Source organism: Gorilla gorilla, chromosome 9 (genome assembly GCF_029281585.2).
Source record: "Gorilla gorilla gorilla isolate KB3781 chromosome 9, NHGRI_mGorGor1-v2.1_pri, whole genome shotgun sequence".
NCBI lineage: Eukaryota > Metazoa > Chordata > Mammalia > Primates > Hominidae > Gorilla > Gorilla gorilla.
In genome coordinates this window covers 11,561,008-11,631,630 of record NC_073233.2, presented here as the reverse complement: position 1 = coordinate 11,631,630, position 70,623 = coordinate 11,561,008, and the positions used below count along the sequence as shown (strand labels likewise).

Sequence of the window (70,623 nt, the reverse complement as noted above, 5' to 3'; positions counted from 1 at the left end):
AAACCCATAATTTGTGTAGGTTGAAATGAGCTATAGAAAAATGCAGTATATTTATCAGAAGTCTTTAGGGTCATGAAAAGGAATGGTCAACTGACACTGCCAGGGACTCATATGTAAGAGATAACTAATGTGAAGTGACTTTAAAGGAGAAATTAGCAGAAGTTTTCTTTCCATGTCTCCTCATCATGTTACAATGACAGAAGAGATTAAAACAACAAATACATTTAGACAGCAATGTTTATCCTGGTTAGATGTTTTAATCTAAATCTATCTTGGAGTGTTAAAATGCATTTGCTCACCTACTTTAAAATATAAATGAAGGTAGGAACCTGTAGATACAAAAAGTTGGAGAAAAAAAGACAATAAAGATGACAAAAATCTATTAATCCTTGATAGAAAATGAGAAGAGATAAAACACTGGTTTACATAAAGAAAATAAGATGGATAGATAGCAGCTCCTTATAAAAGTGATAATTTGAGAAAAAATAATACTCCATATTCTGAGTTTCTTCACATAAAATAATACAAATCTGCTGTGGTAAGTTACAAAGAGATAGATTTTTTATCATTATATAAAAGATATTTTAAACAGAGTTATACAACAAAGGAACAGACTATGTCATATATTCTCACTTATCACTATAAACATCTCAGAAAAATCTGCAAAATCATTTCATAGCATTTTAAATAGTTAAGAATAATGCAGAAAACTGAAACAGTTCTAAGTTTCCCACAAACTTAGAGTCTCAAATGTTGCATTACCTAACTTACCTGCAAATATTTTATACAAATTTGCACATGCTACTCTAGTCAAAAATATATGTACATTATGGGTATTTTCTGTGTGTAACTTGGTTCTAGTTGCTTCTTTCAGAAATAGCCTCTATTTTTGATTTACCTGATAAAAATCACATTCCTCTCCAAAGCCTTCTAAATACTTCCAGACTAACTACTTTTTAGTACATCTAAGAAGAAAAGAGTTTTGTCTCTTATCCACCTCTGAGTCAAAAAGCAGCATGTCCATCAATTGGTACATAGTTCCCACAGCCCCACTTAGCTCTGGATTGGAGTTCTACTTGGCATTGTTTGCAACTACATGGACGTAAAATGCATGGATTCTCTTGAAAAAATGTTTTTGCCATGATGTTCTCTGAAAGAGACTAACCTTCCCTCGCTTTGCAGAGAAAGACTCGTGTAATCCTTGACAATGTCATCTCATCTATTTATTCCCATGTCTACCCATATGTGACCTTCATGTCTTTGCTCTAAGCCCCTACATCCTCAATCTACACACTAGGATAGTATAAAAGTAATAGTAATAATAGTAGTAATAGTAATAACAATACAATGATTATGGCTTATACTATACACAAGACACTGTTGATATATTATTTCATTTAGTATTCACAGTAACTCTGTGCCTCAAGTACTATTGTAATACCCTTTAAGAGGAGGAAACTGAGGCACAGGGCCCTAAAGTAATATTCCAAGATGAAGTGGCTACTAATTGACAGAAGGCATAATTCAACTCATGATATTTGGCTCTAGAATACATGCGCTGAATCATTATACAATAATAATTCATGAGGAAACATTTTTTAAAGCCTAAGTTATTTGCTCTGAAATAAGATATAATTTGGGGTGAGAAAGCTTAGATTCCATGAAGTATTACAGCATTTGGTAGTCTTTTTGCACTCCAGGTCTTATTTTTACTGCTTAAACATAATAAAAAATATGGTTCAGCATGCCTTTGATTTTACAATAATATACCTGTTATTTTTGGAAGCACAGGGTGTGGGATAATGCTAATTACTAGTGATTACTATTGAGAGGTGACAGCGTGCTGGCAGTCCTCACAGCCCTCGCTCGCTCTTGGCGCCTCCTCTGCCTGGGCTCCCACATTGGCGGCACTTGAGGAGCCCTTCAGGCGGCCGCTGCACTGTGGGAGCCCTTTTCTGGGCTGGCCAAGGCCGGAGCCGGCTCCCTCAGCTTGCCAGGAGGTGTGGAGGGAGAGACGCGGGCGGGAACCGGGGCTGTGCGCCGTGCTTGCGGGAGTTCCGGGTGGGCGTGGGCTCCGAGGACCCAGCACTCGGAACACCTAGGCCAGCAGCTGCTGTGCTCAATTTCTCGCAGGGCCTTAGCTGCCTTCCCGCAGGGGCAGGGCTCTGGACCTGCAGCCCGCCATGCCTGAGCCTCCCCACCTCCATGGGCTCCTGTGCCGCGGGAGCCTCGCCGACGAGCGCTGCCCCCTGCTCCAGGGCGCCCAGTCCCATCGACCACCCAAGGGCTGAAGAGTGCGGGCGCACGGCACGGGACTGGCAGGCAGCTCCACCTGCAGCCCAGGTGCGGGATCCACTGGGTGAAGCCGGCTAGGCTCCTGAGTCTGCTGGGGATGCGAAGAACCCTTATGTCTAGATAAGGGATTGTAAATACACCATTGGGCACTCTGTATCTAGCTCAAGGTTTGTAAACACACCAATCAGCACCCTGTGTCTAGCTCAGGGTTTGTGAATGCACCAATCGACACTCTGTATCTAGCTACTCTGGTGGGGACTTGGAGAACCTTTGTGTGGACGCTCTGTATCTAGCTAATCTGGTGGGGAAGTGGAGAACCTTTGTGTCTAGCTCAGGGATTGTAAACGCACCAATCAGCGCCCTGTCAAAACAGACCACTGGGCTCTGCCAATCAGCAGGATGTGGGTGGGGCCAGATAAGAGAGTAAAAGCAGGCTGCCCAAGCCAGCAGTGGCAACGTGCTCAGGTCCCCTTCCACACTGCGGAAGCTTTGTTCTTTCGCTCTTTGCAATAAATCTTGCTGCTGCTCACTGTTTGGGTCTACACTGCCTTTACGAGCTATAACGCTCACCGCGAAGGTCTGCAGCTTCACTCTTGAAGCCAGCGAGACCACGAACCCACCGGGAGGAACGAACAACTCCAGACGCGCCGCCTTAAGAGCTGGAACGTTCACTGTGAAGGTCTGCAACTTCACTCCTGAGCCAGCGAGACCACGAACCCATCAGAAGGAAGAAACTCCGAACACATCCAAACATCAGAACGAACAAACTCCACACACGCAGCCTTTAAGAACTGTAACACTCACCACGAGGGTCCGCGGCTTCATTCTTGAAGTCAGTGAAACCAAGAACCCACCAATTCCGGACACAGTATGTCAGAAACAATATGAGTCACTAAATCAATATACTTCTCAACAATTTCCAACAGCCCTTGCAATTAACTTGGCCATGTGACTGGTTGTGACTAAAATAATGTGGAGATAATAATGTGTTAACTCTCTAAGGCAGAGTGCCCTTCTATCATTCTCTTTCCCTTCCTCTATGTGGCAGAAAGTAAAAGATTCTGAAATGATAAAGTCAATCACAGGAAGGCACCTGGACTCCTGGCCCACTGCTTGGAGGAGAGCACTCAGGACCATGAACATCTGACTGTGACGTAGCAATAAACAAACCCACGTTTCATATGAAACTGCTTAAAATTAATGGCACAAGTCATGTTTTTGATGTTGCACATTTGTCTTCATTTGTGGCTTGTTTTGCTTCCACATCAATCCACTCAAGGTCTACATTCTGCTATAATGCAATTTCAAGTTCTTTACAGGCCAAGAAAAATGAATCTGAATTCCTGACCTCCAAAAGTGATAAAGATATTTTTAGTTCAGGCTCCAAAATTTTCTCATTTTCATAGGTTTTCCTCAATTGATCATTATTCATGATTTGCAAGGAATCATTCAATGTTTTCTAAATCTATTACTGCATCCTGACACATATGACATTTTAACTATGTTCCAGATTTTTGAATGAAGAGTGTAAATTTTAAATGTTTTCACCACAAAAAATAAGTATGTGAAGTGGTGGATTTGTTAATTAGCCTTATTTAACCATTTAATATTGTACACATACACCAAAGCAACATGTTGTACCCCATGAATACACACAATTATTATTTGTCAATTTAAAATAAAATAATAAAAAATAACAAAGGCATTAGCCTCTGCATTGCCTTTACCAGTCATCCTCACGGTGACTAACACAAAAAACTTTCTATTTCATCCTTACAAACATCCCTATCTTTGATGCCTCTTTGTCTAGATCTCTATCCCCTTCTGTTTTCTCTACGTTATTTATATGGGTATCATCACCATCCTGGACAACATCAGGACAGATATCCCTCACCAAGCCAGTGTTCCTCTCTATGTTGGCTCAAATGTACTTGAACTTTCCCTTCACCACCCTTTCCACAGTCAAAAGGATATTGTAGTTGAATGCCTCAGAGTTCAGCTTTTAAGCTTCTGACAAATTATTCTTCCTCTTTAGGTTCTCCTTTATGGAATCTTCTGTACTGATGGCCATGTCCTTTAACTACTATGTAGATATCTGCTACTACCTGTATTATGCCTCTACCTTTATTAGCAGAGTTATCTGTACTGTTGGCATGACAATCATTTGTTAATATGACTTGCCTTTCCTTTTTCTGCTATTCTTGATCAAATGGCTCCTCTTTCTTGCTCCTATCATCTCTCTCATTTCTCCTGCCTTCACTTGGACATGCTTCACGTAGTCTGTGCTTATGACTGGATTAAAAATTGATACGGACTTATCCTAATGTTGTCCATCATAATATGGGTTTTATGGTCCATTATTATTTCCTATGCATTGATCTGGAGAAGGCTTCAATCCTTTTACTCTTTGTGGAAAATATCCGTAAACCTTCTGGTTCACTCTGCTATAGCAATTTCAGTTTAGGCTAGTAAGCACGAGGATGCCTTCTTCTCTGATTTTTCCCACAGTCTGTTGGTCACAGAATAACCTGAGTGATTACTGATGAAAGAGTGAGAATGTTATTGGTAGTCACAATGACAAAAAACAAATAACTACAGTCAAAATGTTTCTATTTTTATTAGTGGATTATATTTCCTGACATATATCTGGCAGGACTCTTTAGAGAGGTAGCTGAAGCTGCTGTTATGACCACTAGAGGGAAGAAGATACCTGTGGAGCTAATGGTCCGAGATGGTGGAGCCCCAAGCAACGAAGGTGTTAAGGAGCCCTTTTGATTGAAGGTGGGTGCCCCCACCTTACAGGGACAGGACATCTGGATACTCCTCCCAGTTTCTCCAGTTTCCCTTTTTCCTAATATATCTCCTGATAAAATGTCTATACTCACTTCCCCATTTCTAATAATAAAGCAAAGGCTAGTTAGTAAGACATCACCTTGCATTTTGAAAATGCCATAGACTTTCAAAATTATTTCATATATCGGTCTTTCTTTATTACAAGAGTCCAGAAATGGCAACATTACCTTTGATTCAATGTAATGGAAAGAGCTCTTTCAAGAGACAGAGAAAAGAATAATTTAATTTCTTTCCCCACACCTCCTTCCCTGTCTCTTACCCTATCTTCCTTCCTTCTACCCTCCCCATTTCTTTCTCTCATTTCTCAGAAGTATATTTTGAAAGGATTCATAGCAGACAGCTAAGGCTGGTTTTTTCTAAGTAAAGAAGTGATATTGAGAAGGTAGGGTTGCATGAGCCCTTTCAGTTTTTTAGTTTATATACATCTGTATTGTTAGAATGTTTTATAATATAAATAAAATTATTTCTCAGTTATATACTAGCTATGTAACCTGTGGATATTTCCTTAAGTATTACAAGCTATACTTAACTCACTTGGAAAACTCAAATAAATACCTGCTTCATAGTTATTAATAAGGATTAAGTGTGATAATGCCCATCAGATTCCTATTAATAACAGATAAATACATACACACACACACACATTGAAAGGATTCTTACTTTGTGCTAGGAACTATAATAAGTTCATTGATGCATTATATCATTAAGTTCTAATTTCAACACTAGAAGGCAGGTATTATCTAAATTTCATACTGGATACCTCCAAACTCATAAAGATAATTAAATTGCCTTTTGTCATATATTTATTCAAAAGGGTAAACTCAAACTATGGCTTGTCTAATTTTATATATCACCCTACTAAACATGACCCTACTGTGATATTTTATAAAATTATTCTCTAGTTATTATGAGGATGTTGAAAGACAGAGAGGATGGGGTGCTATGCCCCAAATCAGCCTCACAATTAAGCTAAGCAGCTAAGAGTCTTGCAGGGTAGTGTAGGAACCACAGGGTTAGGGGGGCAGTAGAATTATACTCCCACTTTAGTTTCATTTCAAACAATCCATACACACACAGCCCTGAGCACTTACAAATTATACTACGCTCTATACTTTTTGTTTAAATGTATAAATAAGTGGATGAAAGAATAGATAGACAGACAGATAGATGATAGATAGAATAAATGCTTGCCTTCATAGCCGTCTCCCTACCTTGTTCAAAATGCTCCTGTCCAGACCAAAGTACCTTGCCTTCACTTAAGTAATCAATTCCTAGGTTATATTCTGATGTCAAAGGAAGTCAAAAGATGTGAAAAACAATTTCTGACCCACAACTCATGCTTTGTAGATGACTAGATCAAAAAATTTCAGCCATATCTTAACAGTGAGTGAACAGGAAATCTCCTCTTTTCCCTACATCTGAGATCCCAGCTTCTAAGACCTTCAATTCTCACTCTTGATGCAACAGACCTTGGAAGTATACAGGAGAGCTGAACTTGGTCAACAAAGGAGAAAAGTTTGTTGGCCTCCAAAGGCACAGCTCAAACTTTTCAAGCCTTCTCTAATCTTGAAGGTAAACAAGGGTCTCATTTCTTTGAGAACTTCAGGGAAAATAGACAAGGACTTGCCTGGTGCTTTTGGTAGGGGAACTTGCACTTTCCCCCTTTCTGGAGGAAATATTTATCCCCAGGTAGTTCCCTTTTTGCACCAGTGGTTCTTTGAAGAGACTTCCACCTGGGAACAGTTAAACAGCAACTACAGGGCCTTGAACTGTACACTTTCAGTCCGGTCCTCACAGTTGAAAAGACCTAAGCTTGTGCCTGATTTAAGCCTTTTTGGTCATAAAACATTGAATTCTAATCTCCCTGTCAACCCTACAGTCACCCATTTGGTATATTAAAGATGTGTTGTCTACTGTCTAGTATCCCTCAAGTAGTGTCAGGAATTAGTCATTTAAATAGTCTGCAAGCCAGGAGTGGTGGCTCATGTCTGTAATTCCAGCACTTGAGAGGTAGAAGTGGGAGGACTGTTTGAGCTCAAGAGTTTGATATTATCCTGGACAACATAGAAAGACCTCGTCTCTACTTAAAAAAAAAAAAAAAATTAGCCAGGCATGTGATGTACACCTGTAGTCCCAGCTACTCAGGAGGCCGAAATGGGAGTATCCCTTGAGCTCAGGAGGTCAAGGCTGCAGTGAGACATGATCTTGCCACTGCACTCCAGCCTGGACAGCAGAGTGAAACCCTGCCTCACGAAACAGAATACAAAAACAAACAAACAAAAAACTGCTCTGCAATGCGCTTCCTTGATGCTCTACCACATAGGTCTGGGTACTTTGTACACATTATCTCATTGCTGTTCACAATTGTTAGATTAATTTTGTAATATTGATATTATTCCTAGAAAGCTGAGGCCTCAAGATGATAACTTTTATTTTCTGGACTTGTAATAGCTTTCTCTTGTATTCACCATGTTGTAACTTTCTTAGAGTAGTAACAATATAAAGTTATTGTGAGTTTTTGCAAACACAACAAACACAATGACCCATATAGACATTGATGTGAAATTGTCTATTGTCAATTTATGGGAAAACAAGTATGTACTTTTTCTACTAAGCCATTGAAACAGGAATAACAGAACAAGATTGAAAGAATACATTTTCCGAAATTACTTGAGTATTATACAAAGACAAGCACGTGGACCTGGGAGGAGGGTTATTGTCCATGACTGGTGTGTGGAGACAAATGCAGGTTTATAATAGATGGGATGGCATCTAGCGCAATGACTTTGCCATCACTTTTAGAGAGCTCTTGGGGGCCCCAGTACACAAGAGGGGACGCAGGGTATATGTAGACATCTCATTCTTTTTCTTAGTGTGAGAATAAGAATAGCCATGACCTGAGTTTATAGACAATGAGCCCTTTTCTCTCTCCCACTCAGCAGCTATGAGATGGCTTGCCCTGCCCCTCTACTAGGCTGACTCACTCCAAGGCCCAGCAATGGGCAGGGCTCTGTCAGGGCTTCGATAGCACTATCTGCAGAGCCAGGGCCGAGAAGGGGTGGACTCCAGAGACTCTCCCTCCCATTCCCGAGCAGGGTTTGCTTATTTATGCATTTAAATGATATATTTATTTTAAAAGAAATAACAGGAGACTGCTCAGCCCTGGCTGTGACATGGAAACTATGTAGAATATTTTGGGTTCCATTTTTTTTCCTTCTTTCAGTTAGAGGAAAAGGGGCTCACTGCACATACACTAGACAGAAAGTCAGGAGCTTTGAATCCAAGCCTGATCATTTCCATGTCATACTGAGAAAGTCCCCACCCTTCTCTGAGCCTCAGTTTCTCTTTTTATAAGTAGGAGTCTGGAGTAAATGATTTCCAATGGCTCTCGTTTCAATACAAAATTTCTGTTTATTAAATGCATGAGCTTCCGTAACTCCAAGACTGAGAAGGAAATTGAACCTGAGACTCATTGACTGGCAAGATGTCCCCAGAGGCTCTCATTCAGCAATAAAATTCTCACCTTCACCCAGGCCCACTGAGTGTCAGATGTGCATGCGCTAGTTCACGTGTGTAAAAAGGAGGATGCTTCTTTCCTTTGTATTCTCACATACCTTTAGGAAAGAACTTAGCACCCTTCCCACACAGCCATCCCAATAACTCATTTCAGTGACTCAACCCTTGACTTTATAAAAGTCTTGGGCAGTATAGAGCAGAGATTAAGAGTACAGATGCTGGATCCAGACCACCTGAGTGATTAGTGACTCAGTTTCTCTTAGTAGTTGTATGACTCAGTTTCTTCATCTGTAAAATGGAGGGTTTTTTTTTATTAGTTTGTTTTTGAGAAAGGGTCTCACTCTGTCACCCAAATGGGAGTGTAGTGGCAAAATCTCGGCTCACTGCAACTTCCACCTCCCAGGCTCAAGCGGTCCTCCCACCTCAACATCCTGAGTAGCTGGAACCACAGGTACACGCCACCATACCTCGCTAATTGTTTGTATTTTTGGTAGAGATGGGGTTTCACATGTTACACAGGCTGGTCTCAGCCTCTGGAGCTCAAGCAATCTGCCCACCTCAGCCTTCCAAAGTGCTGGGATTATAAGCATGATTACAGGAGTTTTAACAGGCTCATAAGATTGTTCTGCAGCCCGAGTGAGTTAATACATGCAAAGAGTTTAAAGCAGTGACTTATAAATGCTAACTACTCTAGAAATGTTTGCTAGTATTTTTTGTTTAACTGCAATCATTCTTGCTGCAGGTGAAAACTAGTGTTCTGTACTTTATGCCCATTCATCTTTAACTGTAATAATAAAAATAACTGACATTAAAGGCTATCAGAGACTGTAATTAGTGCTTTGCATAATTTATCATATTTAATACTCTTGGATTCTTTCAGGTAGATACTATTATTATCCCCATTTTACTACAGTTAAAAAAACTACCTCTCAACTTGCTCAAGCATACACTCTCTTTCACACACACAAACATAAACTACTAGCAAATAGTAGAATTGAGATTTGGTCCTAATTATGTCTTTGCTCACTATCCAATAAATATTTATTGACATGTACTTCTTGGCAGTCTGTATGCTGGATGCTGGGGATACAAAGATGTTTAAATTTAAGCTCCAGTCTCTGCTTCCAAAGGCCTCCCAGGCCAAGTTATCCATTCAGAGAGCATTTTTTATTCTTTGCATTCCACTGTTTTTCCTAAATGACTAAAAAATTACACTTTATTTGTCTGTGGCCTGCTCTGGGATGATAGTCTGACTTTCCTAACCTGAGCATAACATCCCTGACATCAGGAAAGACTGCACCATGTGGAGAAGGGGTGATGGTTTTGATTGCTGTCTTCAGTTAGATGGTTAACTTTGTGAAGCTGAAAACTGTGGCTCTCTGGTTGACTGTTAGAGTTCTGGCACTTGTCACTATGCCTATTATTTAACAAATGCATGAATGCTTCAGAATATGGGAATATTATATTCTGGAATAGGGAATCAAGTTATATTATGTAACCCAGGATTAGAAGATTCTTCTGTGTGTAAGCATTTCATAAACATTAGCTGTCTAGCAAAAGCAAGGGCTTGGAAAATCTGTGAGCTCCTCACCATATAGAAAGCTTTTAACCCATCATTGAATAAATCCCTATAGGGGATTTCTACCCTAAGCAAAAGGCTGGTCTTGATTGATTCCCAAACTCATATAGCTCTGAGAAAGTCTATGCTGTTACGTTTTCTTGTCTGCTACCCCATCATATGCACAACAATAAATGCAGGCCTAGGCATGACTGAAGGCTCTCTCATAATTCTTGGTTGCATGAATCAGATTATCAACAGAAATGTTGAGACAAACTATGGGGAAGCAGGGTATGAAAGAGCTCTGAATGAAATGGAAACCGCAATGCTTCCTCCCCATTCAGGGCTCCAGCATGTAGAAATCTGGGGCTTTGTGAAGACTGGCTTAAAATCAGAAGCCCCATTGGATAAGAGTAGGGAAGAACCTAGAGCCTACGCTGAGCAGGTTTCCTTCATGTGACAGGGGAGCCTCCTGCCCCGAACTTCCAGGGATCCTCTCTTAAGTGTTTCCTGCTGGAATCTCCTCACTTCTATCTGGAAATGGTTTCTCCACAGTCCAGCCCCTGGCTAGTTGAAAGAGTTACCCACGCAGAGGCCCTCCTAGCATCCAGAGACTAGTGCTTAGATTCCTACTTTCAGCGTTGGACAACCTGGATCCACTTGCCCAGTGTTCTTCCTTAGTTCCTACCTTCGACCTTGATCCTCCTTTATCTTCCTGAACCCTGCTGAGATGATCTATGTGGGGAGAATGGCTTCTTTGAGAAACATCTGCTTCGTTAGTGGCCTGCCCCTCATTCCCACTTTAATATCCAGAATCACTATAAGAAGAATATAATAAGAGGAATAACTCTTATTATAGGTAAGGGAAAATTAAGAGGCATACGTGATGGGATGAGTAAGAGAGGAGAGGGAAGGATTAATGGATGATAAAATCTACTACTATTTGTTGAGACCTTTTATGGCCTAAAGTCTAATCAATTTTGCTATTGTTTTCCATCCTCATGCTAACTCCATAAATAAACACTATTATTATCTTTATTTTGCCATGACAAGACTGAGCTCAGAAGAGTCAAGCATTTGCCTAAGGTCGGACATGTCAGAGGCAGTGCCAGACCTATGTGAGACTCTGCAGCTACTGCTCATGGGCCCTGTGCTGCACTGATGAGGAGGATCAGATGGATGGAGCAATGAAGCAAAGGAATCATTCTGTGGATAAAGGAGACAGCCATGGAGAAGTCTATGACTGTAAATTTGGGAGCAGGAGTCTCTAAGGACTTGGATTTCAAGGAATTTTGACTCAGCAAACACAATACCCTCATGGTGACTTTGCGAGCTGGTGTGCCAGATGTGTCTATCAGAGGTTCCAGGGAGGGTGGGGTCAGGGCTGGCCACCAGCTATCAGGGCCCAGATGGGTTATAGGCTGGCAGGCTCAGATAGGTGGTTAGGTCAGGTTGGTGGTGCTGGGTGGAGTCCATGACTCCCAGGAGCCAGTAGAGATAGACCATGAGTAGGGGGCAGACATGGGAAAGGTGGCGGAGGCACAGCATAGCAGCATTTTTCATTCTACTACTACATGGGACTGCTCCCCTATACCCCCAGCTAGGGGCAAGTGCCTTGACTCCTATGTTTTCAGGATCATCATCTATAAAGTAAGAGTAATAATTGTGTCTATCTCATAGGGTTATTATGAGGATCAAAGGAGATGCACACTCTCTGGACCGGTGGCCTAACAGTTCAGGACAGAGCTATGGGCTTCCTATGTATGGGTCAGTGGTCTCAATGTAGCAGGCAAGTTCCAGAAGATAGCATCAACCACTGTTAGAGATACACTGCCAGTCTCAGAGCCTGATGTTAATTTAGCAATGGGCTGGGACCCTCCTCCAGTAGAACCTTCTAACCAGCTGCTGCAGTCAAAGTCGAAGCTTAGCTTTCATTAAAGATTAAGCTCCTAAGCAGGGCACAGATGAAATTGTCTAACAGCAACTTTGCCATCTAAAAAAATCTGACTTCACTGGAAACATGGAAGCCCAAGGTTCTGAACATGAGAAATTTTTAGGAATCTGCACAGGAGTTGAGAGGGAAACAAGATGGTGAAGGGACTAGAAACCACATGAGAGACATGACGAAATAGTGTAGATTTAGGCTGGAGGTAAATGAAAGAGAAGTGGGAATTAATACTTACTGAAATCTTTCTATATGTCAGGTGCCATTTTATGATATTTAATAATCTCATTACATATGGTAATTCTGTGAGGTATGTATTATTGAACATACTATAATTAATACTAATGATGAGTAACACCTCTTGAGTACTTAGTATATGCTAGAATCAAATTTAAGTTTATTATATGAGGCCAGGCATGGTGGCTCATATATGGGATCACATGCCTGTAATCCCAGCACTTTGGGAGGCCAAGGCAATTGGATCACCTGAGGTCAGGAGTTCCAGACCAGCCTGGCCAACATGGTGAGACCCCTTCTCTACTAAAAAATACAAAAAATTAGCCAGGTGTGGTGGCACATGTCTATAATCCCAGCTACTCAGGAGGCTGAGGCAGGAGAATCACTTGAACCCAGGAGGTGGAGGTTGCAGTGAGCTAAGATTGCACCACTGCACTCCAGCCTAGGTGACAGAGTGAGACTCCATCTCAAAAAAAAAAAAAGTTTATTGTGTGAATTAACTTAGTTTTACTCACACCAATACTCAGAAGTAGATTATTACCTCATTTATTGATGAGGAGCCCAATGTACTTGTAGTGTAGATCAACTTATTGAAAGCACAAGCTAATAAGTAGACAATTAGTAATTAGAAGTCAGATGGTCTGAGCTCTCCTACTGTCTACATTACATGAGCTCTTATTAACTGGGGACTCGAAAATCAAAGACATGAAATAATTTGTCCAAGCTTACAGAGCCACCAAGTAGTAAGGCTAGGATGTAGACCCAGTTCTGCTACCTCTGAAGACAGTGTTTTTTCCACAGCAAAACACAAACTCAGATATTGTGGATGCGAGAAATTAGAAGTAGATATTCCTGCCCTGTGGCCCTTGCTTCTTACTTTTACTTCTTGGCGATTGGAAGTTGCGGTCCAAGCCACAGTTGCAGACCATACTTCCTCAACCATAATTGCATCTCTTCAGGAAAGTTTGAGGGAGAAAAAGGTAAAGAAAAATTTAGAAACAAGTTCAGAATAAAGAGATTTTCTCTTGGGTTACAGAGATTGTCATATGACAAATTATAAGCAGACACTTGAGAAAACTGAAGGCCCATGCCTGCCCAAATTACCCTTTGACCCCTTGGTCAAGCTGCAACTTTGGTTAAAGGGAGTGTTTATGTGTTATAGTGTTCATTTACTCTTCTGGTCTAACCCATTGGCTCCGTCTTCATCCTGCAGTGACCTCAGTGCCTCAGAAACATACATATGTTTGTCTAGTTTAAGTTTGTGTGAAATTCTAACTAGCGTCAAGAACTGAGGGCCCTAAACTATGCTAGGAATAGTGCTGTGGTGCTGTGATAGGTATACAAGAAATGAGAAGAAACTGCAAATTCTCTGCATCTCCCTTTGCAGGGTCTGACAACAGTTTCCCCAAATTTTACCAATGCAAGCCATTTCTCCATATGCTAACTACTTTAAAATCATTTGGGGCTTCACATTGTCTTTCTCATCTGTAAAAAGAATGGAAGAACTCATTCCTACAGAACTCCCTATGTCATCCCTGATGGGCTAGAGTTCCTCTTTCTCAAAAATTAGCCATTATTGTATTTCCTTCTAAGCCAAAGCTCAGAGGTCTTGTATTGCCCAGTGACATGCACACTGGTCAAAAGTAGGCTAAGTAGAAGGGTACTTTCACAGGAACAGAGAGCAAAAGAGGTGGGTGAATGAGAGGGTAAGAGAGAAAAGACAAATGAGAAGTTACAACATGATGGCTTGTTGTCTAAATATCTCCTAGGGAATTACTGTGAGAGGTCTGAATAGTGTTGTAAAATAAGCCGAATCTGCTGCCAACCTTAACAGTCAAGAAATACCTCCGAATAACTGTACCTCCAATTATTCTTTCAGGTAGCATGCAACTGTAATAGTTGCATGTATATATTTATCATAATACTGTAACAGAAAACACTTACTGAATATATACTGTGTCCCTAGTTCTTTACACAATAAACTAATCTCATCCTCATAATTCTGTTAGCTAATACATATTATCATCCTATATTTCAGAGACTTCAAGAAGTTAAGCAACTTGCTCAAGATCATCTAAGAAGTAGGTGGTATTTCTGGGCTCATTTGGCCCCTCCTAATCTCTCATGGCAACATGGCTGGCTAAAGTGTTGATTGCCTTAATTCATCAGGGATGGGCTCATACTCATTGCAGACTTTAACTGGCATCCTCTTTTCTTATGTGATCTGCCTGACCCTAGTAGACTTATGAAATTTCTGATGAGAAAGGAGAGAGGAGAAAGGCAGAACTGACTGTGATGAGTGATGAAGGTGCCTCCTCATCTGGGTACCAGTGGGGCCTCTAAGACTAAGTCACTCTGTCTCACTGTGTCTTAGCCAGTTCCTTACAGCTTGCCCTGATGGGAGATAGAGAATGGGTATCCTCCAACAAAAAAATAAATTTTCATTTCTCAAGGTCCAACTTATGTTTTCTTAATTTTAAAAAAAATCTTGACCATTCTCCACTCTCTGAAATAATCCACAGTGAGAGAAACATTCTTTTCCTCCATCCCATAAATACCTCTATTAAATATGGAAAATCTGGGCATGGTGTCTCACACCTGTAATCCCAGCACTTTGGGAGGCTGAGGTGGGTGGATTGCTTGGAGCTCAGGAGTTCAAGACCATCTTGGACAACATGGTGATACCCTGCCTCTACAAAAAGTACAAAAATTAGCCTGGCATGGTGGTGTGCACCTGTAATCCCAGCTATTAGGGTGGCTGAGGCAGGAGAATTGCTTGAACCCGGGAGGCGGAGGTTGCAGTGAGCTGAGATCGTGCCACTGCACTCCAGCCTGGGGGACAGAGCACATTATAATTAACTGTTATTTTTTACTTGGACTCTTGTGGGGAGTAAGATACATGTTTTATTCTTATTTATGATTCAAGCACTGAAAATAGTGTTTAGCATCCAGCAGGTGCTTCAAAACCATTTGCTGAATGATTACTATACTTTTTACAAGCTCAGCTCCCTCTATCCCTTCCAGCCTCCTCATCTCTGATTAAATAAGCTTCAGTTTTTCCTTAGTTCCTGTTACATTTCTGTGTGTCTCCATTAGTGACCTCCCATAGTCCAAGCATGAGCAGTTCTGGCCAGGCCCGGTCGGGGTCAGTGCCCTGCCCCCTGCCTTCTGGTTCTGTGTAACCTTCTAAGCAAACCTTCTGGCTCAAGCACAGCAATGCTGAGTCACGATGAGTCATGCTGAGTCTTAGGGTGTGTGCCCAGATGTTCTCAGCCTAGAGTGATGACTCCTATCTGGGTCCCCAGCAGGATGCTTACAGGGCAGATGGCAAAAAAAAGGAGAAGCTGACCGCCTGACTAAAACTCCATCTCAAACGGCATCATAAAGAAAATGGATGCCTGAGACAGAATGTGACATATTCTAGAATATATTATTTCCTGAATATATATATATATATACACATATACGTATATATATATATATTTATCAATTGCCATAGAATGATTAGTTATTGTGAATCAAATATTTATCTTGCAGGTGGCCTCTATACCTAGAAGCGGCAGAATCAGGCTTTATTAATACATGTGTATAGATTTTTAGGATCTATACACATGTATTAATATGAAACAAGGATATGGAAGAGGAAGGCATGAAAACAGGAAAAGAAAACAAACCTTGTTTGCCATTTTAAGGCACCCCTGGACAGCTAGGTGGCAAAAGGCCTGTGCTGTTAGAGGACACATGCTTACATACAGGGTCAGATCTGACTTGGGGTGCTACTGGGAAGCTCTCATCTTAAGGATACATCTCAGGCCAGTCTTGGTGCCTTAGGAAGATGTAGGCAACTCTGATCCTGAGAGGAAAGAAACATTCCTCTAGGAGAGCTAAAAGGGTTCACCTGTGTGGGTAACTGTGAAGGACTACAAGAGTATGAAAAACAATGACAGACAGACATAATGCTTGTGGGAGAAAAAACAGGAGGTCAAGGGGATAGAGAAAGCTTCCAGAAGAATGGCTTTGAAGCTGGCTTCTGTAGGAGTTCACAGTGGCAAAGATGTTTCAGAAATGTGACATGACTTAAGGAACTATACAAAAAGGAACAAATTTAAGGAGACGCAGATAAATTAGTTCAACAGACATGCAAGGAATTTTCAGATGAATGTTATGTCTCCACTGAGCTTCTTGAGGTTAGCAGCTGTGAGAGTTTTGCAGGCCCAGGACCCATTACAGGACCTCACGTATACTTGACATTGTTTTTTGTATTCATTTGTGAATGAATGACCTCTTGTCAGTCTACTCGGGTTCGCTGTGAATGAATGACATCTTGTCAGTCTACTTGGTTTCACTAAGAGCACAGAGAGAAGATTTAGTGATGCTATGTAAAAACTTCCTTTTTGGTTCAAGTATATGTTTGTGATAGAAATGAAGACAGGCTACATGATGCATATCTAACATAAACACAAACAGTAAGAAAGGAAATCAACCTGAAGAGTATTTATACAGATAACAAAATACAGAGAGTGAGTTAAATGTGTAATAACTGTGGCACAGGCTGGAATATGAGCCATTTAAATCACAAATTAATTAGAAAAAAAACAGTGGGGAAAAAATTCCATGGATGGGTCTAGAAAGACTAGCATTGTTTAGGTTGAGTGGCAGTGTTAATTTAAAGGGTGATATCAGACTAAACTTGAAATATGTGGCTAAATAACTAGAGTACTCTTTATTTTTTTGTATCATGAATAGCAGATATAGCTTGATGGCCCCGTGCTTGGTTTAACATCCTTGCTGTTCCTGACGTGAAATTCTTAATTTTTGACAAAGGGGCTATTCATTTTCATTTTATATTGGGCCTAGAAATTATGTAGATGGTCCTGAGGAAAAGTTTATAGCTTGTCTATTTCTCTCTCTAACATAGTTGTCAGCACAATGCCTAGGCTATAGGAAGTACTCAAAGCTTGTTAAATTGAATTCTATCCTTCTTATTCAATTCTACACATGGAGGAATAACTCATCAGGGATGGAGGCACACCTCTAAGGAAAGCAGGTGTGGCTCTGCAGTGTGATTGGGTACTTGCAGGAAGAAGGGTGCGGTGGGAGTGGCTAACCTTCCATTCCTAGTGCGGAGGTCACAGCCTAAACATCAAATTCCTTGAGGTGCGGTGGCTCACACCTGTAATCACAGCAGTTTGGGAGGCCAAGGTGGGCAGATCACTTGAGGTCAGGAGTTGGACACCAGCCCAGCCAACATAGTGAAACCTGGTCTCTGCTAAAAAATATACAAATTAGCTGGACGTGGTGGTGGGAGCCTGTAATCCAACTACTTGGGAGGCTGAGGCAGGAGAATCCCTTGAACCGGGGAGGTGGAGTTTGCACTGAGCAGAGATCATGCCATTGCACTCCAGCCTCCAGAGCAAGACTCTGTCTAAAGAAAAATGAAAACAAACAAACAAACAAACAAACAAAACCCATCAAATTCCCTGACCGAACGGAATTCTGTCTGATTGTTCTCTGACTTATCTACCATTTTCCCTCCTTAAAGAAACTGTGAACTTCCTTCAGCTGGAGGGGCCTGGCTCATAAGCCTCTGGTCAGCATCCAAGAAATACTTGATGTCACTTTGGCTAAAGGTATGATGTGTAGACAAGCTCCAGAGATGGTTTCTCATTTCCATATCCACCCACCCAGCTTTCCAATTTTAAAGCCAATTCTGAGGTAGAGACTGTGATGAACAAACACCTTGACAAAATTCAACCCAAAGACTCACTTTGCCTAGCTTCAAAATCCTTACTCTGACACATACTCACAGCCAGAAATTAGCATGCACTAGAGTGTGCATGAGTGTAACACACACACACACACACCAATTCCATATTCTCTGTCAGAAAATCCTGTTGGTTTTTCGTGAAAGGATGTTTTCAGAGGCTGACCCCTTGCCTTCACCTCCAATGCTACCACTCTGGTCTAAGTCACTGTCACCACCACCTAAATTATAGCTGTTGACTCATAACAATCTTCCTGCTTCTACCACTGCCCCACTACAATTTCTTCCCAATATACTATCCAAATTAATCTTTTCAAAATGTAAGTCATATATGGTCACCTCTTTGTTCAAAGTCTTCTGATAGTTTCCTATATCATTTATAATAAAACCAAATCCTCACAATTCTCTGCAATAGTTGTTCATGCATATATTATGTTTATTACAGATACATATATACAGCTCTCATATAAATAAATATATATATTTATGTGTATGTGTGTAGAGTGTTTTTTCTTACAACTCTATGATGTAGGTATTATTAGTGTCCCAAATTTTATAATTTAGGACTTCTATGATCTCATCTTTTATTCTCCCCTTCACCGAATCTCATCCTACATTGGCCTTATTGATATTCCTTGAAAATTCTAAGCATCTTACATCTTTAGGGTATTTACATTTGCCATTCCCTATGCCTTAAATATTTAATCATTGTTTCATATAAATGGGTTCCTCATCATCTATGGGTACTCTCTCAGGTGTTAACTTTATAGTGGGGACTTTCCTGCCATACTACTTAAAGTAGCGATACCCTTTCACCCTGTCCTAATCACACTCTGGCCTTCATTTCAGTTTTTTTTTTTCTCCATAGCACCTAATCTCATTGGTATATAACATGTTTCATTTGCCTATTTAATGTCAAGCTCTTTCCACTATCAAATCCATGAAAACAGGAACTTTATTCCTCCATTCTGTTTTTGTGCTGTATTCTTAGCAATTTTACAATTTTGAATGAATAAATGAGCAGTCAGACACATATATAACTATAATTAAAAGGATGTATGCTGACACATCCACTGCTATGCACACACAAAGAAATCAGTGGAGTAGAGCTGGAAGTGCTAAGCCTGCATCGAGCTAGTTAGCCCTCCGCAGGCAGAGCCTTGATGGGATTACTGAGATCTAGAATTGGACTCATTTGTTTTGTAGGCTGAGATTTGCTCTTGAAAACTTGTTCTGACCAAAATACAAGGCTCAAAAGATGAATATCGAAACCAGGGTGTTTTTTACACTGGAATTGATAACTAGAGCACTCATGTTTATGTAAGCAATTAATTGTTTCATCAGTCAGGTAAAAGTAAAGAAAAACTGTGCCAAGGCAGGTAGCCTAATGCAATCATGCCACTAAAGTAAACATTATTTCATAGGTGTCAGATATGGCTTATTCATCCATCTTCATGGGAAGGATGGCCTTGGCCTGGACATCAGTGTTACGTGAGGTTCAAAACACCTCTAGGCTATAAGGCAACAGAGCTCCTTTTTTTTTTTTTTCTGTGCTTTCCTGGCTGGCCAAATCTCTAATGATAAACATACTTCTATTCTATGAGAATATTCTATAAGATTATAGTTAAGAATTGTGGGAGCCATTCCGTCTCTTATAGTTAAATTTGAGCTTCTTTTATGATCACTGTTTTTTTAATATACTTTAAGTTCTGGGGTACCTGTGCCATGGTGGTTTGCTGCACCCATCAACCCGTCATCTACATTAGGTATTTCTCCTAATGCTATCCTTCCCCTAGCCCGCCACCCCCAACAGGCCCCAGTGTGTGATGTTCCCCTCCCTGTGTCCATGGATCACTGTTTTTTTTTTTTGTTTTTTTTTTTAAAGTCTCAGTTAAATTTTTGGGATGTAATTTATTTTCCTGGTATCCTAGGACTTGCAAGTTATCTGGTCACTTTAGCCCTCACGTTTTGATGATAATCACATATTTGTAAACACAACACACACACACACACACATATATATAACATATATATACATAAACACACATAACATATTTATCGGGCATTTCTAAGCAACTAATCATGCAGGACTCTCAAACACTAACCTATAGCTTTTTCTATTTATCTACTTGTGTAGAAACCAAGCATGGGGACTGAGAAGGCAATAGCAGGAGCATTCTGACTCTCACTGCCTTTAGCTAGGCCCCTCCCTCATCACAGCTCAGCATAGTCCTGAGCTCTTATCTATATCCACACACAGTTTCTGACGCTGCCCAGCTATCACCATCCCAAGTCTAAAGAAAAAAATAATGGGTTTGCCCATCTCTGTTGATTAAAAAACAAAACAAAATAAAATAAGCCCCTAAGCTCCCAGAAAACATGACTAAACCAGCAAGAAGAAGAAGAAAAAATAATAGGTATATGAGGAGGCTGGCGACACTGGAGTCTGAATGAGGCTTGAGTACAGAAAAGAGCTCTAGCAGCATAGTGGGTTAGAGGAGATGTTTCTTTCCTTCACAGATGCCTTAGTCTCAATAAGCTTGGGGTTGTGGAAGTTTACTTTCAGAACAAACTCCTGTGGGGCTAGAATTGTTGATGGCTAAAAGAAGCCCGGGGGAGGGAAAAATCATTCGGCATCCTCACCCTTAGTGACACAAAACAAAGGGGGCCTGCTTTTCCATATTTCCTCATGATGGATGATCTTGTTAATGAAGGTGGTCTCACGAAATCATTGCTTCTTCCATTTAAGCCTTGCTCACTTGCCAATCCTCAGTTTTAACCTTCTCCAGAGAAATACACATTTTTTATTCAGGAAACATACTATGTTATAGTTTCAACACTACATAATCAAAGTACTGAAGATAGCATGCAGAGGCAAGAAAAAGTCCTTAGCTTTATGTCGCTGTTGTTTCAGAATTTAAAAAAGATCACCAAGTCAAGGACTTCTCAGTTCTAGCAATAGAGGTAGAATCTTAGCATATAATCAGAGGTTTTTCAAAATTTCTAGACATAGGATTCAAAGCCCTGCACTTAAAATAGTCTCATTTGAATTAACTCTTTATATAAATTGAAAGCACATTCTGAACTACTTCAGAGTATTGTTTTATTTCTATGTTCTTAGTTCATAAATACATTAGGCAATGCAATTTAATTAAAAAAACCCAAGAATTTCTTAGAATTTTAATCATGAAAATAAATGAAGACATCTTTACTTACTCAAGGTCCCAAAAGGTCAAAGAAACCAGGAAAGTAAAGCTATATTTCAGAGGAAAATGGGATATTTATGAGTTTTCTAAGTTGACAGACTCAAGTTTTAACCTTCAGTGCCCATCATGTAGGAAAGTGTGGCATAACTGGCTGATTCTGGCTTTCTACTCCTTTTTCCCATTAAAGATCCCTCCTGCTTAATTAACATTCACAAGTAACTCTGGTTGTACTTTAGGCACAGTGGCTCCTGAGGTCAGTCACACAATAGGATGTCTGTGCTCCAAGTTGCCAGGGAGAGAGATTACTCTTGAGAATGAGCCTCAGCCCTGGCTCAAACTCACCTGCAAACTTTGTGAGAGATGAGGCAGAGGTACACTATGAAACCAACAGTTAGAAGCTAAATGACGAGAACACATGGACACATAGAGGGAAACAACGCATACTGGGGCCTGTCAGAGGGTGGAGGGTGAGAGAAGGAGAGGATCAGGAAAAATCACTAATGGATGCTAAGCGTAATACCTGAGTGATGAGATCATCTATACAACAAACCCCCTTGACATTCATTTATCTATGTAACAAACCTGCACATCCTGTACATGTACCCCTGAACTTAAAATAAAAGTTGAAAACAAGAAAGCAACAGTTTGAACACTTGTTATGGTCTATTCTCTCTTTCTTTACAATCACACTAGAAAACAGCCACAGAAAATAGCTTCCTGCAAGGCAGCCACGGAATTTATGACTTGTGATACCTAAGTCATTCCTGGATAATGCAAAATCTAACACAAAATCTAGTAGAATCATTTGCTTACATCTATTTTTGTTCAGAGAATATAAATTTAGATACATGATGGAAGCAGAATAATTTAAAATCTGGCTAATTTAGAATCCTAAGCAGCTCTTTTCCTATCAGTGGTTTACAAGCCTTGTTTATATTTTTCCTATTTTAAAAATAAAAATAAAGTAAGTTATTTGTGGTAAAGAATATTCATTAAAGTATTTATTTCTTAGATAATACCATGAAAAACATTCAGTGAAGAGCCTACTTTACCTAACAAGAATCTAATTTATATAATTTTTCATACTAATAGCATCTAAGAACAGTACAATATTTGACTCTTCAGGTTAAACATATGTCATAAATTAGCCAGAAAGATTTAAGAAAATATTGGATGTTTCCTTGTTTAAATTAGGCGTCTTACAGTTTTTAGAATCCTGCATAGAACTTATGAAATTACAAATGCTAAAGCAAACCCAAAGAGGCAGGAATTAATCTTCATCGAATTTGGGTGTTTCTCTCTAAAAGTCCTTTATACTTAAATGTCTTAAGACATACATAGATTTTATTTTACTAATTTTAATTATATAGACAATAAATGAATATTCTTACTGATTACTTTTTCTGACTGTCTAATCTTTCTGATCTATCCTGGATGGCCATAACACTTATCTCTCTAAACTTTGGGCTTTTAATATAGGAAAGAAAGGCAATAATCCATTTTTCATGGTATCTCATATGATAAACAAATAAAATGCTTAAAAATGAGCAGGTGAAGCAATTTATCTTGAACCAACAAGCATCGAAGCAATAATGAGACTGCCCGCAGCCTACCTGACTTCTGAGTCAGGATTTATAAGCCTTGTTACTGAGACAAAAACCTGGGCCTTTCAATGCTATAACCTTTCTTGAAGCTCCTCCCTACCACCTTTAGCCATAAGGAAGCATGGAATGGGCCAGATCCCTGGATGCAAGCCAGGTCTGGAACCATAGGCAGTAAGGAGAGAAGAAAATGTGGGCTCTGCAACTGGCTCCGAGGGAGCAGGAGAGGATCAACCCCATACTCTGAATCTAAGAGAAGACTGGTGTCCACACTCTGAATGGGAAGAATGATGGGATTACCCATAGGGCTTGTTTTAGGGAGAAACCTGTTCTCCAAACTCTTGGCCTTGAGATACCTGGTCCTTATTCCTTGGACTTTGGCAATGTCTGACCCTCACATTCAAGTTCTGAGGAAAGGCCACTGCCTTCATACTGTGGATCTGTAGCAAATTCCCCCTGAAAACCCAGAGCTGTATCTTAATTGGTTAAAAAAAAATTGTATTATCTCAAGGACTGTTCTTCTCTGGGTAGCCAAGCTCAGCTTGGTTCAAGCTACAAGCAGCTGAACTGCTTTTTGTCTAGTCATTGTTCTTTTATTTGAGTGGATCAAATACGTTCTTTCCAAACCTAGGATCCTGTCTTCCTAGGCTATATATTTTGTCCCAGGAAGTCTTAATCTGGGGCCCACAGAACACTAGGGGGCTGGTGAAGTTTATAGAAAAAAAATCTGTATTTTTACTTACATGTAATTGAAATTTAGCATTTTCTTCTACTTTGAATGCAAAGGACAAACTAGAATGATATCATCAGTACCTATTGCATAGTTATAAAGAGAAACCACAGATATTTTCATACTACACCATAGGTATTGCAGATCTTTTTGTTTTTGTTTTTGTTTGAGATGAAGTTTCGCTCTTATTGCCCAGGCTGGAGTGCAGTGGCATGATTTCGGCTCACTGCAACCTCCCCTTCCTGCATTCAAGCAATTCTCCTGCCTTGGCCTCCTGAGTAGCTGGGATCTCAGGCACCTGCCACCATGCCAGTCTAATTTTTGTATTTTTAGTACAGACGGGGTTTCACCATGTTGGCCAGGCTGGTCTTGAACTCCTGACCTCAGATGATCTGCCCGCCTTGGCCTCCTGAAGTGCTGGGATTATAGGTGTGAGCCACCACGCCCGGCCCATTGCAGATATTTTTAATTCACATTTATCTGCATCACTACTTGGATCTTAAGGTAGCTGTAGACCCAATCCTAGATCTAATGCTTTCATAAAGAAGCAAATATAATAAATACTATACCACAAATGTAATGTTTGATGTCTGATAATGATATTTCAGTGTAATTAAACTTAGCACTCCTATGTATATTATTTGATGCAATAAAAACATATATTTTTAGCACTTACAGTCTGCCAAACTGGCCTGTGACACAAAAAAAGTTTAGGAATTCCTGGTTTTGTCTGTGTTAGCCAATGGTTAGAATATATGCTCAGAAAGATACCCTTGGTTAATAGCTAAAAGAAAATGGAGTAGAAATTCAGTGGCCTGGAATAATAACAATTTGGGCAGTCATTAAGTCAGGTGAAGACTTCTGGAATCATGGTAGAAAAGCAAGGGAGACATTCTTACTTGCCACAAGTGTTTTTTTTTTATCACAAACATAAGAAAATATAATAAATAACAAGGTCAGGTTATAGAAGAGAGAAACGCTCTTAGTAAACTTGGAATATGGAATCCCCAAAGGCACTTGACTTGGGAGACAGAAGCCATACTGCTAAGTGAAAAAGACGAAGAACCTCTAGGGCCTGAAAATACAGGAAATTGTAGGAACAGAAATTCCTAGATCTGGTGGGGCAAGGGGAGCCATAGGAGAAAGAAATGGTAGAAATGGATGGAGACGGAGGCAGAGGTGGGCAGATCATGAGGTCAAGAGATCGAGACCATCCTGGCAAACATGGTGAAATCCCGTCTCTACTAAAAATAAAAAAATTAGCTGGGCGTGGTGGCATGCGCCTGTAGTCCCAGCTACTCGGGAGGCTGAGGCAGGAGAATCATTTGAACCCAGGAGGCGAAGGTTGCAGTGAGCTGAGATAGTGCCATTGCACTCCAGTCTGGCAACAGAGTGAGACTCCGTCTCAAAAAAAAAAAAAAAAAAGAAAGAAAGAAAGAAAGAAAGAAAGAAAGAAAAGAAAAAGAAAAAAGAAATGGATGTAGAACAGGCCAGAAGGAGGAACTGGGCTGGGGCAATGAGATTATGGTGATGTAAGGGACTTTTATAGAATTAACAATGCTGGAATTTGTGGAACTCTGCTTCTATTATTCCCCCAATCATTACTTCTGTCACATTGATAATTAAATAATTTCTGTGACTTTATTCCTGGATTCTAAAATATGAGGATAATGACAATGGTATTATAAGGGCAGATTAAGTGATATGGCATAAGCAATATTCTTCAGGCACATGGATCGAATTGAATACACTGTAAATCCCAACTTCCAGTTTCAGCTCTACCAAGTAAAGAGCAAGCAAGTCATCAAAATGGGGACATAGAGAAAAAAAAAAGGACACTAGAGGAATAATATACCCTGACTCCTAGCCTAATTAATATATCGATTCACTTTTTTCTCTGTTTGATGACAAATTCTGGCTTTAAATAATTTTAGGATTTTAGGCTTCTCAGCTCCCTTCCCAGTGAGAAGTATAAGCAGGACAGACAGGCAAGCAAGAAGAGAGCCCCAGGCAATACTCACAAAGTAGCCAATGTCCCCTGTGGTCATAGAGAAATGAAAAGAGAGAGGATTCCCTGGAAGCACTGGATGTAATCTTTTCTGTCTGTCCTCTCTAGGGAATCACCCCAAGGTATTGTACTTTGGGATTAAGACTTTAGTCCCACTGTGGACTACTTGCTATTCTGTTCAGTTTCTAGAAGGAACTATGTATGGTTTTTGTCTCCCTAGAGAAACTAAGGTGCAGAAGTTTTGTTTACAATGCACTCCTTATGAGAGCTAGAACTGGGTGAGCTTCTGTTTTAACAGCTTTATTTTCTTTTCCTTGGCCCTGTTTTTGTCACTGTCACCACCTTTAAGGCAAATGTTAAATGCGCTTTGGCTGAAACTTTTTTTCCTATTTTGAGATTTGCTCCTTTATATGAGGCTTTCTTGGAAAAGGAGAATGGGAGAGATGGATATCATTTTGGAAGATGATGAAGAGAGTAAAAAAGGGGACAAATGGAAATTTGTGTTGCAGATAGATGAGGAGCCGACAAAAAAGAGCCTCAGGATCCAGCACACATTATCACAAACTTAGTGTCCATCCATCACTGCTGACCCTCTCCGGACCTGACTCCACCCCTGAGGGACACAGGTCAGCCTTGACCAATGACTTTGAAGTACCATGGAGAACAGGGGGCCAGAACTTCGGCAGTAAAGAATAAAAGGCCAGACAGAGAGGCAGCAGCAGATATCTACTTCCGACACAGCTGCAATCACTAGCAAGCTCTCAGGCCTGGCATCATGGTGCATTTTACTGCTGAGGAGAAGGCTGCCGTCACTAGCCTGTGGAGCAAGATGAATGTGGAAGAGGCTGGAGGTGAAGCCTTGGGCAGGTAAGCATTGGTTCTCAATGCATGGGAATGAAGGGTGAATATTACCCTAGCAAGTTGATTGGGAAAGTCCTCAAGATTTTTTGCATCTCTAATTTTGTATCTGATATGGTGTCGTTTCATAGACTCCTCGTTGTTTACCCCTGGACCCAGAGATTTTTTGACAGCTTTGGAAACCTGTCGTCTCCCTCTGCCATCCTGGGCAACCCCAAGGTCAAGGCCCATGGCAAGAAGGTGCTGACTTCCTTTGGAGATGCTATTAAAAACATGGACAACCTCAAGCCCGCCTTTGCTAAGCTGAGTGAGCTGCACTGTGACAAGCTGCATGTGGATCCTGAGAACTTCAAGGTGAGTTCAGGTGCGGGTGATGTGATTTTTTGGCTTTATATTTTGACATTAATTGAAGCTCAGAATCTTATTGGAAAGACCAACAAAGATCTCAGAAATCATGGGTCGAGCTTGATGTTAGAACAGCAGACTTCTAGTGAGCATAACCAAAACTTACTTGATTCAGAACTAGTGACAGTAAAGGACTACTAACAGCCTGAATTGGCTTAACTTTTCAGGAAATCTTGCCAGAACTTGATGTGTTTATCCCAGAGAATTGTATTATAGAATTGTAGACTTGTGAAAGAAGAATGAAATTTGGCTTTTGGTAGATGAAAGTCCATTTCAAGGAAATAGAAATGCCTTATTTTATGTGGGTCATGACAATTGAGGTTTAGAAAGAGATTTTTGCAAAAAAAAAAAAGATTTGCTCAAAGAAAAATAAGACACATTTTCTAAAATATGTTAAATTTCCCATCAGTATTGTGACCAAGTGAAGGCTTGTTTCCGAATTTGTTAGGGATTTTAAACTCCCGCTGAGAACTCTTGCAGCACTCACATTCTACATTTACAAAAATTAGACAATTGCTTAAAGAAAAACAGGGAGAGAGGGAGCCCAATAATACTGGTAAAATGGGGAGGGGGGTGAGGGTGTAGGTAGGTAGAATGTTGCATGTAGGGCTCATAAAATAAAATTGAACCTAAGCTCATCTGAATTTTTTGGGTAGGCACAAACCTTGGAACAGTTTGAGGTCAGGGTTGTCTAGGAATGTAGGTATAAAGCCGTTTTTGTTTGTTTGTTTGTTTGTTTTTTCATCAAGTTGTTTTCGGAAACTTCTACTCAACATGCCTGTGTGTTATTTTGTCTTTTGCCTAACAGCTCCTGGGTAACGTGATGGTGATTATTCTGGCTACTCACTTTGGCAAGGAGTTCACCCCTGAAGTGCAGGCTGCCTGGCAGAAGCTGGTGTCTGCTGTCGCCATTGCCCTGGCCCATAAGTACCACTGAGTTCTCTTCCAGTTTGCCAGTGTTCCTGTGACCCTGACACCCTCCTTCTGCACATGGGGACTGGGCTTGGCCTTGAGAGAAAGCCTTCTGTTTAATAAAGTACATTTTCTTCAGTAATCAAAAATTGCAATTTTATCTTCTCCATCTTTTACTCTTGTGTTAAAGGAAAAAGTGTTCATGGGCTGAGGGATGGAGAGAAACATAGGAAGAACCAAGAGCTTCCTTAAGAAATGTATGGGGGCTTGTAAAATTAATGTGGATGTTATGGGATAATTCCAGGATTCCAAGGAGGATGATATGATGGAGAAAAATCTTTATTGGGGTGGGAAAATGGTTAATTAAGTGGACAGAGACTCCTAGGCAGTTTTTACTGAACAGGGGAAAGAAGGAGGTGTTAGCGGTACCCGAGAAAGCAGATTTGTGGTACATGTCACTTTTCATTAAAAACAAAAACAAAACAAAACAAAACTTCATAGATATCCAAGATATAGGCTAGAATTACTATTTTAGTTTACTCTTATTTACATTTTGAAGTAGCTAGCTTGTCACATGTTTTATGAAATTGATTTGGAGATAAGATGAGTTGAGTGTGTATCAACAATAGCCTGCTCTTTCCATGAAGGATTCCATTATTTCATGGGTTAGCTGAAGCTAAGACACATGATATCATTGTGCATTATCTTCTGATAGAATGTAACATGCACTAAAATAAAGTTAGAGTTAGGACCTGAGTGGGAAAGTTTTTGGAGAATGTGATGAAGACTTTCTGTGGGAGACAGAATACTAATAAAGGCTTAAATTCTAAAACCAGCAAGCTAGGGCTTCGTGACTTGCATGAAACTGGCTCTCTGGAAGTAGAAGGGAGAGTAAGACATACGTAGAGGACTAGGAAAGACCAGATAGTACAGGGCCTGGCTACAAAAATACAAGCTTTTACTATGCTATTGCAATACTAAACGATAAGCATTAGGATGTTAAGTGACTCAGGAAATAAGATTTTGGGAAAAAGTAATCTGCTTATGTGCACAAAATGGATTCAAGTTTGCAGATAAAATAAAATATGGATGATGATTCAAGGGGACAGATACAATGGTTCAAACCCAAGAGGAGCAGTGAGTCTGTGGAATTTGAAGGATGGACAAAGGTGGGGTGAGAAAGACATAGTATTCAACTGACTGTGGGAGATGAGAAGGAAGAAGGAGGTGATAAATGACTGAAAGCTCCAAGACTGGTGAAGATAACAGGAGGAAACCATGCACTGACCTGGTGACTCTCATGTGTGAAGGGTAGAGGGATATTAACAGATTCACTTTTTAGGAAGTGCTAGATTGGTCAGGGAGTTTTGACCTTCAGGTCTTGTGTCTTTCATATCAAGGAACCTTTGCATTTTCCAAGTTAGAGTGCCATATTTTGGCAAATATAACTTCGTTAGTAATTTTATAGTGCTCTCACATTGATCAGACTTTTTCCTGTGAATTACTTTTGAATTTGGCTGTATATATCCAGAATATGGGAGAGAGACAAATAATTATTGTAGTTGCAGGCTATCAACAACACTGGTCTCTCTGAGCCTTATAACTTTTCAATATGCCCATAAACAGAGTAAACAGGGATTATTCATGACACTAAATATTTTCACCTAGTCAGTCAACAAATGGGAGCAATGTGCATTTTTTGATACATATTTTTATATATTTATGGGGTACATGTGATACTTACATGCATAGAACGTGTGATGATTAAGTCTAGATATTTAGGATATCCATTGCTTTGAGCATTTATCATTTCTATGTATTGAGAAAATTTCAAATCCTCATTTCTAGCCATTTTGAAATATATAATAAATAGTAATTAACTATAGTCACCCTACTCAAATATCAAACATTATGGCTTAATCCTTCTATCTAACTGTGTTTGTACCTATTAACCAACATCTCTAAAATCCCCTCCCATACACACTCACCCTTTTTCCAGCCTCTGATAACTATCATTCTACTCTCTACCACCATGAGACCCACTTTTTTAGCTCCTACAGATGAATAAAAACATGTGATATTTGACTTTCTGTATCTGGCTTATTTTATTATCTATCTCTTTGGCATACCAAGAGTTTGTTTTTGTTCTGCTTCAGGGCTTTCAATTAACATAATGACCTCTGGTTCCATCCACGTTGCTACAAATGACAAGATTTCATTCTTTTTCATGGCAAAATAGTACTATGCAAAGACACAATTTTTTAATCCGTTCATCTGTTGATAGACACTTAGGTTGATCCCAAACCTTAACTATTGTGAATAGTGCTTCAATAAACATGAGTGTAATGTGTCCATTGGATATACTGATTTCCTTTCTTTTGGATAAATAACCACGAGTGAGATTGCTGGATTGTATGATAGTTCTCTTTTTAGTTTATTGAGAAATCTTCATACTGTTTTCCATAATGGTTGTACTATTTTACATTCCCACCAACAGTGTGTAAGAAAGAGTTCCCTTTTCTCCATATCCTCACAAGGATCTGTTATTTTTTGTCTTTTTTGTTAATAGCCATTTTAACTAGAGTAAGTAGATATCTCATTGTAGTTTTGATTTGCATTTCCCTGATCATTAGTGATGTTGAGAATTTTTTCATATGTTTGTTGGTCATTTGTATATCCTTTTCTGAGAATTGTCTGTTCATGTCCTTAGCCTACTTCTTATTGGGATTGTTTGTTATTTTCTTGATAATCTATTTGTGTTCATTTTAGGGCCTGGATATTATTCTTTTGTCAGATGTATAGATTGTGAAGATTTTCTCCCACTCTGTGGGTTGTCTGTTTATTCTGCAGACTCTTCCTTTTGCCATGCGAAAGCTCTTTAGTTTAATTTAGTTCCAGATATTTTCTTTGTTTTTATGTATTTGCATTTGTGTTCTTGGTCATGAAATCCTTTCCTAAGCCAATGTGTAGAAGGGTTTTTCCGATGTTATTTTCTAGAATTTTTATAGTTTCAGGGCTTAAATTTAAGTCCTTGATCCATCTTTAGTTGATTTTTGTATAAGGTGAGAGATGAAGATCCAGTTTCATTCTCCTACATGTAGCTTGCCAGCTATCCCCGCACCATTTGTTGAATAGGGTGCCCTTTCCCCACTTTATGTTTTTGTTTGCTTTGTCAAAGATCAGTTGGATGTAAGTATTTGAGTTTATTTCTGGGTTCTCTATTCTGTTCCATTGGTCGATGTGCCTATTTGTACACCAGCATCATGCTGTTTTGGTGACTATGGCCTTATTGTATAGTTTGAAATGAGGTAATGTAATGCCTTCAGATTTGTTCTTTTTTTTAGTCTTGCTTTGTTTATAGGGCTCTTTTTTGGTTCCATAAGAATTTTAGGATTGTTTTTTCTAGTTCTGTGAAGACTAATGGTGGTATTTTGATGGGAATTGCAATGAATTTGTAGGTTGCTTCTGGCATTATGGCCATTTTCACAATATTGATTCTACCCATCTATGAGAATGGCATGTGTTTCCATTTGTTTGTGTCTTATATGATTACTTTCAGCCGTGTTTTGTAGTTTTCCTTGTAGATGTCTTTCACCTCCTTGGTTAGGTATATATTCCTAAGTTTTTGTTTTGTTTTGTTTTGTTTTGTTTTTTGCAGCTATTGTAAAAGGGGTTGAGTTCTTGATTTTATTCTCAGCTTGGTCATTGCTGGTATGTAAGAGAGCAACTCGTTGGTGTACGTTAATTTTGTATCCAAAAACTTTGCTGAATTATTTTATCAGTTCTAGGAGGTTTTGGAGGAGTCTTTAGAGTTTTCTACATGCACAATCATATCATCAGCAAACAGTGACAGTTTGACTTTCTCTTTAACAATTTGGATGCGCTTTATTTGTTTCTCTTGTCTGATTGCTCTTGCCAGGACTTCCAGTAATACGTTAAAGAGAAGTGGTGAGAGTGGGTATCCTTGTCTGGTTCCAGTTTTCAGACAGAATGCTTTTAACTTTTTCCCATTCAATATAATGTTGGCTGTGTGTTTACCGTAGCTGGCTTTTATTACATTGAGGTATGTCCTTTGTAAACCGATTTTGCTGAGTTTTAGTCATAAAGTGATGTTGAATTTTGTTGAATTCAGTTTCTGTGGCTGTTGAGATAATCACATGATTTTTGTTTCCAATTCTCTTTATGTTGTGTATCACACTTATTGACTTGCGTATGTTAAACCATCCCTGCATCCCTCGTATGAAACCCACTTGATCATGGGTTTTGATATGCTGTCGGATGCTATTAGCTAGTATTTTGTCAAGGATGTTGGCATCTATGTTCATCAGGGATATTGATCTGTAGTGTTTTTTGTTTTTTGGTTATGTTCTTTCCCAGTTTTGGTATTAAGGTGATACTGGCTTCATAGAATGATTTAGGGAGGATTCTCTCTTTCTCTATCTTGTAGAATACTGTCAATAGAATTGGTATCAATTCTTCTTTGAATGTCTGGTAGAATTCAGCTGTGAATCTATCTGGTCCTGGACTTTTTTGTTGTTGGTAACTTTTTATTATCATTTCAATCTTGCTGCTTATTACTGGTCTGTTCAGGGTATCTAATTCTTCCTGATTTAAGCTAGAGCCCTGCATCTTTCCAGGAATTCAAACATCTCCTTCAGGTTTTCTAGTTTATGCATGTAAAGGTGTTCATAGTAGCCTTGAATAATCTTTTGTATTTCTGTGGTATCAGTAATAGTATCTCCTGTTTTGTTTCTAATTGAGTTTATTTGGACTTTTCTCCTCTTTTGTTGGTTAATCTTGCTAATGGTCTATCTGTTTTATTTATCTTTTCAAAGAACCAGCTTTTTATTTCATTTAGCTTTTGTATTTTTTTGCAGTTGTTTTAATTTCATTTAGTTCTCCTCTTATCTTGGTTATTCCCTTTCTTTTGCTGGGTTTTGGTTCTGTTTGTTTTTGTTTCTCTAGTTTCTTGTGGTGTGACCTTATATTGTCTGTTTGTCCTCTTTCAGACTCTTTGACATCGACATTTAGGGCTGTGAACTTTCCTTTTAGCACCACCTTTGCTGTATCCTAGAGGTTTTGATAGGTTGTGTCACTATTGTCGGTCAGTTCAAGTAATTTTGTTGTTCTTATTATACTTTAAGTTCTGGGATACATGTGCAGAATGTGCAGGTTTGTTACATAGGTATAGATGTGCCATGGTGGTTTGCTGCACCCATCAACCTGTCATCTACATTAGGTATTTCTTTTAATGCTATCCCTCTCCTAACCCCCCACCCCCCGACAGGCCCTGGTGTGTGATGTTCCCCTCCCTGTGTCCATGTGTTCTCATTGTTCAATTCCCACTTATGAGTGAGAACGTGTGGTGTTTGGTTTTTCTGTTCCTGTGTTAGTTTGCTTAGAATGATGGTTTCCACCTTCATCCATGTCCCTGCAAAGACATGAACTCATCATTTTTATGGCTGTATAGTATTCCATTGTGTATATGTGCCATATTTTCTTTATCCATTATATCACTGATGGCCATTTGGGTTGGTTCCAAGTCTTTGTTATTGTGAATAGTGCCGCAATAAACATACGTGTGCACGTGTCTTTATAGTAGAATGATTTATAATTCTTTGGGTATATACCCAGTAATGGGATTGCTGGGTCAAACAGTATTTCTGGTTCTAGATCCTTGAGGAATTGCCACACTGTCTTCCACAATGTTTGAACTAATTTACACACCCATCAACAGAGTAAAATTGTTCCTATTCTTCCACATCCTCTCCAGCACCTTTTGTTTCCTGACTTTTTAATAATTGCCATTCTAACTGGCATGAGATGGTATCTCATTGTGGTTTTGATTTGCATTTCTCTAATGACCAGTGATGATGAGCTTTTTTTCATGTGTTTCTTGGCCACATAAATGACTTCTTTAGAGAAGCATCTGTTCATATCCTTTGTCCACTTTTTGATGGGGTCGTTAGTTTTTTTCTTGTAAATTTGTTGAAGTTCTTTGTAGATTTTGGATGTTAGCCCTTTGTCAGATGGACAGATTGCAAAAATTTTCTCCCATTCTGTAGGTTTCCTGTTCACTCTGATGATAGTCTTTTGCTGTGCAGAAGATCTTTAGTTTAATTAGATCCCATATGTCAATTTTGGCCTTTGTTGTCATTGCTTTTGATGTTTTAGTCGTGAATTCTTTGCCCATGCCTATGTCCTGAATGGTATTGCCTAGGTTATCTTCTAGGATTTGTATGGTTTTAGGTCGCACATTTAAGTCTTTAATCCACCTTGAGTTAATTTTTGTATAAGGTGTAAGGAAGGGGTACAGTTTCAGTTTTATGCATATTGCTAGCCAGTTTTTCCAGCACCATTTATTAAATAGGGAATTCTTTCCCCATTGCTTGTTTTTGTGATGTTTGTCAAAGATCAGATTGTCGTAGATGTGTGGCATTATTTCTGAGGCTTCCGTTCTGTTCCATTGGTCTATATATCTGTTTTCGTACCAGTACCATGCTGTTTTTGTTACTGTAGCCTTGTAGTATAGTTTGAAGTCAGGTAGCATCGTGCCTCCAGCTTTGTTCTTTTTGTTTAGGATTGTCTTGGCTATATGGGCTCTTTTTTGATTCCATATGAAATTTAAAGTAGTTTTTTCTAATTCTTTGAAAAAAGTCAGTGGTAGCTTGATGGGGATAGTATTGAATCTATAAATTACTTTGGGCAGTATGGCCATTTTAAAGATATTGATTCTTTCTATCTATGAGCATGGAATGTTTTTCCATTTGTTTGTGTCCTCTCTTATTTCCTTGAGCAGTGAGTGGTTTGTAGCTCTCCTTGAAGAGGTTCTTCACATCCCTTATAAGTTGTATTTCTAGGTATTTTATTCTCTTTGCAGCAATTGTGAATGGGAGTTCACCCATGATTTGGCTCTCTGTTTGTCTATTATTGGTGTATAGGAATGCTTGTGATTCTTGCACACTGATTTTATATCTTGAGACTTTGCTGAAGCTGTTTATCAGCTTAAGATTTTGGGCTGAGAGGACAGGATCTTCTAAATATACAATCATGCCATCTGCAAACAGAAACAATTTGACTTCCTCTCTTCCTATTTGAATACGCTTTATTTCTTTCTCTTGCCTGATTGTCCTGGCCAGAACTTCCAATACTATGTTGAATAAGAGTGGCGAGAGGGCATCCTTGTCTTGTGCCGGTTTTCAAAGCAAATAATTTTTAAATTTCCGTCTTGATTTCATTGTTGACCCAATGATCATTCAGGAGCAGGTTATTTAATTTCCCTGTATTTGCATGGTTTTGAAGGTTCCTTTTGTAGTTGATTTCCAATTTTATTCTACTGTGGTCTGAGAGAGTGCTTGATATAATTTCAATTTTTAAAAATTTATTGAGGCTTGTTTTGTGGCATATCATATGCCCTATCTTGGAGAAAGTTCCATGTGCTGATGAATAGAATGTGTATTCCGCAGTTGTTGGGTAGAATGTCCTGTAAATATCTGTTAAGTCCATTTGTTCTTTAAATACATTGTTTCTTTGTAGACTGTCTTGATGACCTGCCTAGTGCAGTCAGTGGAGTATTGAAGTCCCCCACTATTATTGTGTTGCTGTCTAGTCTAGTAGTAATTGTTTTATAAATTTAGGATCTCCAGTATTAGATGCATATATATTAAGAATTGTAATATTCTCCCATTGGACAAGGGCTTTTATCATTATATGATGTCCCTCTTTGTCTTTTTTAACTGCTGTTTCTTTAAAGTTTGTTTTGTCTGACATAAGAATAGCTGCTTCTGCTCGCTTTTGGTGTCCATTTGTGTGGAATGTCATTTTCCACCCCTTTACCTTAAGTTTATGTGAGTCCTTATGTGTTAGGTGAGTCTCCTGAAGGCGGCAGATAACTGGTTGGTGAATTCTTATTCATTCTGCAATTCTGTATCTTTTAAGTGGAGTGTTTAGTCCATTTACATTCAACATCAGTATTGAGGTGTGAGGTACTATTCCATTCTTCGTGCTATTTGTTGCCTGTATATCTTTTTATCTGTATTTTTGTTGTATATGTCCTATGGGATTTATGCTTTAAAAAGGTTCTGTTTTGATGTGCTTCCAGGGTTTATTTCAAGATTTAGAGCTCCTTTTATCAGTTCTTGTAGTGTTGGCTTAGTAGTGCCGAATTCTCTCAGCATTTGTTTTTCTGAAAAACACTGTATATTTTCTTCATTTGTGAAGCTTAGTTTCACTGGATATAAAATTCTTGGCTGATAATTGTTTTGTTTAAGAAGGCTGAAGATAGGGCCCTATTCACTTCTAGCTTTTATGGTTTCTGCTGAGAAATCTGCTGTTAATCTGATAGGTTTTCTTTCATAGGTTACCTGGTAGTTTCGCCTCACAGCTCTTAAGGTTCTCTTTGTCTTTAGATAACTTTAGATACTCTGATGACAATGTACCTAGGCAATGATATTTTTGCAATGAATTTCCCAGGTGTTTATTGAGCTTCTTGTATTTGGATGTCTAGGTCTCTAGCAAGGTGGGGGAAGTTTTCCTTGATTATTTCCCTAGATAAGTTTTCCAAACTTTTAGATTTCTCTTCTTTCTCATGAATGCTGATTATTCTTAGGTTTGATTGTTTAATATAATCCCAGATTTCTTGGAGGCTTCGTTCATATTTTCTTATTCTTTTTTCTTTGTCTTTGTTGGATTGGGTTAATTCAAAAACTTTGTCTTCAAGCTCTGAATTTCTTCTGCTTGGATTCTATTGCTGAGACTTTCTAGAGCATTTTGCATTTCTATAAGTGCATCCATTCATCCATTGTTTCCTGAAGTTTTGAATGTTTTTTATTTATGCTATCTCTTTAACTGAAGATTTCTCCCCTCATTTCTTGTATCATATTTTTGGTTTTTTTAAAATTGGACTTCACCTTCCTTGGATGCCTCCTTGATTAGCTTAGTGACTGACCTTCTGAATTATTTTTCAGGTAAATCAGGGATTTCTTCTTGGTTTGGATGCATTGCTGGTGAGCTAGTATGATTTTTTGGGAGGTGTTAAAGAACCTTGTTTTTCATATTACCAGAGTTAGTTTTCTGGTTCCTTCTCACTTGGGTAGGCTCTGTCAGAGGGAAAGTCTAGGCCTCAAGGCTGAGACTTTTGTCCCATGAGGTGTTCCCTTGATGTAGCACAGTCCCCCTTTTCCTAGGCATGGGGTTTCCTGAGAGCCAAACTGTAGTGATTGTTATCTTTCTTCTGGATCTAGCCACCCATCAGGTCTACCAGACTCCAGGCTGGTACTGGGGTTTGTCTGCACAGAGTCTTGTGACGTGAACCATCTGTGGGTCTCTCAGCCATAGATACAACCACCTGCTCCAATGGAGGTGGCAGAGGATGAAATGGACTCTGTGAGGGTCCTTACTTTTGGTTGTTCAATGCACTATTTTTGTGCTGGTTGGCCTCCTGCCAGGAGGTGGCACTTCCTAGAAAGCATCAGCAGAGGCAGTCAGGTGGTGGTGGCTGGGGGGGCTGGGGCACCCTAGAACTCCCAAGAATATATGCCCTTTGTCTTCAGCTACCAGGGTGAGTAAGGAAGGACCATCAGGTGGGGGCAGGACTAGTCGTGTCTGAGCTCAGAGTCTCCTTGGGCAGGTCTTTCTGTGGCTACTGTGGGGGGATGGGGGTGTAGTTTCCAGGTCAATGGATTTATGTTCCTAGGACAATTATGGCTGCCTCTGCTGTGTCATGCAGGTCAGCAGGAAAGTGGGGGAAAGCAAGCAGTCACGTGACTTGCCCAGCTCCCATGCAACTCAAAAGGTTGGTCTCACTTCCAGCGTGCACCCTCCCCCGCAACAGCACCAAATCTGTTTCCATGCAGTCAGTGAGCAAGGCTGAGAACTTGCCCCAGGCTACCAGCTGCGAAACCAAGTAGGGCTGTCCTACTTCCCTGCCAGTGGAGTCTGCACACCAAATTCATGTCCCCCCACCAAACCCCCCACTGCCCAGCCCCTAGATCTGGCCAGGTGGAGATTTTCTTTTTCCCGTCATCTTTTCCCAGTTCCTCTGGCAGCCCTCCCAAATGACCCCTGTGAGGCAAGGCAGAAATGGCTTCCTAGGGGACCCAGAGAGCCCACAGGGCTTCTCCCGCTGCTTCCTCTACCCCTGTATTTTGCTTGGCCCTCTAAATTGACTCAGCTCCAGGTAAGGTCAGAATCTTCTCCTGTGGTCTAGATCTTCAGGTTCCCCAGTGAGGATGTGTGTTTGGGGGTGGACGGTCCCCCTTTTCCACTTCCACAGTTTGGGCACTCACAATATTTGGGGTGTTTCCCGGGTCCTGCAGGAGCAATCTGCTTCTTTCAGAGGGTGTGTGCGTTCTCTCAGCTTTCTTGATTTATTTCTGCATGTGGTTCTGCAACAAAAATTCCTGATGCGAGACTTCACATGCTGCTCTGTGCATCCGAGTGGGAGCTGCAATCTACTTCTGCTGCCTCCCATCTGCCGTCATCCTCTCATTTGTTGGTAATATGCATTTTTAATCAATCTTTTTTTCTCTCTCTCTGTTTTTCTTGTCCCCCAAAACTATACTGCCCTTTGATATCAAGGAGTCAAGGACGTGATGTTGAGGGGTGGGCAGTGGATACGCTCTTTACCCCTCAGGGAGCTATATCTAGATTTAGATATTGCCAATTCAAGATAACTTAATTGAAAGCAAATTCATAATGAATACACACACACACACACACACACACACATCTGCATGACAAGATTTTTAATAGTTGAAAGAATAACTAATAATTGTCCACAGGCAATAAGGGCTTTTTAAGCAAAACAGTTGTGAGAAACAGGTCATTCTTAGAATAGTAATCCAGCCAATAGTACAGATTGCTTAGAGATTATGTCATTACCAGAGTTAAAATTCTATAATGGCTTCTCACTCCCTACCACTGAGGACAAGTTTATGTCCTTAGGTTTATGCTTCCCTGAAACAATACCACCTGCTATTCTCCACTTTACTATTTACATATCAACGGCACTGGTTCTTTGTCTAACTCTCTGGCACAGCAGGAGTTTGTTTTCTTCTGCTTCAGAGCTTTGAATTTACTATTTCAGCTTCTAAACTTTATTTGGCAATGCCTTCCCATGGCAGATTCCTTCTGTCATTTTGCCTCTGTTCGAATACTTTCTCCTTAATTTCCTTCTTAGTTGATAATATCTGAAATTATTTTGTTGTTTAACTTAATTATTAATTTTATGTATGTTCTACCTAGATTATAATCTTCAGAGGAAAGTTTTATTCTCTGACTTATTTAACTTAAATGCCCACTACTTTAAAAATTATGACATTTATTTAACAGATATTTGCTGAACAAATGTTTGAAAATACATGGGAATGAATGCTTGAAAACACTTGAAATTGCTTGTGTAAAGAAACAGTTTTATCAGTGAGGATTTAATCAATGTCAGAAGCAATGATATAGGAAAAATCGAGGAATAAGACAGTTATGGATAAGGAGAAATCAACAAACTCTTAAAAGATATTGCCTCAAAAGCATAAGAGGAAATAAGGGTTTATACATGACTTTTAGAACACTGCCTTGGTTTTTGGATAAATGGGGAAGTTGTTTGAAAACATGAGGGATCCTAGATATTCCTTAGTCTGAGGAGGAGCAATTAAGATTCACTTGTTTAGAGGCTGGGAGTGGTGGCTCACGCCTGTAATCCCAGAACTTTGGGAGGCCAAGGCAGGCAGATCACCTGAGGTCAAGAGTTCAAGACCAACCTGGCCAACATGGTGAAATCCCATCTCTACAAAAATACAAAAATTAGCCAGGCATGATGGTAAGTGCCTGTAATCCCAGCTATTTGGGAGGCTGAGGCAGGAGAATTGCTTGAACCTGGAAGGCAGGAGTTGCAGTGAGCCGAGATCATACCACTGCACTCCAGCCTGGGTGACAGAACAAGACTCCGTCTCAAAAAAAAAAAAAAGAGAGATTCAAAAGATTCACTTGTTTAGGCCTTAGCGGGCTTAGACACAAGTCTCTGACACATTCTTCAAGGTCAGGCTCAGGCTCTACAAATGGAACCCAACCAGATTCTCAGATATGGTCAAAGATCTATACACACCCATCTCACAGATCCCCTATCTTAAAGAGACCCTAATTTGGGTTCACCTCAGTCTCTATAATCTGTACCAGCATACCAATAAAAATCTTTCTCACCCATCCTTAGATTGAGAGAAGTCACTTATTATTATGTGAGTAACTGGAAGATACTGATAAGTTGACAAATCTTTTTCTTTCCTTTCTTATTCAACTTTTATTTTAACTTCCAAAGAACAAGTGCAATATGTGCAGCTTTGTTGCACAGGTCAACATGTATCCTTCTGGTCTTTTAGCCGCCTAACACTTTGAGCAGATATAAGCCTTACACAGGATTATGAAGTCTGAAAGGATTCCACCAATATTATTATAATTCCTATCAACCTGATAGGTTAGGGGAAGGTAGAGCTCCCCTCCAATAAGCCAGATTTCCAGAGTTTCTGACATCATAATCTACCAAGGTCATGGATAAAGTTCAGAGAAAAAACAAAAGCAAAACCAAACCTACCAAAAAATAAAAATCCAAAAGAAAAAATAAAGAAAAAAACAGCATGAATACTTCCTGCCATGTTAAGTGGCCAATATGTCAGAAACAGCACTGAGTTACAGATAAAGATGTCTAAACTACAGTGACATCCCAGCTGTCACAGGGTGTGGACTATTAGTCAATAAAACAGTCCCTGCCTCTTAAGAGTTGTTTTCCATGCAAATACATGTCTTATGTCTTAGAATAAGATTCCCTAAGAAGTGAACCTAGCATTTATACAAGATAATTAATTCTAATCCATAGTACCTGGTAAAGAGCATTCTACCATCATCTTTACTGAGCATAGAAGAGCTACACCAAAACCCTGGGTCATCAGCCAGCACATACACTTATCCAGTGATAAATACACATCATCGGGTGCCTACATACATACCTGAATATAAAAAAAAATGCTTTTGCTGAGATGAAACAGGCGTGATTTATTTCAAATAGGTACAGATAAGTAGATATTGAAGTAAGGATTCAGTCTTATATTATATTACATAACATTAATCTATTCCTGCAATGAAACTGTTGCTTTATAGGATTTTCTCATTCACTAATGAGAACTTAAGAGATAATGCCCTAAAACCACAGAGAGTATATTCAAAGATAAGTACAGCACTTCTTACTTGGAAACCAATGCTTACTAAATGAGACTAAGACGTGTCCCATCAAAAATCCTGGACCTATGCCTAAAACACATTTCACAATCCCTGAACTTTTCAAAAATTGGTACATGCTTTAGCTTTAAACTACAGGCCTCACTGGAGCTACAGACAAGAAGGTAAAAAAGGCTGACAAAAGAAGTCCTGGTATCCTCTATGGTGGGAGAAGAAAACTAGCTGAAGGGAAGAATAAATTAGAGAAAAACTGGAATGACTGAATCGGAACAAGGCAAAGGCTATAAAAAAAATTAAGCAGCAGTATCCTGTTGGGGGCCCCTTCCCCACACTATCTCAATGCAAATATCTGTCTGAAACGGTCCCTGGCTGAACTCCACCCATGGGTTGGCCAGCCTTGCCTTGACCAATAGCCTTGACAAGGCAAACTTGACCAATAGTCTTAGAGTATCCAGTGAGGCCAGGGGCCGGCGGCTGGCTAGGGATGAAGAATAAAAGGAAGCACCCTCCAGCAGTTCCACACACTCGCTTCTGGAACGTCTGAGGTTATCAATAAGCTCCTAGTGCAGACGCCATGGGTCATTTCACAGAGGAGGACAAGGCTACTATCACAAGCCTGTGGGGCAAGGTGAATGTGGAAGATGCTGGAGGAGAAACCCTGGGAAGGTAGGCTCTGGTGACCAGGACAAGGGAGGGAAGGAAGGACCCTGTGCCTGGCAAAAGTCCAGGTCGCTTCTCAGGATTTGTGGCACCTTCTGACTGTCAAACTGTTCTTGTCAATCTCACAGGCTCCTGGTTGTCTACCCATGGACCCAGAGGTTCTTTGACAGCTTTGGCAACCTGTCCTCTGCCTCTGCCATCATGGGCAACCCCAAGGTCAAGGCACATGGCAAGAAGGTGCTGACTTCCTTGGGAGATGCCATAAAGCACCTGGATGATCTCAAGGGCACCTTTGCCCAGCTGAGTGAACTGCACTGTGACAAGCTGCATGTGGATCCCGAGAACTTCAAGGTGAGTCCAGGAGATGTTTCAGCACTGTTGCCTTTAGTCTCGAGGCAACTTAGACAACTGAGTATTGATCTGAGCACAGCTGAATCTACCCGCAGGGTGTGAGCTGTTTGAAGATACTGGGGTTGGGAGTGAAGGAACTGCGGAGGACTAACTGGGCTGAGACCCAGTGGCAATGTTTTAGGGCCTAAGGAGTGCCTCTAAAAATCTAGATGGACAATTTTGACTTTGAGAATACAGAGGTGGAAATGAGGAAAATGACTTTTCTTTATTAGATTCCGGTAGAAAGAACTTTAATCTTTCCCCTATTTTTGTTATTCGTTTTAAAACATCTATCTGGAGGCAGGACAAGTATGGTCATTAAAAAGATGCAGGCAGAAGGCATATATTGGCTCAGTCAAAGTGGGGAACTTTGGTGGCCAAACACATATTGCTAAGGCTATTCCTATATCAGCTGGACACATATAAAATGCTGCTAATGCTTCATTACAAACTTATATCCTTTAATTCCAGATGGGGGCAAAGTATGTCCAGGGGTGAGGAACAATTGAAACATTTGGGCTGAAGTAGATTTTGAAAGTCAGCTGTGTGTGTGTGTGTGCGTGTGTGTGTGTGTGTGCATGTGTTTGTGTGTGTGTGAGAGCATGTGTTTCTTTTAACGTTTTCAGCCTACAGCATACAGGGTTCATGGTGGCAAGAAGATAACAAGATTTAAATTATGGCCAGTGACTAGTGCTGCAAGAAGAACAACTACTTGCATTTAATGGGAAGGCAAAATCTCAGGCTTTGAGGGAAGTTAACATAGGCTTGATTCTGGGTGGAAGCTGGGTGTGTAGTTATCTGGAGGCCAGGCTGGAGCTCTCAGCTCACTATGGGTTCATCTTTATTGTCTCCTTTCATCTCAACAGCTCCTGGGAAATGTGCTGGTGACCGTTTTGGCAATCCATTTCGGCAAAGAATTCACCCCTGAGGTGCAGGCTTCCTGGCAGAAGATGGTGACTGGAGTGGCCAGTGCCCTGTCCTCCAGATACCACTGAGCTCACTGCTCATGATTCGGAGCTTTCAAGGATAGGCTTTATTCTGCAAGCAATCAAATAATAAATCTATTCTGCTAAGAGATCACACATGGTTGTCTTCAGTTCTTTTTTTATGTCTTTTTAAATATATGAGCCACAAAGGGTTTTATGTTGAGGGATGTGTGTATGTGTATTTATACATGGCTATGTGTGTTTGTGTCATGTGCATACTCCACACTTTTTTGTTTATGTTAGATGTGGGTTTTGATGAGCAAATAAAAGAACTAGGCAATAAAGAAACTTGTACATGGGAGTTCTGCAAGTGGGAATAAAAGGTGCAGGAGAAATCTGGTTGGAAGAAAGACCTCTATAGGACAGGACTCCTCAGAAACAGATGGTTTGGAAGAGATGGGGAAAGGTTCAGTGAAGGGGGCTGAACCCCCTTCACTGGATTGCAGCACAGCAGCGAGGAAGGGGCTCAACGAAGAAAAAGTGTTCCAAGCTTTAGGAAGTCAAGGTTTAGGCAGGGATAGCCATTCTATTTTATTAGGGGCAATACTATTTCTAATGGCATCTGGCTTTTCTCAGCCCTTGTGAGGCTCTACGGGGAGGTTGAGGTGTTAGAGATCAGAGCAGGAAACAGGTTTTTCTTTCCACGGTAACTACAATGAAGTGATCCTTACTTTACTAAGGAACTTTTCATTTTAAGTGTTGATGCATGCCTAAAGAGGTGAAATTAATCCCATGCCCGTAAGTGTACAGACTGGTCACAGCATTTCAAGGAGGAGACCTCATTGTAAGCTTCTAGGGAGGTGGGGACTTAGGTGAAGGATATGAGCCAGCAGAGGCTCACAAGTCAGCATCAGCGTGTCATGTCTGAGCAGCAGAACAGCACGGTCAGATGAAAATATAGTGTGAAGAATTTGTATAACATTAATTGAGAAGGCAGATTCACTGGAGTTCTTATATAACTGAAAGTTAATGCATGTTTATAAGCAAGAGTTTACTTGAATGTGATGGTGTTATGAACTTAACGCTTGTGTCTCCAGGAAATTCACATGCTGAATCCCCAACTCCCAATTGGCTCCATTTGTGGGGGAGGCTTTGGAAAAGTAATCAGGTTTAGATGAGCTCATGAGAGCAGATCCCCATCATAGAATTATTTTCCTCATCAGAAGCAGAGAGATTAGCCATTTCTCTTCCTTCTGGTGAGGACACAGTGGGAAGTCAGCCACCTGCAACCCAGGAAGAGAGCCCTGACCAGGAACCAGCAGAAATGTGAGAAAAAATTCTGTTGTTGAAGTCACCCAGTCTATGCTATTTTGTTATAGCACCTTGCACTAAGTAAGGCAGATGAAGAAAGAGAAAAAAATAAGCTTCGGTGTTCAGTGGATTAGAAACCATGTTTATCTCAGGTTTACAAATCTCCACTTGTCCTCTGTGTTTCAGAATAAAATACCAACTCTACTACTCTCATCTGTAAGACGCAAATAGTAAGCCTGAGCCCTTCTGTCTAACTTTGATTTCCATTTTTTCTTCAACGTACTTTAGGCTTGTAATGTGTTTATCTACAGTGAAATGTCAAGTTCTTTCTTTATATTTCTTTCTTTCTTTCTTTTTTTTCCTCAGCCTCAGAGTTTTCTACATGCCCTTCCTACTTTCAGGAACTTCTTTCTCCAAACGTCTTCTGCCTGGCTCCATCAAATCATAAAGGACCCACTTCAAATGCCATCACTCACTACCATTTCACAATTCGCACTTTCTTTCTTTGTCCTTTTTTTTTTTCAGTAAAACAAGTTTATAAAAAATTAAAGGAATAAATGAATGGCTACTTCATAGGCAGAGTAGACCCAAGGGCTGCTGGTTGCCGATTTTTATTGTTATTTTTCAATAGTATGCTAAACAAGGGGTAGATTATTTATGCTGCCCATTTTTAGACCATAAAAGATAACTTCCTGATGTTGCCATGACATTTTTTTCCTTTTAATTTTATTTCATTTCATTTTAATTTCCAAGGTACACGTGCAGGATGTGCAGGCTTGTTACATGGGTAAATGTGTATCTTTCTGGCCTTTTAGCCGTCTTTATCAATGAGCAGATATAAGCTTTACACAAGATCATGAAGGATGAAAGAATTTCACCAATATTATTATAATTTCAATCAACCTGATAGCTTAGGGGATAAACTAATTTGAAGATACAGCTTGCCTCCAATAAGCCAGAATTCCAGAGCTTCTGGCATTATAATCTAGCAAGGTTAGAGATCATGGATCACTTTCAGAGAAAAACAAAAACAAACTAACCAAAAGCAAAACAGAACCAAAAAACCAGCATAAATACTTCCTACCCTGTTAATGGTCCAATATGTCAGAAACAGCACTGTGTTAGAAATAAAGCTGTCTAAAGTACACTAATATTCGAGTTATCATAGTGTGTGGACTATTAGTCAATAAAAACAACCCTTGCCTCTTTAGAGTTGTTTTCCATGCACACACACGTCTTATGTCTTAGAGTAAGATTCCCTGAGAAGTGAACCTAGCATTTATACAAGATAATTAATTCTAATCCACAGTACCTGCCAAAGAACATTCTACCATCATCTTTACTGAGCATAGAAGAGCTACACCAAAACCCTGGGTCATCAGCCAGCACAGACACTTATCCAGTGATAAATACACATCATCTGGTGTATACATACATACCTGAATATGGAATCAAATATTTTTCTACGATGAAACAGTCATGATTTATTTCAAATAGGTACGGATAAGTAGATATTGAGGTAAGCATTAGGTCTTATATTATGTAACACTAATCTATTACTGCGCTGAAACTGTGGCTTTATAGAAATTGTTTTCACTGCACTATTGAGAAATTAAGACATAATGGCAAAAGTCACAAAGAGTATATCCAAAAAGAAGTATAGCACTTTTTCCTTAGAAACCACTGCTAACTGAAAGAGACTAAGATTTGTCCCGTCAAAAATCCTGGACCTATGCCTGAAACACATTTCACAATCCCTGAACTTTTCAAAAATTGGTACATGCTTTAGCTTTAAACTACAGGCCTCACTGGAGCTACAGACAAGAAGGTAAAAAAGGCTGACAAAAGAAGTCCTGGTATCCTCTATGATGGGAGAAGGAAACTAGCTGAAGGGAAGAATAAATTAGAGAAAAACTGGAATGACTGAATTGGAACAAGGCAAAGGCTATAAAAAAAATTAAGCAGCAGTATCCTCTTGGGGGCCCCTTCCCCACACTATCTCAATGCAAATATCTGTCTGAAACGGTCCCTGGCTGAACTCCACCCATGGGTTGGCCAGCCTTGCCTTGACCAATAGCCTTGACAAGGCAAACTTGACCAATAGTCTTAGAGTATCCAGTGAGGCCAGGGGCCGGCGGCTGGCTAGGGATGAAGAATAAAAGGAAGCACCCTCCAGCAGTTCCACACACTCGCTTCTGGAACGTCTGAGGTTATCAATAAGCTCCTAGTGCAGACGCCATGGGTCATTTCACAGAGGAGGACAAGGCTACTATCACAAGCCTGTGGGGCAAGGTGAATGTGGAAGATGCTGGAGGAGAAACCCTGGGAAGGTAGGCTCTGGTGACCAGGACAAGGGAGGGAAGGAAGGACCCTGTGCCTGGCAAAAGTCCAGGTCGCTTCTCAGGATTTGTGGCACCTTCTGACTGTCAAACTGTTCTTGTCAATCTCACAGGCTCCTGGTTGTCTACCCATGGACCCAGAGGTTCTTTGACAGCTTTGGCAACCTGTCCTCTGCCTCTGCCATCATGGGCAACCCCAAGGTCAAGGCACATGGCAAGAAGGTGCTGACTTCCTTGGGAGATGCCATAAAGCACCTGGATGATCTCAAGGGCACCTTTGCCCAGCTGAGTGAACTGCACTGTGACAAGCTGCATGTGGATCCCGAGAACTTCAAGGTGAGTCCAGGAGATGTTTCAGCACTGTTGCCTTTAGTCTCGAGGCAACTTAGACAACTGAGTATTGATCTGAGCACAGCTGAATCTACCCGCAGGGTGTGAGCTGTTTGAAGATACTGGGGTTGGGAGTGAAGGAACTGCGGAGGACTAACTGGGCTGAGACCCAGTGGCAATGTTTTAGGGCCTAAGGAGTGCCTCTAAAAATCTAGATGGACAATTTTGACTTTGAGAATACAGAGGTGGAAATGAGGAAAATGACTTTTCTTTATTAGATTCCGGTAGAAAGAACTTTAATCTTTCCCCTATTTTTGTTATTCGTTTTAAAACATCTATCTGGAGGCAGGACAAGTATGGTCATTAAAAAGATGCAGGCAGAAGGCATATATTGGCTCAGTCAAAGTGGGGAACTTTGGTGGCCAAACACATATTGCTAAGGCTATTCCTATATCAGCTGGACACATATAAAATGCTGCTAATGCTTCATTACAAACTTATATCCTTTAATTCCAGATGGGGGCAAAGTATGTCCAGGGGTGAGGAACAATTGAAACATTTGGGCTGAAGTAGATTTTGAAAGTCAGCTGTGTGTGTGTGTGTGCGTGTGTGTGTGTGTGTGCATGTGTTTGTGTGTGTGTGAGAGCATGTGTTTCTTTTAACGTTTTCAGCCTACAGCATACAGGGTTCATGGTGGCAAGAAGATAACAAGATTTAAATTATGGCCAGTGACTAGTGCTGCAAGAAGAACAACTACTTGCATTTAATGGGAAGGCAAAATCTCAGGCTTTGAGGGAAGTTAACATAGGCTTGATTCTGGGTGGAAGCTGGGTGTGTAGTTATCTGGAGGCCAGGCTGGAGCTCTCAGCTCACTATGGGTTCATCTTTATTGTCTCCTTTCATCTCAACAGCTCCTGGGAAATGTGCTGGTGACCGTTTTGGCAATCCATTTCGGCAAAGAATTCACCCCTGAGGTGCAGGCTTCCTGGCAGAAGATGGTGACTGGAGTGGCCAGTGCCCTGTCCTCCAGATACCACTGAGCTCACTGCTCATGATTCGGAGCTTTCAAGGATAGGCTTTATTCTGCAAGCAATCAAATAATAAATCTATTCTGCTAAGAGATCACACATGGTTGTCTTCAGTTCTTTTTTTATGTCTTTTTAAATATATGAGCCACAAAGGGTTTTATGTTGAGGGATGTGTGTATGTGTATTTATACATGGCTATGTGTGTTTGTGTCATGTGCATACTCCACACTTTTTTGTTTATGTTAGATGTGGGTTTTGATGAGCAAATAAAAGAACTAGGCAATAAAGAAACTTGTACATGGGAGTTCTGCAAGTGGGAATAAAAGGTGCAGGAGAAATCTGGTTGGAAGAAAGACCTCTATAGGACAGGACTCCTCAGAAACAGATGGTTTGGAAGAGATGGGGAAAGGTTCAGTGAAGGGGGCTGAACCCCCTTCACTGGATTGCAGCACAGCAGCGAGGAAGGGGCTCAACGAAGAAAAAGTGTTCCAAGCTTTAGGAAGTCAAGGTTTAGGCAGGGATAGCCATTCTATTTTATTAGGGGCAATACTATTTCTAATGGCATCTGGCTTTTCTCAGCCCTTGTGAGGCTCTACGGGGAGGTTGAGGTGTTAGAGATCAGAGCAGGAAACAGGTTTTTCTTTCCACGGTAACTACAATGAAGTGATCCTTACTTTACTAAGGAACTTTTCATTTTAAGTGTTGATGCATGCCTAAAGAGGTGAAATTAATCCCATGCCCGTAAGTGTACAGACTGGTCACAGCATTTCAAGGAGGAGACCTCATTGTAAGCTTCTAGGGAGGTGGGGACTTAGGTGAAGGATATGAGCCAGCAGAGGCTCACAAGTCAGCATCAGCGTGTCATGTCTGAGCAGCAGAACAGCACGGTCAGATGAAAATATAGTGTGAAGAATTTGTATAACATTAATTGAGAAGGCAGATTCACTGGAGTTCTTATATAACTGAAAGTTAATGCATGTTTATAAGCAAGAGTTTACTTGAATGTGATGGTGTTATGAACTTAACGCTTGTGTCTCCAGGAAATTCACATGCTGAATCCCCAACTCCCAATTGGCTCCATTTGTGGGGGAGGCTTTGGAAAAGTAATCAGGTTTAGATGAGCTCATGAGAGCAGATCCCCATCATAGAATTATTTTCCTCATCAGAAGCAGAGAGATTAGCCATTTCTCTTCCTTCTGGTGAGGACACAGTGGGAAGTCAGCCACCTGCAACCCAGGAAGAGAGCCCTGACCAGGAACCAGCAGAAATGTGAGAAAAAATTCTGTTGTTGAAGTCACCCAGTCTATGCTATTTTGTTATAGCACCTTGCACTAAGTAAGGCAGATGAAGAAAGAGAAAAAAATAAGCTTCGGTGTTCAGTGGATTAGAAACCATGTTTATCTCAGGTTTACAAATCTCCACTTGTCCTCTGTGTTTCAGAATAAAATACCAACTCTACTACTCTCATCTGTAAGACGCAAATAGTAAGCCTGAGCCCTTCTGTCTAACTTTGATTTCCATTTTTTCTTCAACGTACTTTAGGCTTGTAATGTGTTTATCTACAGTGAAATGTCAAGTTCTTTCTTTATATTTCTTTCTTTCTTTCTTTTTTTTCCTCAGCCTCAGAGTTTTCTACATGCCCTTCCTACTTTCAGGAACTTCTTTCTCCAAACGTCTTCTGCCTGGCTCCATCAAATCATAAAGGACCCACTTCAAATGCCATCACTCACTACCATTTCACAATTCGCACTTTCTTTCTTTGTCCTTTTTTTTTTTCAGTAAAACAAGTTTATAAAAAATTAAAGGAATAAATGAATGGCTACTTCATAGGCAGAGTAGACCCAAGGGCTGCTGGTTGCCGATTTTTATTGTTATTTTTCAATAGTATGCTAAACAAGGGGTAGATTATTTATGCTGCCCATTTTTAGACCATAAAAGATAACTTCCTGATGTTGCCATGACATTTTTTTCCTTTTAATTTTATTTCATTTCATTTTAATTTCCAAGGTACACGTGCAGGATGTGCAGGCTTGTTACATGGGTAAATGTGTATCTTTCTGGCCTTTTAGCCGTCTTTATCAATGAGCAGATATAAGCTTTACACAAGATCATGAAGGATGAAAGAATTTCACCAATATTATTATAATTTCAATCAACCTGATAGCTTAGGGGATAAACTAATTTGAAGATACAGCTTGCCTCCAATAAGCCAGAATTCCAGAGCTTCTGGCATTATAATCTAGCAAGGTTAGAGATCATGGATCACTTTCAGAGAAAAACAAAAACAAACTAACCAAAAGCAAAACAGAACCAAAAAACCAGCATAAATACTTCCTACCCTGTTAATGGTCCAATATGTCAGAAACAGCACTGTGTTAGAAATAAAGCTGTCTAAAGTACACTAATATTCGAGTTATCATAGTGTGTGGACTATTAGTCAATAAAAACAACCCTTGCCTCTTTAGAGTTGTTTTCCATGCACACACACGTCTTATGTCTTAGAGTAAGATTCCCTGAGAAGTGAACCTAGCATTTATACAAGATAATTAATTCTAATCCACAGTACCTGCCAAAGAACATTCTACCATCATCTTTACTGAGCATAGAAGAGCTACACCAAAACCCTGGGTCATCAGCCAGCACAGACACTTATCCAGTGATAAATACACATCATCTGGTGTATACATACATACCTGAATATGGAATCAAATATTTTTCTACGATGAAACAGTCATGATTTATTTCAAATAGGTACGGATAAGTAGATATTGAGGTAAGCATTAGGTCTTATATTATGTAACACTAATCTATTACTGCGCTGAAACTGTGGCTTTATAGAAATTGTTTTCACTGCACTATTGAGAAATTAAGACATAATGGCAAAAGTCACAAAGAGTATATCCAAAAAGAAGTATAGCACTTTTTCCTTAGAAACCACTGCTAACTGAAAGAGACTAAGATTTGTCCCGTCAAAAATCCTGGACCTATGCCTGAAACACATTTCACAATCCCTGAACTTTTCAAAAATTGGTACATGCTTTAGCTTTAAACTACAGGCCTCACTGGAGCTACAGACAAGAAGGTAAAAAAGGCTGACAAAAGAAGTCCTGGTATCCTCTATGATGGGAGAAGGAAACTAGCTGAAGGGAAGAATAAATTAGAGAAAAACTGGAATGACTGAATTGGAACAAGGCAAAGGCTATAAAAAAAATTAAGCAGCAGTATCCTCTTGGGGGCCCCTTCCCCACACTATCTCAATGCAAATATCTGTCTGAAACGGTCCCTGGCTGAACTCCACCCATGGGTTGGCCAGCCTTGCCTTGACCAATAGCCTTGACAAGGCAAACTTGACCAATAGTCTTAGAGTATCCAGTGAGGCCAGGGGCCGGCGGCTGGCTAGGGATGAAGAATAAAAGGAAGCACCCTCCAGCAGTTCCACACACTCGCTTCTGGAACGTCTGAGGTTATCAATAAGCTCCTAGTGCAGACGCCATGGGTCATTTCACAGAGGAGGACAAGGCTACTATCACAAGCCTGTGGGGCAAGGTGAATGTGGAAGATGCTGGAGGAGAAACCCTGGGAAGGTAGGCTCTGGTGACCAGGACAAGGGAGGGAAGGAAGGACCCTGTGCCTGGCAAAAGTCCAGGTCGCTTCTCAGGATTTGTGGCACCTTCTGACTGTCAAACTGTTCTTGTCAATCTCACAGGCTCCTGGTTGTCTACCCATGGACCCAGAGGTTCTTTGACAGCTTTGGCAACCTGTCCTCTGCCTCTGCCATCATGGGCAACCCCAAAGTCAAGGCACATGGCAAGAAGGTGCTGACTTCCTTGGGAGGTGCCATAAAGCACCTGGATGATCTCAAGGGCACCTTTGCCCAGCTGAGTGAACTGCACTGTGACAAGCTGCATGTGGATCCTGAGAACTTCAGGGTGAGTCCAGGAGTTTCAGCCCTGTTGCCTTTAGTCTCGAGGCAACTTAGACAACTGAGTATTGATCTGAGCACAGCTGAATCTACCTACCGGGTGTGAACTATTTGAAGATATTGGGGTTGGGAGTGAAGGAACTGCAGAAGACTAACTGGGCTGAGACCCAGTGGTAATGTTTTAGGGCCTAAGGAGTGCCTTTAAAAATCTAGATGGACAACTTTGACTTTGAGAATAGAGAAGTGGAAATGAGGCAAATGACTTTTCTTTATTAGATTCCAGTAGAAAGAACTTTCATCTTTCCCTCATTTTTGTTGTTTTAAAACATCTATCTGGAGGCAGGACAAGTATGGTCATTAAACAGATGCAGGCAGAAGGCATATATTGGCTCAGTCAAAGTGGGGAACTTTGGTGGCCAAACATATATTGCTAAGGCTATTCCTATATCAGCTAGACACATATAAAATGCTGCCAATGCTTCATTACAAACTTATATCCTTTAATTCCAGATGGGGGCAAAGCATGTCCAGGGGTGAGGAACAATTGAAACATTTGGGCTGGAGTAGATTTTGAAAGTCAGCTGTGAGTTTGTGTGTGTGTGTGTGTGTGTGTGTGTGTGTGTGTGTCAGCGTGTGTTTCTTTTAACGTCTTCAGCCTACAACATACAGGGTTCATGGTGGCAAGAAGATAGCAAGATTTAAATTATGGCCAGTGACTAGTGCTGCAAGGGGAACAACTACTTGCATTTAATGGGAAGGCAAAATCTCAGGCTTTGAGGGAAGTTAACATAGGCTTGATTCTGGGTGGAAGCTGGGTGTGTAGTTATCTGGAGGCCAGGCTGGAGCTCTCAGCTCACTATGGGTTCATCTTTATTGTCTCCTTTCATCTCAACAGCTCCTGGGAAATGTGCTGGTGACCGTTTTGGCAATCCATTTCGGCAAAGAATTCACCCCTGAGGTGCAGGCTTCCTGGCAGAAGATGGTGACTGCAGTGGCCAGTGCCCTGTCCTCCAGATACCACTGAGCCTCTTGCCCATGATTCAGAGCTTTCAAGGATAGGCTTTATTCTGCAAGCAATACAAATAATAAATCTATTCTGCTGAGAGATCACACATGATTTTCTTCAGCTCTTTTTTTTACATCTTTTTAAATACATGAGCCACAAAGGGTTTAAATTGAGGGAAGTGTGTATGTGTATTTCTGCATGCCTGTTTGTGTTTGTGGTGTGTGCATGCTCCTCATTTATTTTCATATGAGATGTGCATTTTGATGAGCAAATAAAAGCAGTAAAGACACTTGTACATGGGAGTTCTGCAAGTGGGAGTAAATGGTGTAGGAGAAATCCGGTGGGAAGAAAGACCTCTATAGGACAGGACTTCTCAGAAACAGATGTTTTGGAAGAGATGGGAAAAGGTTCAGTGAAGACCTGGGGGCTGGATTGATTGCAGCTGAGTAGCAAGGATGGTTCTTAATGAAGGGAAAGTGTTCCAAGCTTTAGGAATTCAAGGTTCAGTCAGGTGTAGCAATTCTATTTTATTAGGAGGAATACTATTTCTAATGGCACTTAGCTTTTCACAGCCCTTGTGGATGCCTAAGAAAGTGAAATTAATCCCATGCCTCAAGTGTGCAGATTGGTCACAGCATTTCAAGGGAGAGACCTCACTGTAAGCCTCTGGGGGAGGTGGGGACTTAGGTGTAAGAAATGAATCAGCAGAGGCTCACAAGTCAGCATGAGCATGTTATGTCTGAGCAACAGACCAGCACTGTGAGATCAAAATGTAGTGGGAAGAATTTGTACAACATTAATTGGAAGGCTTACTTAATGGAATTTTTGTATAGTTGGGTGTTAGTGCATCTCTATAAGTAAGAGTTTAATGTGATGGTGTTATGGACTTAATGTTTGTGTCTCCTCAAAATTCACACGCTGAATCCCCAACTCCCAACTGACCTTATCTGTGGGGGAGGCTTTGGAAAAGTAATTAGGTTTAGATGAGCTCATAAGAGCAGATCCCCATCATAAAAGTATTTTCCTTATCAGAAGCAGAGAGACAAGCTGTTTCTCTTTCCTCCCGGTGAGGACACAGTGAGAAGTCCGCCATCTACAATCCAGGAAGAGAACCCTGACCACGAGTCAGCCTTCAGAAATGTGAGAAAAAACTCTGTTGTTGAAGCCACCCAGTCTTTGGTATTTTGTTATAGCACCTTGCACTGAGTAAGGCAGATGAAGAAGGAGAAAAAAATAAGCTTGGGTTTTGAGTGGACTACAGACCATGTTTATCTCAGGTTTGCAAATCTCCCCTCGTCCTCTATGTTTCAGTATAAAATACCTACTCTACTGCTCTCATCTGTAAGACCCAAATAATAAGCCTGCGCCCTTCTCTCTAACTTTGATTTCTCCTATTTTTACTTCAACATGCTTTACTCTAGCCTTGTAATGTCTTTACATACAGTGAAATGTAAACTTCTTTATTCTTTTTTTCTTTCTTTCTTTTTTCTCCTCAGCCTCAGAATTTGGCACATGCCCTTCCTTCTTTCAGGAACTTCTCCAACATCTCTGTCTGGCTCCATTATATCGTAAAGGTCCCACTTCAAATGCAGTCACTACCGTTTCAGAATATGCACTTTCTTTTTTCTTTTTGTTTTTTTTTTTAAGTCAAAGCAAATTTCTTAAGAGAGTAAAGAAATAAACGAATGACTACTGCATAGGCAGAGCAGCCCCGAGGGCCGCTGGTTGTTCCTTTTATGGTTATTTCTTGATGATATGTTAAACAAGTTTTGGATTATTTATGCCTTCTCTTTTTAGGCCATATAGGGTAACTTCCCGACATTGCCATGGCATTTGATTTTTCTTTTAATTTAATTTACTGTTACCTTAAATTCAGGGGTACACGTACAGGATATGCAGGTTTGTTTTATAGGTAAAAGTGTGCCATGGTTTTAATGGGTTTTTTTTTTCTTGTAAAGTTGTTTAAGTTTCTTGTTTACTCTGAATATTAGGCCTTTGTCAGAAGAATAGATTGGAAAATTTTTTTCCCATTCTGTAGACTGTCTTTCGCTCTGATGGTAGTTTATTTTGCTGTGCAGGAGCTCTTTAGTTTAATTAGATTCCATTTGTCAATTTTTGCTTTTGCTGCAATTGCTTTTCATGTTTTCATCATGAAATCTGTGCCCGTGCTTATATCATGAATAGTATTGCCTTGATTTTTTTCTAGGCTTTTTATAGTTTGGGGTTTTTCATTTAAGTCTCTAATCCATCTGGAGTTAATTTTTGGATAAGGTATAAGGAAGGAGTCCAGTTTCATTTTTCAGCATATGGCTAGCCAGTTCTCCCCCATCATTTATTAAATTGAAAATCCTTTCCCCATTGCTTGCTTTTGTCAGGTTTCTAAAAGACCAGATGGTTGTAGATACAATATGCAGTTTCTTCAAGTCATATAATACCATCTGAAATCTCTTATTCATTCATTTCTTTTAGTATGTATGCTGGTCTCCTCTGCTCACTATAGTGAGGGCACCATTAGCCAGAGAATCTGTGTGTCTAGTTCATGTAAGATTCTCAGAATTAAGAAAAATGGATGGCATATGAATGAAACTTCATGGATGACATATGGAATCTAATATGTATTTGTTGAATTAATGCATAAGATGCAACAGGGAGAAGTTGACAACTGCAATGATAACCTGGTATTGATGATATAAGAGTCTATAGATCACAGTAGAAGCAATAATCATGGAAAACAATTGGAAATGGGGAACAGCCACAAACAAGAAAGAATCAATACTTCCAGGAAAGTGACTGCAGGTCACTTTTCCTGGAGTGGGTGAGAGAAAAGTAGAAGTTAGCAGTAACTGCTGAATTCCTGGTTGGCTGATGGAAGATGGGGCAGCTGTTCACTGGTATGCAGGGTTTTAGATGTATGTACCTAAGGATATGAGGTATGGCAATGAACAGAAATTCTTTTGGGAATGAGTTTTAGGGCCATTAAAGGACGTGACCTGAAGTTTCCTCTCAGGCCAGTCCCCACAACTCAATATAAATGTGTTTCCTGCATACAGTCAAAGTTGCCACTTCTTTTTCTTCATATCATCGATCTCTGCTCTTAAAGATAATCTTGGTTTTGCCTCAAACTGTTTGTCACTACAAACTTTCCCCATGTTCCTAAGTAAAACAGATAACTGCCTCTCAACTATATCAAGTAGACTAAAATATTGTGTCTCTAATATCAGAAATTCAGCTTTAATATATTGGGCTTAACTCTTTGAAATTTAGAGTCTCCTTGAAATACACATGGGGGTGATTTCCTAAACTTTATTTCTTGTAAGGATTTATCTCAGGGGTAACACACAAACCAGCATCCTGAACCTCTAAGTATGAGGACAGTAAGCCTTAAGAATATAAAATAAACTGTTATTCTCTCTGCCGGTGCAAGTGCGCCCTGTCTATTCCTGAAATTGCTTGTTTGAGACGCATGAGACGTGCAGCACATGAGACACGTGCAGCAGCCTGTGGAATATTGTCAGTGAAGAATGTCTCTGCCTGATTAGATATAAAGACAAGTTAAACACAGCATTAGACTATAGCTCAAGCCTGTGCCAGACACAAATGACCTAATGCCCAGCACGGGCCATGGAATCTCCTATCCTCTTGCTTGAACAGAGCAGCACACTTCTCCCTCAACACTATTAGATGTTCTGGCATAATTTTGTAGATATGTAGGATTTGACATGGACTATTGTTCAATGATTCAGAGGAATTCTCCTTTGTTCAGATAAGTACACTGACTACTAAATGGATTAAAAAACACAGTAATAAAACCCAGTTTTCCCCTTACTTCCCTAGTTTGTTTCTTATTCTGCTTTCTTCCAAATTGATGCTGGATAGAGGTGTTTATTTCTATTCTAAAAAGTGATGAAATTGGCCGGGCGCGGTGGCTCACACCTGTAATCCCAGCACTTTGGGAGGCTGAGGTGGGCGGATCACGAGGTCAGGAGATCAAGACCATCCTGGCTAACATGGTGAAACCCCATCTCTACTAAAAATACAAAAAATTAGCCAGAGACGGTGGTGGGTGCCTGTAGTCCCAGCTACTCGGGAGGCTGAGGCAGGAGAATGGCGTGAACCTGGGAGGCAGAGCTTGCAGTGAGCAGAGATCGCGCCACTACACACTCCAGCCTGGGTGACAAAGCAAGACTCCATCTCAAAAAAAAAAAAAAAAAAAGAAAAGAAAGAAAGAAAGAAAAATAAAGGTGATGAAATTGTGTATTCAATGTAGTCTCAAGAGAATTGAAAACCAAGAAAGGCTGTGGCTTCTTCCACATAAAGCCTGGATGAATAACAGGATAACACGTCGTTACATTGTCACAACTCCTGATCCAGGAATTGATGGCTAAGATATTCGTAATTCTTATCCTTTTCAGTTGTAACTTATTCCTATTTGTCAGCATTCAGGTTATTAGCGGCCGCTGGCGAAGTCCTTGAGAAATAAACTGCACACTGGACAGTGGGGATAGCGTAGGAAAATGGAGGGGAAGGAAGTAAAGTTCCAAATTAAGCCTGAACAGCAAAGTTCCCCTGAGAAGGCCACCTGGATTCTATCAGAAACTCGAATGTCCATCTTGCAAAACTTCCTTGCCCAAACCCCACCCCTGGAGTCACAACCCACCCTTGACCAATAGATTCATTTCACTAAGAGAAGCAAAGGGCTGGTCAATGGATTCATTTCACTGGGAGAGGCAAAGGGCTGGGGGCCAGAGAGGAGAAGTAAAAAGCCACACATGAAGCAGCAATGCAGGCATGTTTCTGGCTCATCTGTGATCACCAGGAAACTCCCAGATCTGACACTGTAGTGCATTTCACTGCTGACAAGAAGGCTGCTGCCACCAGCCTGTGAAGCAAGGTTAAGGTGAGAAGGCTGGAGGTGAGATTCTGGGCAGGTAGGTACTGGAAGCCGGGGCAAGGTGCAGAAAGGCAGAAAGTGTTTCTGAAAGAGGGATTAGCCCATTGTCTTACATAGTCTGACTTTGCACCTGCTCTGTGATTATGACTATCCCACAGTCTCCTGGTTGTCTACCCATGGACCTAGAGGTACTTTGAAAGTTTTGGATATCTGGGCTCTGACTGTGCAATAATGGGCAACCCCAAAGTCAAGGCACATGGCAAGAAGGTGCTGATCTCCTTCGGAAAAGCTGTTATGCTCACGGATGACCTCAAAGGCACCTTTGCTACGCTGAGTGACCTGCACTGTAACAAGCTGCACGTGGACCCTGAGAAATTCCTGGTGAGTACTAAGTACACTCACACTTTCTTCTTTACCCTTAGATATTTGCACTATGGGTACTTTTGAAAGCAGAGGTGGCTTTCTCTTGTGTTATGAGTCAGCTATGGGATATAATATTTCAGCAGTGGGATTTTGAGAGTTATATTGCTGTAAATAACATAACTAAAATTTGGTAGAGCAAGGACTACGAATAATGGAAGGCCACTTACCATTTGATAGCTCTGAAAAACACGTCTTATAAAAAATTCTGGCCAAAATCAAACTGAGTGTTTTTGGATGAGGGAACAGAAGTTGAGATAGAGAAAATAACATCTTTCCTTTGGTCAGCGAAATTTTCTATAAAAATTAATAGTCACTTTTCTTCATAGTCCTGGAGGTTAGAAAAAGATCAACTGAACAAAGTAGTGGGAAGCTGTTAAAAAGAGGATTGTTTCCCTCCTAATGATGATGGTATACTTTTGTACGCATGGTACAGGATTCTTTGTTATGAGTGTTTGAGAAAATTGTATGTATGTATGTATGTGATGACTGGGGACTTATCCTATCCATTACTGTTCCCTGAAGTACTATTATCCTACTTTTTAAAAGGACGAAGTCTCTAAAAAAAATGAAACAATTAATCACAATATGCTGGGGTAGTGAGTTGGCATAGCAAGTAAGAGAAGGATAGGACACAATGGGAGGTGCAGTACTGCCAGTCATATTGAAGCTGATATCTAGCCCATAATGGTGAGAGTTGCTCAAACTCTGGTCAAAAAGGATGTAAGTGTTATATCTATTTACTGCAAGTCCAGCTTGAGGCCTTCTATTCCCTATGTACCATTTTCTTTTTATCTTCACTCCCTCCCCAGCTCTTAGGCAACGTGATATTGATTGTTTTGGCAACCCACTTCAGCGAGGGGTTTACCCTACAGATACAGGCTTCTTGGCAGTAACTAACAAATGCTGTGGTTAATGCTGTAGCCCACAAGACCACTGAGTCCCCTGTCCACTATGTTTGTACCTACTGGTCCACTATGTTTGTACCTATGTCCCCAAATCTCATCTCCTTTAGATGGGGGAGGTTGGGGAGAAGAGCAGTATCCTGCCTGCTGATTCAGTTCCTGCATGATAAAAATAAAATAAAGAAATATGCTCTCTAAGAAATATCATTGTATTCTTTTTCTGTCTTTATATTTTACCCTGATTCAGCCAAAAGGACGCACCATTTCTGATGGAAATGAGAATGTTGGAGAATGGGAGTTTAAGGACAGAGAAGATACTTTCTTGCAATCCTGCAAGAAAAGAGAGAACTTGTGGGTTGATTTAGTGGGGTAGTTACTCCTAGGAAGGGGAAATCGTCTCTAGAATAAGACAATGTCTTTACAGAAAGGGAGGTCAATGGAGGTACTCTTTGGAGATGTAAGAGGATTGTTGGTAGTGTGTAGAGGTATGTTAGGACTCAAATTAGAAGTTCTGTATAGGCTATTATTTGTATGAACTCAGGATACAGCTCATTTGGTGACTGCAGTTCACTTCTACTTATTTTAAACAACATATTTTTTATGACTTATAATGAAGTGGGGATGGGGCTTCCTAGAGACCAATCAAGGGCCAAACCTTGAACTTTCTCTTAACGTCTTCAATGGTATTAATAGAGAATTATCTCTAAGGCATGTGAACTGGCTGTCTTGGTTTTCATCTGTACTTCATCTGCTACCTCTGTGACCTGAAACATATTTATAATTCCATTAAGCTGTACATATGATAGATTTATCATATTTATTTTCCTTAAAGGATTTTTGTAAGAACGAATTGAATTGATACCTGTAAAGTCTTTATCACACTACCCGATAAATAATAAATCTCTTTGTTCAGCTCTCTGTTTCTATAAATATGTACAAGTTTTATTGTTTTTAGTGGTAGTGATTTTATTCTCTTTCTATATATATATATACACATATGTGTGCATTCATAAATATATACAATTTTTATGAATAAAAAATTATTAGCAATCAATATTGAAAACCACTGATTTTTGTTTATGTGAGTAAACAGCAGATTAAAAGGCTGAGATTTAGGAAACAGCACGTTAAGTCAAGTTGATAGAGGAGAATATGGACATTTAAAAGAGGCAGGATGATATAAAATTAGGGAAACTGGATGCAGAGACCAGATGAAGTAAGAAAAATAGCTATTGTTTTGAGCAAAAATCACTGAAGTTTCTTGCATATGAGAGTGACATAATAAATAGGGAAATGTAGAAAATTGATTCACATGTATATATATATATAGAACTGATTAGACAAAGTCTAACTTGGGTATAGTCAGAGGAGCTTGCTGTAATTATATTGAGGTGATGGATAAAGAACTGAAGTTGATGGAAACAATGAAGTTAAGAAAAAAAATCGAGTAAGAGACCACTGTGGCAGTGATTGCACAGAACTGGAAAACACTGTGAAACAGAGAGTCAGAGATGACAGCTAAAATCCCTGCCTGTGAATGAAAAGAAGGAAATTTATTGACAGAACAGCAAATGCCTACAAGCCCCCTGTTTGGATCTGGCAATGAACATAGTCATTCTGTGGCAATCACTTCAAACTCCTGTACCCAAGACCCTTAGGAAGTATGTAGCACCCTCAAACCTAAAACCTCAAAGAAAGAGGTTTTAGAAGATATAATATCCTTTCTTCTCCAGTTTCATTAATCCCCAAGCCTCTTTCTCAAAGTATTTCCTCTATGTGTCCACCCCAAAGAGCTCACCTCACCATATCTCTTGAGTGGGAGCACATAGATAGGCGGTGCTACCATCTGACAGCTTCTGAAATTCCTTTGTCATATTTTTGAGTCCCCACTAATAACCCACAAAGCAGAATAAATAACAGTTGCTCATGTACAATAATCACTCAACTGCTGTCTTGTAGCATACATTAATTAAGCACATTCTTTGAATAATTACTGTGTCCAAACAATCACACTTTAAAATCTCACACTTATGCTATCCCTTGCCCTTCTGAATGTCACTCTGTATTTTAAATTAAGAGAGGAGGGTTGAATTTCCTGTGTTACTTATTGTTCATTTCTCGATGAGGAGTTTTCACATTCACCTTTACTGGAAAACACATAAGTACACATCTTACAGGAAAAATATACCAAACTGACATGTAGCATGAATGCTTGTGCATGTAGTCATATAAAATCTTGTAGCAATGTAAACATTCTCTGATATACACATACAGATGTGTCTATATGTCTACACAATTTCTTATGCTCCATGAACAAACATTCCATGCACACATAAGAACACACACTGTTACAGATGCATACTTGAGTGCATTGACAAAATTACCCCAGTCAATCTAGAGAATTTGGATTTCTGCATTTGACTCTGTTAGCTTTGTGCATGCTGTTCATTTACTCTGGGTGATGTCTTTCCCTCATTTTGCCCTGTCTATCTTGTACTCATACTTTAAGTCCTAACTTATATGCTATCTCAATTAAGAAGCTATTTTTTTTAAAATTTTAACTGGGCTTAAAGCCCTGTCTATAAACTCTGCTACAATTATGGGCTCTTTCTTATAATATTTAGTGTTTTTCCTACTAATGTACTTAATCTGCTCATTGTATCTTCCTACCACTAAATTTTAACCTCATTTATGGTAGAGACATTGTCTTGTAAACTCTTATTTCCCTAGTATTTGGAGATGAAAAAAAAAGATTAAATTATCCAAAATTAGATCTCTCTTTTCTACATTATGAGTATTACACTATCCATAGAGAAGTGTGTTTGAGACCTAAACTGAGGAACCTTTGGTTCTAAAATGACTATGTGATATCTTAGTATTTGTAGGTCATGAGGTTCCTTCCTCTGCCTCTATAAGGCTGTTCCCTCAATCTCCCTTGCTATAGTTTGATTAGTCAACAAGCATGTGTCATGCATTTATTCACATCAGAATTTTCATACACTAATAAGACATAGTATCAGAAGTCAGTTTATTAGTTATATCAGTTAGGGTCCATCAAGGAAAGGACAAACCATTATCAGTTACTCAACCTAGAATTAAATACAGCTCTTAATAGTTAATTATCCTTGTATTGGAAGAGCTAAAATATCAAATAAAGGACAGTGCAGAAATCTAGATGTTAGTAACATCAGAAAACCTCTTCCGCCATTAGGCCTAGAAGGGCAGAAGGAGAAAATGTTTATACCACCAGAGTCCAGAACCAGAGACCATAACCAGAGGTCCACTGGATTCAGTGAGCTAGTGGGGGCTCCTTGGAGAGAGCCAGAACTAGGTGTCTAATGGGGGTATCAAAATATCAGCCATAAAAAACCATAAAAAAGACTGTCTGCTGTAGGAGATCTGTTCAGAGAGAGAGAGAGACAAGAAATAATCTTGCTTATGCTTTCCCTCAGCCAGTGTTTACCACTGCAGAATGTACATGCAACTGAAAGGGTGAGGAAACCTGGGAAATGTCAGTTCCTCAAATACAGAGAACACTGAGGGAAGGATGAGAAATAAATTTGAAAGCAGACATGAATGGTAATTGACAGAAGGAAACTAGGATGTGTCCAGTAAATGAATAATTACAGTGTGCAGTGATTATTGCAATGATTAATGTATTGATAAGATAATATGAAAACACAGAATTCAAAGAGCAGTGAACTGAGATTAGAATTGTGGAGAGCACTGGCATTTAAGAATGTCACTTACACTTAGAATGTGCCTCTAGGCATTGTTCTGTGCATATAAATATATCATCTCAATATTCATTATCTGAAAATTATGAATTAGGTACAAAGCTCAAATAATTTATTTTTTCAGGTTAGCAAGAACGTTTTATTTTTTTTTTCTGAGATGGAGTATTGCTATGGTTGCCCAGGCTGGAGTGCAATGGCATGATCCAGGCTCACTGCAACATCTGTCTCCCAGGTTCAAGCAATTCTCCTGCCTCAGCCTCCCAAGTAGCTGGCATTACAGGTGTGCCACCACCATGCCTGGCTAATTTTCTATTTTTAGTAGAGAGGGGGTTTCACCATGTTGGTCAGGCTGATCTCGAACTCCTAACATCAGGTGATCCACCCTCCTCGGCCTCTGAAAGTGCTGGGATCACAGGCGTGAGCCACCACACCCAGCCAAGAATGTGAATTTTGTAGAAGGATATAACCCATATTTCTCTGACCCTGGAATCCTTAGTATACCTCCCATACCATGTGGCTCATCCTCCTTACATACATTTCCCATCTTTCACCCTACCTTTTCCTTTTTGTTTCAGCTTTTCACTGTGTGTCAAAATCTAGAACCTTATCTCCTACCTGCTCTGAAACCAACAGCAAGTTGACTTCCATTCTAACCCACATTGGCATTACACTAATTAAAATCGATACTGAGTTCTAAAATCATCGGGGATTTTGGGGACTATGTCTTACTTCATACTTCCTTGAGATTTCACATTAAATGTTGGTGTTCATTAAAGGTCCTTCATTTAACTTTGTATTCATCACACTCTTGGATTCACAGTTATATCTAAACTCTTAAATATAGCCTGTATAATCCCAATTCCCAAGTCTGATTTCTAACCTCTGACCTCCAACCTCAGTGCCAAACCCATATATCAAACAATGTACTGGGCTTATTTATATAGATGTCCTATAGGCACCTCAGACTCAGCACGGGTATTTCACTTTTTATACTAAAACTGTTTCTCTTCCAGTGTTTTCCATTTTAGTCATTAGATAGCTACTTGCCCATTCACCAAGGTCAGAGATTAAAATCATTTCCCTACCTCTAATCAACAGTTCAATTCTGCTTCAATTTGTCCCTATCTATTAATCACCACTCTTACTGCCCACAGTCAGGTCCTCATTGTTTCCTGAACAAGAGTAGATGCTATTCTTTCCACTTTAAGACCTTATCCTGGCTGGATGCGGTGGCTCAGGCTTGTAAACCCAGCACTTTGGGAGGCCGAGGCAGGCAGATCACTTGAGGTCAGGAGTTCAAGACCAGCCTGACCAACATGGTGAAACCCCATCTCTACTAAAAATACAAAATCAGCCGGGCGTGTGGTGCATGCCTGCAATCCCAGCTATTCAGGTGGCTGAGGCAGGAGAACTGCTTGAACCCAGGAGGCGGAGGTTGCGGTGAGCCTAGATTGCACTATTGCACTCTAGCTTGGGCAATAGGGATGAAACTCCATCTCAGAAAAGAAAAGAAAAAAAGACCTTATTCTGTTATACAAATCCTCTCAATGCAATCCATATATAATAAACATGTAACCAGATCTCCCAATGTGTAAAATCATTTCAGGTAGAACAGAATTAAAGTGAAAAGCCAAGTCTTTGGAATTAACAGACAAGGATCAAATAACAGTCCTCATGGCCTTAAGAATTTACCTAACATTTTTTTTAGAATCAATTTTCTTATATATGAATTGGAAACATAATTCCTACCTCACAAACACATTCTAAGATTTTAAGGAGATATTGATGAAGTACATCATCTGTCATTTTTAACAGGTAGTGGTAGTGATTTACACAGCACATTATGATCTGTTCTTGTACGTTCTGTTCCATTCTGTATTCTTGACCTGGTTGTATTCTTTCTGAGCTCCAGATCCATATATCTAAGTACATCTTTTTGCATTTTACAAGAGTGCATACAATACAATGTATCCAAGACTGAATTTCTGATTTTATCGTACCACTAAACTCACAAATGTGGCCCTATTCTTGTGTTCGCGACTGACATCACCGTCATGGTCCAAGTCTGATAATAGAAATGGCATTGTCACTTTCTTCCCTACTGCAACAGAAGCCCAGCTATTTGTCTCCCATTTTCTCTACTTCTAAAATACATTTCTTCACTAAGTGAGAATAATCTTTTAAAGACACAAATCAAACCATGCCACCACCTTTCTTGAATTATTCAATATCTTTCGTTGGCTTCCAGGTTACAGAAAAATAATTTGTAACAAAGTTTAAAGGTCATTCATGGCTCCTCTCTACCCTATTTTATAACATTTCCTCTTGTGATCAGAATCTCAGGCACATCATCCATCTTTCTATATACAAATAAAATCATATAGTTTGAATTCACCTCTGGTTACTTTTAATCAACCAAATGCTGTAAAATGCATTTGTATCGCTACGTGTTAAGCAGTAGTTGATTCTTTTCATTTCTGTGTAATATTCTATTCTTTGACTATACCGTAATTTATCAATTCTACTGTTGATAAGCGTTTAAGTGGCTACCAGTTTGAGGTTTTTATGATTATTGCTGTCATAAGCATTTCTATACATGTCTTTGGATACACACATGCATGTGTTTCTGAATATCTAAAAATGTAATTGCTAGGTAATAGATTTATCAAGTATCCAGCATTTGTGGATACTATTAAAGGTTTTCCAAAGGGGTTATACTATTGTACACTGTCACCAACAGAGTTTGAGTTTCTATTGATCCATATTACTACCAAAATTTGAACTGTCAGTCTTATCTCTTCTCTTGTCTCTTTTTTCCTCTTTTTTCCCTTCCCTTCCCCTCTCTCTTCGTTTCTTTTCTCTCCTCTTCTCTTCTTTCCTCTCTTCCCTTCCCTTTCTCTTTCTCTTCCCTATCCCTTCTCCTCTCCTCTCCCCTTTTTTCTCCTCTCCTCTCCATTGTTTATTTTTCCTTCTTCTCCTCCATCCCTTCCATCCTCTCTCTTCCCCTCTTCCTTCCTTCCTTTCTCCATTTCTTCCTCCTCTTTCCCTCAATCCTTCCTTTTGGATATGCTCATGGGTGTGTATTTGTCTGCCATTGTGGCATTATTTGAATTCAGAAAAGAGTGAAAAACTACTGGGATCTTCATTCCTGGGTCTAATTCCACATTTTTTTTTAAGAACACATTTGTAAAAATGCTCTGTACTAGCATATTCCCAGGAACTTCATTAAATTTAATCTGGCTGAATATAGTAAATCTACTTTGCACTTTGCATTCTTTCTTTAGTCATACCATAATTTTAAACATTCAAAATATTTGTATATAATATTTGATTTTATCTGTCATTAAAATGTTAACCTTAAAATTCATGTTTCCAGAACCTATTTCAATAACTGGTAAATAAACACTATTCATTTTTTAAATATTCTTTTAATGGATATTTATTTCAATATAATAAAAAATTAGAGTTTTATTATAGGAAGAATTTACCAAAAGAAGGAGGAAGCAAGCAAGTTTAAACTGCAGCAATAGATTTGTCCATTCCAACCTCTCAAAAATTCCCTTGGAGACAAAAATCTCTAGAGGCAAAGAAGAACTTTATATTGAATCAACTTGTTAAAACATCTGCTTTTAGATAAGTTTTCTCAGTATAAAGTGACAGAAACAAATAAGTTAAACTCTAAGATACATTGCACTATATTAGCCTAAAACACTTCTGCAAAAATGAAACTAGGAGGATATTTTTAGAAACAACTGCTGAAAGAGATGCGGTGGGGAGATATGTAGAGGAGAACAGGGTTTCTGAGTCAAGACACACATGACAGAACAGCCAATCTCAGGGCAAGTTAAGGGAACCGTGGAATGAAGGTTCATTTTTCATTCTCACAAACTAATGAAACCCTGCTTATCTTAAACCAACCTGCTCACTGGAGCAGGGAGGACAGGACCAGCATAAAAGGCAGGGCCGAGCTGACTGTTGCTTACACTTTCTTCTGACATAACGGTGTTCACGAGCAACCTCAAACAGACACCATGGTGCATCTGACTCCTGAGGAGAAGACTGCTGTCAATGCCCTGTGGGGCAAAGTGAACGTGGATGCAGTTGGTGGTGAGGCCCTGGGCAGGTTGGTATCAAGGTTATAAGACAGGCTCAAGGAGGCAAATGGAAACTGGGCATGTGTAGACAGAAAAGACTCTTGGGTTTCTGATAGGCACTGATTCTCTCTGTCCCTTGGGCTGTTTTCCTACCCTCAGATTACTGGTGGTCTACCCTTGGACCCAGAGGTTCTTTGAGTCCTTTGGGGATCTGTCCTCTCCTGATGCTGTTATGGGCAACCCTAAGGTGAAGGCTCATGGCAAGAAGGTGCTAGGTGCCTTTAGTGATGGCCTGGCTCACCTGGACAACCTCAAGGGCACTTTTTCTCAGCTGAGTGAGCTGCACTGTGACAAGCTGCACGTGGATCCTGAGAACTTCAGGGTGAGTCCAGGAGATGCTTCTCTTTTCTCTTTTTACTTTCTAATCTTACATTTTGGTTCTTTTACTCACCTGCTCTTCTCCCACATTTTTGTCATTTTACTATATTTTATCATTTAATGCTTCTAAAATTTTGTTAATTTTTTATTTAAATATTCTGCATTTTTTCCTTCCTCACAATCTTGCTATTTTAAATTATTTAATATCCTGTCTTTCTCTCCCAACCCCCTCCCTTCATTTTTCCTTCTCTAACAACAACTCAAATTATGCATACCAGCTCTCACCTGCTAATTCTGCACTTAGAATAATCCTTTTGTCTCTCCACATGAGTATGGGAGAGGCTCCAACTCAAAGACGAGAGGCATAGAATACTGTTTTAGAGGCTATAAATCATTTTACAATAAGGAATAATTGGAATTTTATAAATTCTGTAGTAAATGGAATGGAAAGGAAAGTGAATATTTGATTATGAAAGACTAGACAGTTACACTGGAGGTGGGGCAGAAGTTGTTGCTAGGAGACAGCCCATCATCACACTGATTAATCAATTAATTTGTATCTATTAATCTGTTTATAGTAATTAATTTGTATATGCTATATACACATACAAAATTAAAATTAATCTGGAATTAATTTGTATATAGCATTATACAGCATATATAGCATATATGTACATATATAGACTATATGCTAGTTAAGTACATAGAGGATGTGTGTGTATAGATATATGTACGCATTCATATATGTACTTATTTATGCTGATGGGAATAACCTGGGGATCAGTTTTGTCTAAGATTTGGGCAGAAAAAAATGGGTGTTGGCTCAGTTTCTCAGAAGCCAGTCTTTATTTTTCTGTTAACCATATGCATGTATCTGCCTACCTCTTCTCCGCAGCTCTTGGGCAATGTGCTGGTGTGCGTGCTGGCCCGCAACTTTGGCAAGGAATTCACCCCACAAGTGCAGGCTGCCTATCAGAAGGTGGTGGCTGGTGTGGCTAATGCCCTGGCTCACAAGTACCATTGAGATCCTGGACTGTTTCCTGATAACCATAAGAAGACCCTATTTCCCTAGATTCTATTTTCTGAACTTGGGAACACAATGCCTACTTCAAGGGTATGGCTTCTGCCTAATAAAGAATGTTCAGCTCAACTTCCTGATTAATTTCACTTATTTCATTTTTTTGTCCAGGTATGTAAGAAGGTTCCTGAGGGTCTATAGATAGGGAGCACTTGTTTATTTTACAAACAGTACATGGGAAAAGAGAAAAGCAAGGGAACCGTACAAGGCATTAATGGATGACACTTCTACCTCCAAAGAGCAGAAATTATCAAGAACTCTTGATACAAAGATAATACAAGCACTGCAGAGGCTCTAGGGAAGACCTCAACCCTAAGACATAGCCTCAAGGGTAATGCTACGATTAAACTCCAACAATTACTGAGAAAATAATGTGCTCAGTTAAAGGCATAATGATTACTCAAGACAGTGTTATGTTCTCTTTCTTCCTACTTCCTTTGCCTGCACATTGTAGCCCATAATACTATACCCCATCAAGTGTTCCTGCTCCAAGAAATAGCTTCCTCCTCTTACTTGCCCCAGAACATCTCTGTAAAGAATTTCCTCTTATCTTCCCATATTTCAGTCAAGATTCATTGCTTACGTATTACTTGTGACCTCTCTTGACCCCAGCCACAATAAACTTTTCTATACTACCCAAAAAATCTTTCCAAACCCTCCCCCACACCATTTTGTATATTTTTATATTTTTCTTATTTATTTCATGCACACACACACACTCCGTGCTTTATAAACAATTCTGCCTATTCTCTACCTTCTTGAATGCCTACTGTGCCTCATATTAAATTCATCAATGGGCAAAAAGAAAATATTTATTCAAGAAAACAGTGAATGAATGAACGAATGAGTAAATGAGTAAATGAAGGAATGATTATTCCTTGCTTTAGAACTTCTGGAATTAGAGGACAATATTAATAATACCATCGCACAGTGTTTCTTTGTTGTTAATGCTACAACATACAAAGAGGAAGCATGCAGTAAACAACCAAACAGTTATTTCCTTTCTGATCATAGGTAGTAATTTTTTTTTCCTTGAGCACCATTTTTGCCATAGGTAAAATTAGAAGGATTTTTAGAACTTTCTCAGTTGTATACATTTTTAAAAATCTGTAGTATATGCATGTTGATTAATTTTAAACTTACTTGAATACCTAAACAGAATCTGTTGTTTCCTTGTGTTTGAAAGTGCTTTCACAGTAACTCTGTCTGTACTGCCAGAATATATTGACAATGTGTTATAGTTAACTGTTTTGATCACAATATTTTGAATTGACTGGCAGCAGAAGCTCTTTTATATCCATGTGTTTTCCTTAAGTCATTATACATAGTAGGCACTGAGAACTCTTTATATCTGAACAGGATATTTAGGAACCACTGGTTTACATATCAGAAGCAGAGCTACTCAGGGCATTTTGGGGAAGATCACTTTCACATTCCTGAGCATAGGGAAGTTCTCATAAGAGTAAGATATTAAAAGGAGATACTTGTGTGGTACTCGAAAGACAGTAAGAGAGATTGTAGACCTTATGATCTTGATAGGGAAAACAAACTACATTCCTTTCTCCAAAAGTCAAAAAAAAAGAGCAAATATAGCTTACTATACCTTCTTCTATTCCTACACCATTAGAAGTAGTCAGTGAATCTAGGCAAGAAGTTGGCCCTAAAAATCCAAATACCAGAGAATTCATGAGAACATCACCTGGATGGGACATGTGCCGAGCACACACCATTACTATATGCTAGGCATTGCTATCTTCATATTGAGGATGAGGAGGTCAAGAGATGAAAAAAGACTTGGCACCTTGTTGTTATATTAAAATTATTTGTTAGAGTAGAGCTTTTGTAAGAGTCTAGGAGTGTGGGAGCTAAATGATGATACACATGGACACAAAGAATAGATCAACAGACACCCAGGCCTATTTGAGGGTTGAGGGTGGGAAGAGGGAGATGATGAAAAAGTACCTATTGGGTACTAAGTTCATCACTGAGTGATGAAATAATCTGTACATCAAAACCCAGTGATATGCAATTTACCTATATAACTTGTACAGGTACCCCCAAATTTAAAATGAAAGTTAAAACAAAGTATAGGAGTG

At 39.8% G+C, this 70,623-nt stretch overlaps 5 protein-coding genes and 1 long non-coding RNA gene across 6 annotated transcripts; all 6 read left to right on the top strand.

Moving 5' to 3' along the window:
* The first annotated feature begins 25,924 nt into the window (after positions 1-25,924).
* HBE1 (hemoglobin subunit epsilon 1) lies at positions 25,925-28,037 on the top strand. The gene is made up of 3 exons (XM_004050539.4): positions 25,925-26,580; positions 26,703-26,925; positions 27,785-28,037. Exons 1-3 carry the CDS (start codon positions 26,489-26,491, stop codon positions 27,911-27,913), a joined length of 444 nt encoding a protein of 147 aa, XP_004050587.1. The 5' UTR covers positions 25,925-26,488; the 3' UTR covers positions 27,914-28,037.
* Positions 28,038-41,658: 13,621 nt separating this feature from the next.
* On the top strand, positions 41,659-43,227 carry LOC115933478 (hemoglobin subunit gamma-2). The gene is made up of 3 exons (XM_031007632.3): positions 41,659-41,778; positions 41,901-42,123; positions 43,029-43,227. Exons 1-3 carry the CDS (start codon positions 41,687-41,689, stop codon positions 43,155-43,157), a joined length of 444 nt encoding a protein of 147 aa, XP_030863492.1. The 5' UTR covers positions 41,659-41,686; the 3' UTR covers positions 43,158-43,227.
* A 3,357-nt stretch (positions 43,228-46,584) lies between these two features.
* On the top strand, positions 46,585-48,197 carry LOC134759281 (hemoglobin subunit gamma-2). The gene is made up of 3 exons (XM_063710786.1): positions 46,585-46,729; positions 46,852-47,074; positions 47,980-48,197. The coding sequence occupies exons 1-3, from the start codon at positions 46,638-46,640 to the stop codon at positions 48,106-48,108; spliced, it is 444 nt and encodes a 147-aa protein (XP_063566856.1). The 5' UTR covers positions 46,585-46,637; the 3' UTR covers positions 48,109-48,197.
* A 3,338-nt stretch (positions 48,198-51,535) lies between these two features.
* LOC134759280 (hemoglobin subunit gamma-1) lies at positions 51,536-53,132 on the top strand. The gene is made up of 3 exons (XM_063710785.1): positions 51,536-51,680; positions 51,803-52,025; positions 52,914-53,132. Exons 1-3 carry the CDS (start codon positions 51,589-51,591, stop codon positions 53,040-53,042), a joined length of 444 nt encoding a protein of 147 aa, XP_063566855.1. The 5' UTR covers positions 51,536-51,588; the 3' UTR covers positions 53,043-53,132.
* Positions 53,133-57,809: 4,677 nt separating this feature from the next.
* On the top strand, positions 57,810-59,442 carry LOC101152693 (uncharacterized). Its single transcript, XR_010135373.1, has 3 exons — positions 57,810-57,952; positions 58,074-58,296; positions 59,148-59,442. It is a non-coding gene; the product is annotated as an uncharacterized lncRNA (long non-coding RNA).
* Positions 59,443-66,840: 7,398 nt separating this feature from the next.
* On the top strand, positions 66,841-68,599 carry LOC101127306 (hemoglobin subunit delta). Its single transcript, XM_019036165.4, has 3 exons — positions 66,841-67,100; positions 67,231-67,453; positions 68,345-68,599. The coding sequence occupies exons 1-3, from the start codon at positions 67,009-67,011 to the stop codon at positions 68,471-68,473; spliced, it is 444 nt and encodes a 147-aa protein (XP_018891710.2). The 5' UTR covers positions 66,841-67,008; the 3' UTR covers positions 68,474-68,599.
* The last annotated feature ends 2,024 nt before the right edge of the window (positions 68,600-70,623 follow it).

What these genes read in the sequence shown, in the direction of transcription:
- LOC115933478 (XM_031007632.3), top strand. Translation starts at nt 41,687, where the DNA reads ATGGGTCATTTCACAGAGGAGGACAAGGCTACTATCACAAGCCTGTGG. An exon ending in GGAGGAGAAACCCTGGGAAG is followed by an intron (nt 41,779 to 41,900) that starts GTAGGCTCTGGT and finishes TCAATCTCACAG; the next exon opens with GCTCCTGGTTGTCTACCCAT. An exon ending in TGGATCCCGAGAACTTCAAG is followed by an intron (nt 42,124 to 43,028) that starts GTGAGTCCAGGA and finishes TCATCTCAACAG; the next exon opens with CTCCTGGGAAATGTGCTGGT.
- LOC134759280 (XM_063710785.1), top strand. Translation starts at nt 51,589, where the DNA reads ATGGGTCATTTCACAGAGGAGGACAAGGCTACTATCACAAGCCTGTGG. An exon ending in GGAGGAGAAACCCTGGGAAG is followed by an intron (nt 51,681 to 51,802) that starts GTAGGCTCTGGT and finishes TCAATCTCACAG; the next exon opens with GCTCCTGGTTGTCTACCCAT. An exon ending in TGGATCCTGAGAACTTCAGG is followed by an intron (nt 52,026 to 52,913) that starts GTGAGTCCAGGA and finishes TCATCTCAACAG; the next exon opens with CTCCTGGGAAATGTGCTGGT.
- HBE1 (XM_004050539.4), top strand. Translation starts at nt 26,489, where the DNA reads ATGGTGCATTTTACTGCTGAGGAGAAGGCTGCCGTCACTAGCCTGTGG. An exon ending in GGAGGTGAAGCCTTGGGCAG is followed by an intron (nt 26,581 to 26,702) that starts GTAAGCATTGGT and finishes GTCGTTTCATAG; the next exon opens with ACTCCTCGTTGTTTACCCCT. An exon ending in TGGATCCTGAGAACTTCAAG is followed by an intron (nt 26,926 to 27,784) that starts GTGAGTTCAGGT and finishes TTTGCCTAACAG; the next exon opens with CTCCTGGGTAACGTGATGGT.
- LOC134759281 (XM_063710786.1), top strand. Translation starts at nt 46,638, where the DNA reads ATGGGTCATTTCACAGAGGAGGACAAGGCTACTATCACAAGCCTGTGG. An exon ending in GGAGGAGAAACCCTGGGAAG is followed by an intron (nt 46,730 to 46,851) that starts GTAGGCTCTGGT and finishes TCAATCTCACAG; the next exon opens with GCTCCTGGTTGTCTACCCAT. An exon ending in TGGATCCCGAGAACTTCAAG is followed by an intron (nt 47,075 to 47,979) that starts GTGAGTCCAGGA and finishes TCATCTCAACAG; the next exon opens with CTCCTGGGAAATGTGCTGGT.
- LOC101127306 (XM_019036165.4), top strand. Translation starts at nt 67,009, where the DNA reads ATGGTGCATCTGACTCCTGAGGAGAAGACTGCTGTCAATGCCCTGTGG. An exon ending in GGTGGTGAGGCCCTGGGCAG is followed by an intron (nt 67,101 to 67,230) that starts GTTGGTATCAAG and finishes TCCTACCCTCAG; the next exon opens with ATTACTGGTGGTCTACCCTT. An exon ending in TGGATCCTGAGAACTTCAGG is followed by an intron (nt 67,454 to 68,344) that starts GTGAGTCCAGGA and finishes TCTTCTCCGCAG; the next exon opens with CTCTTGGGCAATGTGCTGGT.